General features: G+C 46.7%; 1 protein-coding gene across 3 annotated transcripts; it reads left to right on the top strand.

The window, feature by feature from the left end:
- The first annotated feature begins 1374 nt into the window (after positions 1–1374).
- Positions 1375–54434, top strand: atp1b3a (ATPase Na+/K+ transporting subunit beta 3a). 3 transcript variants are annotated; one of them, XM_038815621.1, is made up of 8 exons: positions 1375–1639; positions 14623–14751; positions 41536–41643; positions 41726–41919; positions 42002–42058; positions 43141–43222; positions 53130–53207; positions 53718–54434. In XM_038815621.1, the coding sequence occupies exons 1-7, from the start codon at positions 1528–1530 to the stop codon at positions 53168–53170; spliced, it is 723 nt and encodes a 240-aa protein (XP_038671549.1). In that variant the 5' UTR covers positions 1375–1527; the 3' UTR covers positions 53171–53207; positions 53718–54434. The 3 variants fall into 3 exon arrangements, with proteins under 3 accessions (XP_038671549.1, XP_038671547.1, XP_038671548.1); XM_038815620.1 differs by lacking the exon at positions 43141–43222 and adding an exon at positions 3983–4083 and having other exon boundaries at positions 1388–1639; XM_038815619.1 differs by lacking the exon at positions 43141–43222 and having other exon boundaries at positions 1377–1639.
- The last annotated feature ends 17655 nt before the right edge of the window (positions 54435–72089 follow it).

Below are 72089 nucleotides of genomic sequence, written 5' to 3' on the forward strand. Positions count from 1 at the left end.
ATAATGGACAATAAAGGATCTAGCACTGATGCCTGTGATACACCACTGGACACCGGCCTCTAGTCACACAATTAGCCTTCTACAGCCTGGGATCAACTCAGCCGAACCAGTGGATTTGTCCACTTTTAAACCCACTAAAACCTCCATTAACTCTTCACCCCCGATGTCAAACTGTTCAAGAACCTCACAGTCCCTCTCCTCTCTCCTCATCTTGTTTTGTAAAGCACTGAAATGTTATTCTCTGCTGTGGAGGAACTCTGTCAAAACACACTAAAGTGCTGAGGAGGCAATTCAATGTGCCCAAGGGATAAAGAGAACTAGCAGTCTATGGCTTGCTCTTTGCGCTGTGTGAAAACTAGGACACTCAGAAGGGTGGCATTCGCATCTAGCATGAATATGACAACACTTTTGGACCTTGCCCCGGCCACTTTATCACAATTAGACTCTGTGCCAAAGCTATTGACGTATGTTTGTTTGAAAAGAGGCTTTTCACAGTAACTTCACACTTGTGACAATAAAAGGTTGTTATTATTATGCTAGATTTATAACATCTCTTAACCAGGTGGCAGCTTATGGAGTGAACCCTTCACTGCGGGGTAATGGTTGTGTGTGTGTGTGGGGAGGGGGGGGGGTATTATATGCATGGTGACTCTGCTTGGGTGAGCCATCAAGACTCACTCCATCCAACATGGGCAGCATGGTAGCATAGTGGTTAGCACAAATGCTTCACAGCTCCAAGGTCCCAGGTTCGATTCCTGGCTTGGGTCACTGTATGTGCGGAGTCTGTACGTTTTCCCCGTGTGTGCGTGGGTTTCCTCCGTGTGCTCCGGTTTCCTCCCACAGTTGAAAGATGTGCAGGTTAGGTGGATTGGCCATGATAAATTGCCCGTGGTGTCCAAATTCCTCCTTAGAGTTGGGTGGGGTTACTGGGTTATGGGAATAGGGTAGAGGTGTGGGCTTGGGTAGGGTGCTCTTTCCAAGAGCCGGTGCAGACTCGATGGGCCGAATGGCCTCCTTCTGCACTGTAAATTCTAGGAAAAAACTGCATTTGGGTGCAGTTGTCGCTCTGCTTTGGCTGCAATGTGGTGCAGCGCGCGTGCCCGCTGTCAGCTCTTCCTGCCTTGCTCCAGGAGCTGACGGGCCTGTTCCTGCTGATGATCTCTCCACCCAGCCCCGCTGCTGTCTGCCTCCGCCGGGAAAGGGGGCAACAATGTATCCACCCCCACTGCAACACCCCCCGCAAAGTGACACATCAGAGACACCGCGCGCACCCCCCCCCCCCCCCCCAGCCTTGTGCCGCGCGCGGGAGGGAGCACGCGGCGGCCGCGCGCTGCCCGCTTTGCGCAAAGCGCATGCTCGTCCTGCCTTATACCCGCGGGGCAGCCGCTGCGGTTCTTCACTGCAGCAGCAGCGGCAGCGAGAGGAGGCAGAGCACCGGCAGCCCCAGCAACACCCTGACATCTCCCTCACCCTCCAAAAAAAACAAACAAACATTAAACCCCCCTCACCGGGTTTACTCTTCACACCATGGCTGATAAAGAGGACAAGAAGGACTTCGCGGAGGGAGCAGGAGGGTGGAAGAAGTTCATCTTCAACCCGGGCACCGGCCAGTTTATGGGCAGGACCGCCAGCAGCTGGGGTAAGGATCAGGGAGAGAGTGAGGGACGCAGAGAAACGCCGGCGCCCCTCTGGACAGACGGCAACAACAAAATATGTTATTTTCCCAGAACGAAAATCCTAATCCGATGCATTTTGATGTGTTGTAGATGCGGCAGTCACTGCTTTCATTTTTTGTGTGTGCTTTGCCAGGGGCGTGATATTTGTGGTTTGCGTTCAGCTGGCTGAGGTGGTGGATTTGTTAGCCCGCTGCTGATCCTTTAGCTTGTGGACGCTCAGACTGTCCACAGGGAATAGAGACAGAATTGGTTTGAGGGTCCCTCTCCCTCTATATCTCTATCTCCATCTGTATCCCTCTCTCTATCTCTCTCTCTATCTGTCTCTCTCCACCAACACCCCCCCCCCCCCCCCCCCCCCCCCCACTGAGAAGATGAGGCCGGGGTGAGGGAGGCATTTACATTAATTTAAGGGATGGTGTCAGCAACTGATTTGATTTTGGGGCGGACGGAGAGTTAAACGGGGTAAAACCTGCGCATTATGCAGCCGCCTGCCAGCCAGTCACGATGCTGAGGAAGGTGTTAACGTGAGCAAACTCCCTAATGTTTCATCTGACCGGCTTGGCTTCTCCTCTGCATTTCCACAGTCTTTCCTCATTTCTTTCTTCGTTCCAGCAAGATGTTCAATTAGACCTGGGCGAGGCGCTGACCTGACCCCCCCCCCCCCCCCCCCCCGCTGGAGGGGTTTGTGCTTTGATTTGTTGTGGGTTCATTGCTAGAGATGGCAGAGCTAGATGCAAAATAAATGTCAGCATTTTAAATGTTTGCCTGTGATTGGGAAACATCGTTTCGGAATTGAAATCTGATTTGACACTGGGATCAAAAGCAACATTTCCATATGCACCAAGATCTATTTATTAGTTAAAGGTTTCCGATTCGTTCTTATGTGTGCCTTTTGGAACCCTGGTGTTATCTTTTTCAAAGGGAGCTGTGACATTTCATCAGAGATTGTAGCAATCCAGCTCTCACAGAAAAGGAATCCCTATTGGTGACGAAACTGGAGAAAGGAAGCTGGCTAAAGATCCTCAGAGCAGCAGTGTTAAATGCATTTAATTCCAAGTTGTGCGATTCAATCGATTTCAACACAAAATTCCCCCTTTGTGTTGATTGAATTGCATAGTATAAATGATTTAATAATTTGAAAGGAATTTTGCACAAAATCAATAACACTCCCGCTGTAAATTTATAGGTTTTGCTTTCTGTATTTGTCCTGATGTTCCACCAATATTGATTTTTTTTTTTGCATGGTACTTTACAGAAACTGTCTCTCTGACCTTTTTAAAACTACAATTTTTATTGCATTATGCCCACAGTTTGGAAGGGGAGGAAACCCCTCTATGAGTACATTTTGTTAGGTGCAATGAATAATTGAAGGTTTCTATTTTGGGTTAAGCTGATATTGTGTTGAGTTGAGGACAATTCTCTCAACTCGCTTTTTAAGAGCTTATTGTGAAAGAAAAGAAAGGTGATCTTGCCCGTTTTCTTAAATGTGTTGTGTTGTATTAACAATTTTGCCTGAAGAGCACCTGCAAAGGAGGAGACCATTCAAAGTCATGAATCCAGATAGTCTTAAACTGTTTAACAATAAGTTTTTCTATTCGTGCATGGGGCGCCTCAGTAAATTTTTGTGTCCTTAATTTTTACCTGAACTGTGATGCAGGTGCAGTGAGACTATGCTTTATCAAGAACATCTGCTTATAACATTGACATTATTGTGATCGTCCTTTTGCCTGACTGCAGATTTGCCTTTTTTGACTGATTTCAGGCATGTATGTTCTGTTATTTCCCCACCTCACCCCAACTTTCTGCACTGTAAATTCTATGTAAAATCTATGTAAACCCCATAACAAATTAAGCGTTTTTGAAAAGTGAAAAGGGCAGGTTAGTGGGAAACGCAGTTTCTGAAATCAGCTGACCACTTGGACAACTCACAACAACTATATTGAGTGTTCTATCGGCTTATGCCATCACAAAAATGTTTGCATTGCTGTTTAAAGTGACCTATTCCTATACAAAATATTGTGCAGAAGAGCTCTGTGCTTGTCCTTCACATGTTCAACTCTTTAAAAAAAAAGTATTCTGGGGGGAGGGGGGACATCAACATCAATGCCACTCTTAAAATTTTGCAACATTTTAAAAAGGAGCTGTTCACCACATTCCCCAACACCCACAAACACACTTCTCACCTCCCCACAGTCTTATTTGTGAGCTCCGAATGTAGGCAGACTCTGATCTCGGTAGACAGTGGAAGTAGAAATAGCCAAGCACTGAATGAGACTGTGAATACTGAAACTCTTAATTTTAAATAGTATACTCCAAGCAGCACCTGGTATGAAGGAGAACTGAGGAACAGAAAGTGCGGGAGCTTTGTATATGGAGTTGAACTACACTCAGGTGAACCATACCTATGGTAAGGAATCTGCCCTCTCACTGGCTAATAAAAACAATACTGGGATGACATGAGGATAAATACTTGATCGTGATATTTTCCTTCTCATTTAATCTGTTCAGTAGGTGATACCCTTTGGAGATATTGACATTGGATAGTGAATAGCCATTACCAGTCATCACCAGTGGTTGCAATACACATTGGATACGAGTCTAAAGAGCTGGTTATTCTTTTGAGTCCTGTTGAATTGTATATGACACACAAGTTGTATAATCTAGTAAAATAAATTTTAAAACTCTATATTTTCAGGGCGTGGGCAGCACTGGCAAGACTAGTATATATTGTCCATGGCTAAGTGCTGTTGAAACAGTCGTGATGGAGCATCTTCTTGAACCACAACAACCCTGTGTGATGAAGATGCTCGAATAACTCTGTTCTTTCCATTAGTCAGAATCATAACCCTGATCAGTGACACCTTGATAAAAACTTTGTTTTAAACAATACCTTGGAAATACATTTCCAGGTTTATGCAAAATGGCCAAATGGATATAAATGAGGGAGGCTATTTGGCACATCTTGATTCTTTCATACAGAAAGGTGGTATAATTTCCTACCGTTCCATTGCAATACGGCTTCCAAATGTTTGTGATTCCAGAGGTTTTGCCTCCACTGTCCTAGGTAGGAGTCAATTCCATGTGTTAATCTTTGTGTGAAGAAAAACATCCTGATATCAGTCCTGAATCTGCTTTTTCATAGTTTAAACGTGTTCCCCCTTGTCCTACTCCCAGTTTGTTTTGAAATAGTGTTCCAGGTTTATCTTTGCTAAATGACTTGCTATCTTTGTAACTCTTATAAGGTCATCTCTTGGTTATCTTCTTTCAAGGCTGAAAGTTTCCTGAGTCTCTCTTTCTTCTGATCTCATTACTCTTTTTCTAGGATTGGTTGCTTAACTCTTCTTGCACAGTCTTAAATGTCTTCTTTGTATTTTCATGACCAGAACTGGACACAGTACGCAAGGATACCTATAAGGCAGCTTTAACTGATTTTATTGGGCTACTAATACTCATTTAAATTGTTCTTTCCCAGTTACAAATCTATAGTTAACATTCGGGATAGATTTATAATATATTGTAAGAGACTGAGCAGCTATCTTGATCAAGTGGCTTATCAAGTCATGAATAACTTTTTGAGATTGTTATATCTCTGTAATACATCATGAATTAACTGTTAACCAAGAGCTCTCTTGACCCATGTCTACTAAACTGCTGACCAATCAGCATCCCATTCTGGCCCTCATGGCAGCAGATATTGTAAACGGTTTCCTGTCATGTCCTCAAATCTGTCATTGTCACTACTCACCACCACCTCCCTTCCAACACTCACCTTTGATCCTTCTGTCCTTGCAAGGTACTGTTACATCTCCAATCTCCCTTTCTTCTTCGACATCCTTGAATATGTTGTTGCCTCCCAAATCGATGCCCATCTTTCCCACAACTCCAAGTTTGAACCTCTCCAATGAAACGATTGCCCCTGCCACAGCACTGAAAGTTACAAATATTACACTCTGTGAGTGTGACTATGATGCACCCCATCTTTCTTGACTTGTCTATTAGCCTTTGACGCAGTTGACCGTACCATTCTCCTCCACAGCTTCTGATCCATTGTACAATTGATTATGACTGCCGTGCCTGGTTCCACTGTTGCCTGTCCAATCACAGCAGGATAATTTCCTGCAGTGGCAAGGATAGATTGGGGAAGCTTACAAAAGGGGTTGACGGTGGATAGGCAATTGAAAGAATGTGTGCATGAACTACAACAATTATTAATTCCTGTCTAATGAGGAAAGGTCTCTCAACCATGTTTTGCAAAATAAATTGGGGATAATATTAAATCCAAAGAAGAGATATATAAAATTACCAGAAAAAGCAGCAGACCTGAGGATTGGGATCATTTTAGAATTCAGCAAAAGAGGGGGAAAGTAGAGTATAAGAGCACAATTACAGGGAACATAGAAACTAAACTTAAAAGCTTCCATAAATATGTGAATAGAAAAAGATAGTCAAGATAACTGTATGTCATTTACAGCCAGAAGTCATGGTAATTATAATGGGCATCAAAGATATGGCAGAAAAATTAAACACATACTTTGGTTCTGTCTTCACAAAAGAGGGAACAAATAACCTTCCAGAAATGTTAGGGAACCAAGGGTCTAGTGAGAATTGAATTGAAGGAAATCAGTATTAGTAAGAAAATGGTGCAGGGGAAATTAATGGGGTTAAAGGCTGACAAATTGGGCGGCACAGTGGTTAGCACTGCTGCCTACAGCCCTGAGGAACCGGGTTCGATCCTGGCCTCGGGTCACTGTCTGTATGGAGTTTGCACATTCTCCCCGTGTCTGCGTGAGATTCACCCTCACAACCCAAAGATATGCAGGTTATGTGGATTGGCCATGCTAAATTGCCCATTAGTTGGAAAAAAAATAATTGGGTACTCTAAATTTATTTTTTTTAAAGGCTGACAAATTACCAGGTCTGATAATCTACATCCCAGAGTATTAAAGGAAGTGACCCTGGAAATATCAGTTAGAACATAGAACAGTACAGCACAGAACAGGCCCTTCGGCCCTCAATATTGTGCCGAGCCATGATCACCCCACTCAAACCCACGTATCCACCCTATACCCGTAACCCAACAACCCCCCCCCCCCCCTTAACCTTACTTTTATTAGGACACTACGGGCAATTTAGCATGGCCAATCCACCTAACCCGCACATCTTTGGACTGTGGGAGGAAACCGGAGCACCCGGAGGAAACCCACGCACACAGGGGGAGGACGTGCAGACTCCACACAGACAGTGACCCAGCCGGGAATCGAACCTGGGACTCTGGAGCTGTGAAGTATTTATGCTAACCACCATGCTACCCTGCTGCCCCAGTTAGTGGTCATCTTCCAAAATTCTATAGACTCTGGAGCAGTTCCTACAGATTGGAGGGTGGAAAATGTAACCGCATTATTTAAAAAGGGAGGGAGACTGAAAAAGGAGAATTACAGAGCAGTTAGCCTGGCATCAGTAGTGGCGAAGATGCTTGAATATTATAAAAGACAGAATAGATAACAGAATATTTGGAAAGCATTAACGGGATTGGACAAAGCAAGCACGGGTTTATGAAAGGCAAATCATACTAGACAAATCTATTGGAGTTCTTTTGAGGATGTAATTAGTAGACCAGATAAGGGCGAACCTGTGGGAGAATCTACAGTTGTCTTAACTATCTTTTTCTATTCACATATTTATGGAAGCTTTTAAGTTTAGTTTCTATGTTCCCTGTAATTTTGCTCTCATACTCTACTTTCCCCCTCTTTTGCTGAATTCTAAATTGATCCTAATCCTCAGGCTTGCTTCTTTTTCTGGCAATTTTATATGTCTCTTCTTTGGATTTCATCAGTATTTGAACTTTCAGAAGACTTATGATAAGGTCCCTCATAAGAAGTTAGTGGGCAAAATAAACGCACATTGGATAGTGGGTAATGTATTGACATGGATCGAGAATTGATCTCAGACAGGAAAGTGAGAGTGGGAATAAATGGATACTTCTCCGAGTGGCAGGCAGTGACGAGTGGGGTATCACAGGGTTCAGTGCCTGGGCTCCAGCTGTTCCTAATATACATAAATGACTTTGATGCAAGTTTGCTGATGACACAAAACTGGGCAGAATTGTGAGTTGCGAGGAAGGTGAAAGGAGGCTCCAAGATAAATTAGACAAGTTGAATGAGTGGGCAAACACATGGCGGATGCAGTACAGCATAGCTAAATGTGAAGCTAACACTTGATGTGAGAAACAAAAAGAGTATTATTCAAATGGTGCAGAGGCAAGAGCAGCAAGAAATTAGGAAGGCAAATGGTATATTGGCCTTCATTGCAAGAGGATTTGACTACAGAAGTAGAGATGTCTTCTGTACTCAAAGCACATTGGATAGTGGGGCAGCACGGTAGCACAAGTGGATAGCACTGTGGCTTTACAGCGCCTGGGTCTCAGGTTAAATTCCCCAATGGGTCACTGTGCAGAGTCTGCACGTTCTCCCCGTGTCTGCGTGGGTTTCCTCCGGGTGCTCCGGTTTCCTCCCACAGGCCAAAGACATACAGGTTAGGTGGATTGGCCATGATAAATTTCCCTTAGTGACCAAAAAGGTTAGGAGTTATTGGGTTATGGGGATAGGGTGGAAGTGAGGACTTAAGGGGTCGGTGCAGACTCGATGGGCCGAATGGCCTCCTTCTGCACTGTTTGTTCTATGTTCTACTGCAGTTCTACAGGACCTTGGTGAGACTACATCTGGAGTATTGTGTGCATTTTTGGTCTTCCTATCTAAGAAAGGATATACTTGCCATAGAGGGAATGCAGCAGAGGTTCGCTAGGCTAATATCGGGGTTGGCACGACTGCCCAATAAGGGGAGATTGGTTCGACTGGGCCTGTATTCACTAGAGTCAGCAAGGATGAGAGGAGATCTGATAGAAAAGTATAACATTCTAACCGGGCTGGACAGACCAGATGCAGGGAGGATATTTTCCCTGGTTGGGGAATCTAGAACCAGGAGGCAAAATCTCCGGATACGGGATGGACCATATAGGACTGAAATGAAACAAAAATTCTTCTCCCAAATTGTAGTGAACTTGTGCAATTCTCTATCACAAAAAGATGTGGAGGCCAAGCCACTGTACTCAAGAATGAGATAGATTTTGTTTTAAAATTTAGTGGCATCAAAGAGTATGGAGGGAAAGTGGGAATATGGCATTCAGAATGAGAATCAGTCATGATCATATTCAATGGTGGAGAAGGCTCAAGGGGCTGATTGACCTACTCCTGTTTCTAGTTTCTATGTTTCTTCCTGCCACTACTGTTGTCTCTGGAGTTGTCCAGACTGCTATCCTTTGCCCCCTCCTATTTCATATTTGGCTCTTAGCAACATAATCAAGACACATACAGATTGCAAACACTTATATATGCTGGCATACGCCAGCTCTACCTACCTCTACCTCTCTCTGAAGTGCCTCTGCTTGTCCTAAATGAGCTGAAATTTCCTCCAAATATATATTGGCAAGACAGAAGCTGTTGTCTTTGGCCCCTTCCATAAACTTGATTCTCAAGCCACCAATTCCAAATCCCTCCCTAGCCCATGTCTCATGCTGAAGTAGACTTTGAACAGAGCGTTGTGCCCCATTTGAGCTTGAGCTGAGATTCTGCCTGTGCTGTTTGAACAACATTGGGCGGGATTTACCGACCACCCCGCCGGGTGGATTTCGGCTGGGGAGGTGACCCGCCAGCGGGATCTACCGGTCCCGCCGTTGTCAACAGGATTTCCCGTTGACCATGCAACTTGTAAGTACTGTAAAAATCATACATAATTTGTTTTTCTTCCATGGTATCCTAAGAAAACAAAGAAAATATATGTAAAATGACATTCACCCAAAGTGACTTAACAGCACAATAAAATTCTCTTTCATAGTTTTATCCCTGTGTCAGATCAACAAATCTAAATACTTAATTGTAATTTGCTTCCAATCAATCATTCATGGGCAAGTGCTGGAAGTGTTGATCAAATTGGATCCACTTAAAATTTTGCTAACAACTGAAAGATTATTTTGTGGGGTTGATGTCCAGATTGTATCTGTAACCTTTGTCACACTTTATATCAACTATTTCCATTATAAATTCCCAATACCGCATTTAGCATCGGAAACTGCCTATAGAAGCTGTAATTGCACACACTCAACAGCGATGGCACCATACTGCCATCACTAGCTCAGATGCTCAACTGCAGAGAAACTCCAACATTTCTCGACATTTTGGATTAGTGTATATTTTTCTATTTAATGATAATATGAAATTTAATTATTTAAAAATAAAGTCGAAATATAACTTTGAAATAAGGACTGAAGTGTGCATTGGTTCAATTATCCATATCCTGCGCAGTGGGTTAGCCCTGTTTCCTCACAGCGCTGAGGTCCCAGGTTCGACCCCAGCCGTGGTTCACTGTCCGTGTGGAGTTTGCACATCCTCCCTGTGTTTGTGTGGGTTTCGCCCCCACAACCCAAAGATGTGCAGGCTAGGTGGATTTGCAGCCCTTAATTGGAAAAAATGAATTGGGTACTCTAAATTTATTTTAAAATTATCCATATCCTCTAACTCTACCTGAAGGCTAGGCTTGGTCTCGCTGTATGTACTACCACAAGAAATTGACTGGTTAAATGTAAATATATTGTTATACAAAATTAACTGTTGCCAGTTAATTGAGTTTAATGTATAAACTAATTTGCAAAAAATTTTATAGAAATTTTCTAATGGAAAATAAATTCAATATCAATCAGAATTAAAGTACATGTCAGTATGAAATTAGTATATGTTATATTTAAACTTCTTGACCTTACATTTTAAGAGATGTTTAGAAAGGGAACTTTATTGTGTTGTTTCACTTACTTTGCGGTTCTTTATGGTTCATGTTCTCTTTCAATCCTGTGAGCACATTTTTGCTCTCTCCCAAGGATTATTTTCCTCCAAAGGTTCTGTGGGTCCTGCATTTGTGTTCATCAACTTAACTTTTGAGTCGAAAGTTGCAGCAAGCTCCTAAACATATACAACTGAATGAAGATCACTATTATGCTTCAATTTCTGCAGAAACAATATCTTAGCTTTCTTTGTAGCAATTCCCCATTTGTTTTACGTGTCCCAAATTGATAGCTTTCCGATGATGAAAATGCATCTTTGTACTTTCCTCGTAGTTAAATTACCTAATCCCCAGTTTGCCTCTCTTTGGATCTTTGCTGGACCCTCATCTTTTTTCTGTTTGGAGATTACAACTGGGCATAAACACCAATCTCAAATAAACAGGTGCTATATAAAGTTAATGTATTACATTTCCATGCTGTGTCCAAAAATGCTGAGTAACTATTGAATATCAGTTATCGTATACAGTGTTTTATGCTATAATGTGAGCAAAATTGCCCGTATAAACATCTATAGTTGTGATAAGAAATATAATTGTAATGGAGTTCTGAAGAGTGGATATTTCTATAGTGAGCATATAAAATGGTAACGCATTCAATGTTCATTGACCAAATCCATGAATTATTGCAGCACTGGTATGGATATAACAAGATCACCTTCTTTTCAGCTGCTAATTGTAATGCAACAATAATGACAATGCAAATTAATGGGAGGAAAGCAACGTTTGTCGCCTGGACGCCAGATTGCCGAGCTACAGTCGTTTCTTTATGCTCCCAGGGAAGAATATTTTTCTATGGATTTGATTAAGACTTCTGCATTTTGTTTTTCAGGCAAAAGGACTAATATCAGTTACACTATACAATATAAGTAAATCATAGATGATTGAGAGCTTAGCATCTGTCAATCTCTTGCTGTTCCTCCCACCAAGACAAAGTGGATGCAACTGTTGTGCGGTTAAACAGATTTGATAACTGATCTTAAACATTTTTAAAATCTGTACTCCTTTATTGAACAAGATCTTAAACAAAACTCTTTTATAAAATCACCAAATCAGGCTACCAACGTTCTGTAAATGGAAACACTAGAAAATCCCCCCAGTGAGACTCATTAATTGTCTAAAAGTAGTACCACTTTCTCTTGTTTACAAAGTAGCGTGTGCATTCTTTTAATACTGAAGTTCTGTAACCTTGTAATAATCTCTCAAAACAATTGATTGCACTCCTAATTCTAATTCATTAATCCCTTGTACATTCATCATGACTTGTATTTGGATCACGTTCCTCACATTTCCATCCTCCTTGTTTAGACAAATTAACCACAGTCATTGAAAGGGGCAGCACGGGAGCACAGTGGATAGCACTGTGGCTTCACAGCACCAGTGTCCCAGGTTCAATTCCCCGCTGGGTCACTGTCTGCGGAGTCTGTACGTTCTCCCCGTGCCTGCGTGGGTTTCTTCCGGGTGCTCCGGTTTCCTCCCACATCCAAAGACGTGCAGGTTAGGTGGATTGGCCATGATAAATTGCCCTTAGTGTCCAAAAGGTTAGAAGGGGTTATTGGGTTACAGGGATAGGGTGGAAGTGAGGACTTAAGTGGGTTGGTGCAGACTTGATGAGCCAAATGGCCTCCTTCTGCACTGTATGCTCAATGTTTCCCAGCCTGGCAGATTGTACAATATAGTAAAATATGCCCTCTTTTTTACAAGAAATCAATAACTTCCATAAATACTTTTTGAGGGAGGTGGGTGCTCGTGATTAGGACATGTGGCAGACATAGAAAGCCTAGTAGAGCAGGGACTTAATATGGCTGTGTATGAAGCACTATATTTTTGGGAGATAAAAGTGAGGAATGGGAGCAAACACTCAATGGATTCTGAAGAGTGTGAATAAGTAGAGTCACCGAAGGATTCAAATGGTTAGGCCTGAATTTTCACTCTGGAATCGGGAGGGTAGACAATTCCCAGTTCTACAAAGATGCCCCAGGAGAAATTACCCCAGAAGGTCAGATTTTCAGTTGAGGGGGAGGCGGTGAAAATGGGAGTCGCGGTGGGCTCCCCAGGTGAAAGCCGAGGCGGCTGGGTGTGGAGGCTGGCTGGGTGGAAGTCCTGCTTTGCTGCACAGGAAGGCATTGTGTGGAATTTTCTTTAAAATAAATAAAACATAAGCCAGCCTTTATCATTCCCATAACGCACGTTCACCACGCCGCACCTATGCCCCTCTCCCCACCCTTCCTGGCCGCTCATAATTCCCATATCAACCTATATCCCTCTATCCGCCCCTTGTGTCTCATCATATCCCATTTGCTCCTCTATCGAACCATCATAGTTCTTCAGAACCCTCAGCCAATCTATGCCCATCTACCCATCCCGATTGCCCATGAGCACCCCATACCAACTTTGTATTAACTCACGCCAACTTATGCTCCCTAGCCACCACCCATTGCCCGTACATCCTCTATGCCAATTCACCCAGCATCCACCAGATCAGACCTTGGGGCCCATGCTGCGATGAAATAAAATAAAGCGTCTATTGCAGACTTGATTTTTTTTTAAGCTCATTCATAAAAACTCATTCACTACATCTACATTCCATCAAATACATAATCCATTAAAAAAAAGAATGTTTCATTCAGCTTCTTAATCCCATTTCAGATCAAATATTGGAATTCATTTTCTCACTTCAAAGAGGCTAGAACCACTTGTAGCTGTAAATCAAAATGTAAAATGCAAGCATCCCACTGTGATAATGGAAGGTTGTAAAAATAGATGTAGCCTTATCATGTTCGACGAGCCCTCAGGCATTTTTCATTCGACAGAGTCAAATAGAAAGTAAATTTTTTAACACTCCACACAGTTTTTACAAAGATTTAAAATTGTTTTAAATACCTTGATAACTTGACAGTTCCTTTTGACACTTCTAACAATTGCGTTTGCCAGTTCCTTCTGACAGCTCCCTTTTACACACTTTTGTGTCCACTTTTGACAATCTGAAAGGATATCTTATTTCTTCCAAAGGGCACCTGACTTTGTCCAAGGTGTCCCAGGACCATATCCATAGGTGCAGGTAATCCAACCAACAACATTTTGTCAAAAGGAGCATAGTATTACATCTTTACACTTATTTGCCATCTTAGGGGACTTGGATTATTTATACTGAAGTAGAAGGTTTAAAATAAAATTATAGCCAGTTTTGATGGGATGAACGTGGATGGACTATCTCCTCTCAGAGTCAATGGAAAATTTAAAATTGTTACTGAGTGAATAAAAATGCAAGAAAAATCTAATTTTAGGCAGAGGGTCATTGGAGCTTAGAGTATTTTGCTGAGAGAGTAGCTGATGCAGAGAACGCTGCATCCTCAAAGGTAATATTGGAGAAATACTTGAAATAGTGGAGTTACAGGACTTTGGGAAGCAAGAAGGGTAGTGAAATTAGTTTTGGGGTTGATTAAAGAAGGCATCAGCACAGACACAATGGGTTTAATGGTCTTCTGTGCTATAAATGTCTTCGTTTCCTCGCTCCCTCCTTTTTCCTTCTCAGTTCTTTCTTCAAAATATAATACCCACTGCTGTAATTCTATAGTTTGTAGTTGTGGTTTTATGTGAAAAGATACACCAAATGTTGGTTGGTTCATTGGTAAGTTAGAAATAAAGGCCAGGATTTTCACCGGCAGGACTGAAAAATCCCAGCCAATGAGTAGTTTGTGCCCACTCATAAAAGCAAATTACTGGGGATGCTGGAATCTGAAACCAAAGAGAAAATGCTGGAAAATCACAGCAGGTCTGGCAGCATCTGTAGGGAGAGAAAGAGCTAACGTTTCGAGTCCAGATGACCCTTTGTCAGCTTTGACAAAGCGTCATCTGGACTCGAAACGTTAGCTTTTCTTTCTCCCGACAGATGCTGCCAGACCTGCTGAGATTGTCCAGCATTTTATCTTTGGTTTTGCCCACTCATGCACTCCTCCACGCAGGATATTATGTTGACGGCCAGCTTTAAAATGATACTGGAAGGAATGAAAGACACTTGGAAATACAAACTAACTTTTTCTTATTCCTTTCTGTACAGCTTTGATATTTCTGTTCTATCTGGTCTTTTATGGCTTCCTAGCTGGTCTGTTCAGCTTCACGATGTGGGTTATGCTTCAGATGCTGGATGATTATACACCCAAATATCGTGACAGAGTTTCCAGTCCAGGTAACTATTCTGTATTGGTAATGTTTTGAAAAATGTTTGTCAATAATGAAGGCCTGAACAATAAACATTCTTGTTTCAAAAAGCCGCAAGTGCATATTACAAAAGCTTTCTTCTTTTTAGTTAATTTTATGGAATGTGGGTGTCGCTGGTTAAACCAGCATTTATTGTTTATCCCTAGTTGCCTATCAGGAGGTGGTGCTGAGCTGTGTTCTTGAACCATTGCAACCCAAGGTTTTAGGTACACCCACAGTGCTGTTCTGGAGGGAATTTCAGGAGCTTGACCCAGTGACCGTGAAAAAACGGCGATATGTTTCCGAGTCAGGATGGTGTGTCATTTGGAGGGGAACCTCTAGGTGGTGGGGTTCCTAGGTATCTGCTGCTCTTGTGATGTGATTCTAAATGGTAGTGATCGTGGGCTTGGAAGGTACTGTCGGAGGAACCTTGGTGAGTTCATGCAGTGCATCTTGTAGATGGTGCACACAGCTGCCACTGTTCGCCAATGGTGGGGGGGATTCGAATGTTATAGAATCATAGAATCATAGAGGGGGAGCAATCAAGCGGATTGCCTTGTCCTGGATGGTTTCGAGCTTCTTGAGTGTTGTTGGACATGCACTCATCCAGGCAAGTGGAGGATATCCCATTACACTCCTGACTTGTGATTTGTAGGTGGTGGATTTGTTTGGGGAGGGTCAGGAAGTGAGATACTCGCCACAGGATTCTTATCCTTTGACCTGCTCTGGTAGCCTCAATATTTGTATGGCTAGTCCAGTTTAGTTACAAATCAATGGTCATCCTCCAGGATGTTGAGAGTGAGGAATTCAGTGATAGTGATGCTGTTGAATGTCATGGTGTGATGGTTAGATTCTGTCTTGTTGGAGATAGTCATTATCTGGCACTTGTGTGGCACAAATGTTACTTGCCACTTGTCAGCCAAAGCCTAGATATTGTCCACGTCTTGCTGCATTTGGACATGAACTACTTCAGTATCTGAGGAGTCATGAATGGTGCTGAGCATTTGCGCAGTCATCTGCAAACTTCCCCACTTCTGACCTTATGATGGAAGGAAAGCCATTGATGAAGATGATTGACCCTAGGACACTACCCTGAGGGAGCCCTGAAGTGATGCCCTACAGTTGAAATGATTGACCTCCAACCACCAAAAGCATCTTCTTTGCGCTAGGTAAGACTCCAACCCCTTCCATCACTGCTGATGAAAAATAAACTGATGGGCAGTAAGTAGCTGGGTTGGATGTGTCCTGTTTCTTGTGTACAGGACACACCTGGGAAATGTCCCAAATTGCCGGTAGATGCCAGTGTTGTATTGTACTAGAACAGCTTGGCTAGGGGCGAGGCAAGTTCTGGAGCACAAGTTTTCAGAACTATTGCAGGAATATTATCAGGACCCATAGCCTTTGCAGTATCCAGTGTCTTCAGCCATTTCTTGATATCAGGTGGAGTGAATTGAATTAGCTGAAGACTGACATCCTCCTCTGGGAGGAGGCTGGGATGGGTCATCCATTCGGCACTTTTGACTAAAGATTGTTGCGAATGCTTCAGTCATATCTTTTGAACTCTTCTGCAAGACTCCTCCATCATTGAGGATGGGGATATTTGTGGAGCCTCCTCCTCCAGGAAGTTGTTTATTTGTCAACCACCATTCACGTCTGGATGTGGCAGGACTGCAGAGCTTAAATCTGATCTGTTGGTTGTGGAATCACTCAGCTCTGTAGTCCTGTGCTGTAGCTTCACCAGGTTGACACCTCATATTTAGGTATGTCTGCTGTTGCCCCTGGCATGCCCTTCTGCACTCTTCATAGTGGGGTATATGCCTGGACCTGAAGTTACAGATTGTAGTTGAGTACAATTCTGTTGCTGCTGATGGCCGACAGCGCCTCATGGATGCCAAGTCTTGAGCTGCTGGATCTGTTTGAAATCTATTCCATTTAGCATGGTGGTAGTGCCGCACAACACAATGGGCGGTAGCCTCAGTGTGAAGATGGGACTTTGACTCCACATGGATTTTCCCCTGATAGTTTCCTCATTAACTGCTGCAGTCTCAGTCTAGCAGCTATGTCCTTTAGGAACCGGCCAGATCAGTCTGCGCACTTGCTGCCCTCAGTGCTTCTTCCAAGTGGTGTTCAACATGGAGTAATACTAGCACATCAGCTGAGATGGGAACGGTACGTAGCAATCAGCAGGAGGTTTCCTTGCCCATGTTTGACTGTTGCCATGAAACAAAGCAATAAGCTCCAGCTACTTTGTATTCCAAAATAAAATGTGATAAATCCTTGTGTGTGGCAATAAATGTGCCACAGCTAATAAGTTAGGGTCTTTCGCCATACTTTTTCAACGGTTTCATTTTGATTCACTATGAAAAGTGAAAAAATTTCATGTTAGTTAGATTTTGTCAAACCACTAGCTTTAAAAAATAATCAGTTTACAATTTAGTTTGTCACTGAGCATTCACTGAAAGTGTATGCTTTAACAAATTCATATTACTTCGAGTAATAAGAGCTCACAAAGTATTCATTGGCCCATTAACCTTCACATTTCCCAAGAGTGAAATACAGTAAGTAAATCAGTGACCATTCAGACTACCAGAATTGACTTCCCAGTTTGTGCTTATAAAGGTGCAATCTGTGTTTCAGATATTGGAGAAAAGATTCTGTGAAGGATTCTCTGATCCTGATGCTAAGTGTTGACGTTTTACGACGGCGTCAACAGACCCCCAGAGGCAGTGATTCTCAGCCCTACAGGAGGCCAGCACGGCACTGGAGTGACACACGCCGCTCCAGTTGCCGATACCGGGGTCGAATGCGCACTGTGCCCGGCGCGATTGCGCGCATGAGCGGTGGCTTCATTCTCCGCGCCGGCCCTGACGCAACATGGCGTAGGGCTACAGGGAACGGCACGGAGCAAAAGAGGCCCCCTGCCCGAGAGGCCGGCCAACCGATCGGTAGGCCCCGATCGCGGGCCCACAGTGGGAGGACCCCAAACCAGGCCGCCCCCAAAAGGATGCACGCCGAGGTCCCGCCGGGTAAGACCACACGTGGACGGTGCCGGCGGGACTTGGATTTTTATTGTGGCCACTTGGCCCATCCCGGGCGGAGAATTGCCAGGGGGGCACGTAGAGCCGCCCCCGACCGGCGGAGCGCCGACCGCGCCGCTCACCGGAGAATCGGCGGGGCGGCATCGCACAATTCACGCCCGGCCCGGCGACTCCCCCGACCCGGCGTGGGCTGAGAGAATCTCAGCCCTTGCTTTTAAACCTCTTCGTATCTCTTGTCACTCAACTCCATTTAAAGTTTTAGATTTTGTCTAAAATCTCTTCCACCCTAAGTATCACTGCATTTATTTGTGTTTCGTTTCAGCTGCCTAATCTGTAAACTGTTTTCCTCCTAACGTCCAATTTTTTGTCTTCAAATTCTAATATTAGAACATAGAACAGTACAGCACAGAACAGGCCCTTCAGCCCTCGATGTTGTGCCGAGCAATGATCACCCTACTCAAACCCACGTATCCACCCTATACCCATAACTCAACAACCCCCCCGCCCCTTAACCTTACTTTTAGGACACTACGGGCAATTTAGCATGGCCAATCCACCTAACCCGCACATCTTTGGACTGTGGGAGGAAACCGGAGCACCCGGAGGAAACCCACGCACACACGGGGAGGACGTGCAGACTCCGCACAGACAGTGACCCAGCCGGGAACTGAACCTGGGACCCTGGAGCTGTGAAGCATTTATGCTAACCACCATGCTACCGTGCTGCCCCTATTCTAGACCCAAAACATACAATTTTAAAAATATATATATTTTCATCATTGGCTCCTGGGGTACACCACTATTCACATTCCCAGGTCAGAGAAACAGCATTAACCGCAACTGCTTTCTGCCCTTGAACCTTATCTTCTTGAAGAACTCTTAAGATTGGTCATACCCAACTTCCTTACTACTGATGTTGAACCAATTGTTCTCTAGTTAACTGGTTTCACTCTTTTTCCATTTTTGAGCACACGATTACATAGGATATGCAAAACAGGTTGTAGGTCATTTGGCCCAAGTTTGGATGACTATCTTATATTGATATCTTCCAGTTATGCGCTACCCCCATAAGAGGAAACATTCTCTGTAACCACGCTGCCAAAACCTTTCATTATTTTAAAGACCCCTATTCGGTTTCTACTCGGCCTACTTCAAGTGAGGAGAGACACAACCTGCCACTCCTTTACTGATATGTACACCCAAGAATCTCTGCCTTAACGATTGTAAATATTCTCTGCACCCTCTCCAGTGCCTCTATAATCCTATTTTTTTTATATGTTAATTGCACAAAATACTTAAAAGTGTGCTGCAACAAAGGTTCGCCACAGGTTAAGGATAAGTTCCCTGCTTTTCATTTCTATCCTTCTAGAAAAAAAACTAGTGCATGGTTTGCTTTTTTGTGGCTTTGCTAACCTGTGGCAGAACTCTTAAACACAATTTCTAAATTTGCAGATGACAAAGTGGGAAGATAGACTGCAACAATTACAAGACAACATTTATAAACTTGCAGTATGGGAAAATAATTGGCAAATGCATGTTCTGCAAATTTAGAAATTGTGTTTTTGATTCCAAAGTCCAAGTCGTTAATGTAAACAACAGTGGTCCAACACTGATTCTAGTGCAAACTCTTCCCACTGGCACTCTGAAGAACCACCCGTTGCTCTCCACTTTCTGTTTCAGTCTTGTAACCATCTAGCAATCCCTTCTGGCACTTGTCCCCTGTCTTCACATTCTCTGACCTTATTTATTAGTCCATTATGAGGCACGTGATCAAAGGCCTTTTGAAAATCTAGACAAATTACCTACCATATCGTCTACCATATTACCATTGTATACTCTCTCTGTTACTGCCTCATAAATTTTAATAAGGTTAGTCAAGCAAGATTTATCCTTTGAAATCTATTAATTATTACATTTCTAGATATTGTCCTGTTTGCTTCTTTAGTAAGGATTCCATTGTTTTTGTCACTTCTGACATTAAGCTGACTGATGTATAATTCCCTGGACAACTTCTCTCTTCCTTCTTATGTACATGAATTACATCAGCTATCCATCAGGTCTCACTTTTTGTTTATTGACTATGAGTAGTAATGCCTCTGCTATCTCTTTCCTGGATTGTTTTAAAATATGTACATGGTCTTTATCCTCTTTGAGATTGTTTATTCAGGACATCCATTTGTTTTATTTTAAATGCATTTTCCTCATTAGCTTATCTCCTCATTCAGTGTCATGTCTACTTGTTTCATCTCCCTTATAAATGCCAAATCAAAATAATCATTTAATATTTCTGTCATCTCCCTCTTGCTACCTGTGGTATTATCATGAGTATTCCTTAATGACCTTTTCCCATCACCGCCTCCCTTTTTTATTGATGTGCCCTTAAAATATTTTACTAGTTTGTTTTATGTTCCAAGGATAATTTAGTTTCATAGTTCTTGTTGCCTTCCTAGCTGTTTTTTGACTTCTCTACTAATGTCTTAATATTTTCTCTTTTCCGACGCTCCTCCTGTCTATGTACTTCATTTCCTAACACTCAATTGTTTCTTTATGGCTTTATTCAACCATGGAGTCCCACGAGTGTATACTTTGCTCTTTGCTTTTCTTGGAATATATTTTCACTGCACTCTGATCACCTTTTTACAAATGTTTCCCCTTGTTGTTCCACATTGTTGTTTGTCAATAAAGTTATCCATTCTATTTGTTCAGCTCATTAACATTGCAGTCGCAAGGAGCACATTTGAATCTTGTGATGAGATAATAATGATAATAATCTTTATTGTCACAAGTCAGCTTACAATAGCACCGCTATGAAGTTACTGTGAAAAGCCCCTAGTCACCACACTCCTTCGCCTGTTCGGGTACACAGAGGGAGAATTCAGAATGCCCAAATTACCTAACAGCACGTTTTTCGGGACTTGTGGGAGGAAACTGGAACACCTGGAGGAAACCCACGCGGACACTGGGAGAACGTGGGAAGGGCAGAAAGTGACTCTCCTTGTTGTCACCTCGTAAGCACCAACGTTCGGGTGCCATATTTGAGCTGCACTTCGACAGCAATTCACTCTTCCTTTGACTGACCTCCCCCTCTCCCTCCCAGTTGTGGCTTTGTCTTACTCCTTCCCTTTGCTTAGCCTTGACGCAGTGTAACAGGCAACTGATATCTCCCAATCTCTCAGTGACAGTGTAATAGGAAGGCGAAAACAGAGTCCACTGACCTGAAAGTGCAGGAAGAAGTCTATCGCGCCAGGCGCAGGCCACCTATGTACAGCCGTGGAAACAGAATTATTTAAATTCCAACTGGCAGGGTGATAACTTTGGAGGTGGGTGGTGTGGGGGAAGATTTCAGTGTGTTGGGCTTTTAATAAGAATTCATAAGATGCAAATGAGGTTGCTTGCATTGACCAGTGGGACACTCGATCTGCCTTCAACTCACCATGAAAGTCAGGAGAACAAGACTCTAAACTGATTTCCCTCCGTCAGGAAACTGATTTTTATCCTCACACCAAATCTTGCTCCTCCGCCAGCCACGATGCCCACTGCTGGCAGAAGCAGAAAATCCTGTCTGTGTCTTTTCACTCTTTTCCCATATTGTCGACATATTTCTTCCTCCACCTCACTTCCACTGCAGAAAATAGATGGTCTGTATGCTACAGCTATTAATGCGATTGATCCTATATGACCATTTGTCTCTGTCCGTGGATATTGTCCTGCTGATAACTGCATCTCTTTTTTTCATTCTGCCACTGTCATTCCCAATGAGAACAGTTGCCCCACCTCCCCATTTTCCCTCTCTGGGTGCGATCGAACGGCCTTGCGTGCACAGCCCGGTGACGTGATGAGGCTGCGAGATTTGTGATGCTCGGAATGCCTCGTGAGATCTAACGAGATCTTGCGAGACGTCACGATCTGGATCTCGCCTTCGCTTGACAAGATCCAGATTTACATATTTAAAATGTGTCGGTGCCCAATGCTCCCAAGAATGAATGCTCGCGCCAGGGAGACCTCACCATGGCGTCATTTAGCACGGGTCCACACATCCGTGGACCAGGTGTAACTGCACCTGGGGGTTTTCCTGACCATCGGATGCCCCGGTTGTTCGGGCTGTGGGCAGGGTGGTACTGCCATTCAGGCACCAAGGCACAGCCACCCAGGCACCCTGGAAGTGCCCTACTGGCAGTGTCAAGGTGCTCAGGTGGTATTGCCAGGCTGACAGGGGTATTACCAGGATGCCAGGCTGGCAGTGTCAAGGTGCCCAGGTGGTATTGCCAGGCTGACAGGGGTATTACCAGGATGCCAGGCTGGCAGTGTCAAGGTGCCCAGGTGCCCCTGCCAGGGATTGGGTCCAGGGGTGCCCTGCCCTTATGAGGTGGAGTGAGGAGGGCGGGGGAGGCTCGAGGATCCACTAACAGGTAATCTGGGGGGACCCGGAGGCCGTGTTGGGAATGCTGTGGGGTTGAGAGATTAGGGTTGCATTTAAAAACTCCTCACCGAGGCCAAAAAAAAAGTCCCGTTTGATAGCAGGGTAGCTCCTGGCGCTCTAGGCCATTTTTGTTTTTCTTTTATACACTCTTGGGCTGTATTTTACGTGCCCACCCACCCGGAGCTTAACCCCACAATACGCGTTGGGGGAGGGGGGGGGGGAGCGGTGCTAGAATAAGCAACCATGGCCCCTTCCCCACCGGACCCCGGTATTATTTAACCCCTTATCCCTTTTGGGTGGCTTTCACTGAGATAGCCAAGTATTTCACTTCATGCTCTTTGATATAACAATCAAATGTTGTCTGGGTGCAAACATTTTGGTCATATTTGCCACTAACTGAGTGGTTGGGAGTTAGGAAGTAGGTACAGTCTCCAATTGGGTGACTGCAAAAGGCAGTTGAGACTTTATGACTGAAGAAAGACATTGCATGGGCTGGAGATCACTTTGCTGCCTGGCTAATTCTGAATGAGGAGACTTATTGGCCTAGTATTAATAGCAGGGAAACGGGTCGTTTGGCCCAACATGTCCATGTTCATTATGATCCACACAAACCTCTTAAGACCTTTGTTCAATCAACAAACATAAATGCACCATTCTAATCCTTTATCTCTCGTGTTTGTTTTGCTTCCCCTTAAATGCATCTATGTTCGTCTCTCGCTGTGGTAACAAATTCTACATTCTATCCATTCCCTAAGTAAAGAGGTTTCTGTTGAATTTCTTATTGGATTTATCAGTGACTTCATGAAGACCCCTGATATTTCTATCCTTCGCAAGTAAAAACATGTCCTCTAAAACTTCCATTTAACGATGATAAAGACTTGCTTTAAAAAGCAACACAATAAATTGGCATAGGGCTCAAACAGATCGGAGAATTTAATGAGTGCATGGCTTAAAAAGTTTTATAGAATCCCTACATTGCAAAAAGGGGCCATTCAGCCCATCAAGTCTGCACTGACCCCTGAAAGAGCACCTTACCGAGGCCGACTCTATCCCTGTAATCTCACCTAACCTGCGCACTAAGGGGCAATTTTTAGTGTGGCCAATCCACTTAACCTGCACATCTTTGGACTGTGGGAAGAAATGGGAGCACCCGGAGGAAACTCGCAGATGCAGAGAGAAAGTACAAACTCCACACAGTCAACCAAGACCAGAATTGAATCCAAGTCCCTGGTACTGTGAGGCAGCAGTGCTAACCACGGTGCTACCGGCATGCATACTGAAGAAAGAGGGAGCTATTCCTTTGGGACGTGCTCCGCTTAAGTCAAGCTAGTGCCCATGTCCAGGTGAATTGAATGTCTAGGGCTTTAAACTAAAAAGGATAGAGAAGGATGAATTGTGTACGGTTGGGGGGGGGGGGGGGGGGGGGGGGGGGGGAGGGAAGGAGGAGGAGGAGGAGGAATGGGTGTAGGGAAATTTAAAGAGAAAAGTTAAAGCTATAGAGCAGTCTAGCGATTTGAGTAACGATAAGCAGATTGTGACCTGAAGGGCCAGAGTTGGTTCATTATTGGTCAAATCGGGGGGGGGGGGGGGGGGGGGGGGGGGGGGGGAGGAGGAAGGAAGGGGGGGAGGAGGAATGGGTGTAGGGAAATTTAAAGAGAAAAGTTAAAGCTATAGAGCAGTCTAGCGATTTGAGTAACGATAAGCAGATTGTGACCTGAAGGGCCAGAGTTGGTTCATTATTGGTCAAATCGGGGGGGGGGGGAATAGAAAGTTTAATTGCACTTTATCTAAATGCTCAAAGCAACGACTGTAGGTAAATAAGTTAGATCTGATTGCCATTACAGAAACATGAACTGAAGTGAGTGTCAGGATTAATCCCAAAGTTACAATTCTACCTCTGTCTTTGCATTTACAGCAGGCATCACTTTAATCTCTTGGAGGGTAGGAGTCGGACCTGCCACCTGGGAGACAGAGGCAGACCAATGTTGAAGCAGCCAGGTTTAAAGGCCGACCTCTGTTCCCAGAAACATCAGCCAAATTCTTCAGATCAGAGTAAAGCCTCCCTCACCTACAACCCCCTATGTCCTTGACCTCTATCCACTGTATTAATGGAACTCACAAGCCCTATAATAACATCTGGAATTTATTGAAAAGCTCATAAATATGTCAAAATAAACAAATATCACTCGAAAACCATTATCTTCTTCAGAAGCTCATAGATCTATCAAAGCCATTAATTTCTACATCACAGAATCCATTGGTGCTTATGAAGGCAGCCAAAAATGCTTAAGTCTGTTAAAACTTTCAAACGGCTAAATGGATTGAGCTGATCGGCAAAGAATAACTGAAAACTCATACATATGTCAAAGCTTGCAAACTGCCAAACATTTGCTGAATGAAAGAAGTGAGGAAAGTTTAAACAATTAGCTCTGGATTTCGCACTGGGCTCGACCTTCAATATTGCACAATGCAGAATAACACTTTATCCAGTGGATAATATATTATAATGCATATGAAGACGTGTCCACTTTTAGAATGCTATTTCACTTGACAACTTGCCAGTTGTCAGAAATAAAATGTGGCATCCAAATTATTTAATGGTCACTTACATTTTCCAATCACAGCATTGTCATCAGTCACTTTGGTAAAGACAGATATAATTCAGCCTACAGAATTTCATGGTGAACTGTTACGATGCAACAAAATTTTCATTCACTGTTAATAGTCCTCCCACCTCCAATCATGGCTCATGCCTCCAGTTTGCAGGTGTGATTTAGAATGGTTTCCAAAACGCATCAGCCTTAATGAAAGTTTGAGGTTTTGAAATGCCAGCAACATGTGGGCTTCTCACCCTTTCCCCATTCCCACTGAACATGGCTGGAGGCGGAAACACGCAGAACTTCCACCTCCGCTCAGCAGCCATTTTCCCCTATGCCCGAGTTTGTGTGTTTGTGAAATGGGACCACAAATCTAACCCATGGTTACATGATGACCAAGGTTGGGAACAAAATATTCCAGGGTATATAATATATAATATTTCAAACAGACAGACAAAATAGGAAAAGAGGAGGACTAGCCCTCCTAGTAAAGGAGCACACAAACACAATAATGAGGGAAACCTTTGGCTAGAAAGATCAGTTAGTAGAATCCGTATTGGTAGAATTAAGAAATGATAATGGGCATAAAACGTGGGGAGTTTATAGGCCCACTATATGGGCATAAAAACGTGGGGAGTTTATAGGCCCACTATATGGGCATAAAAACGTGGGGAGTTTATAGGCCCACTATATGGGCATAAAAACGTGGGGAGTTTATAGGCCCACTATATGGGCATAAAAACGTGGGGAGTTTATAGGCACACTAATATTAGCTGTGCTGTTGTACAAAGTGTTAACCAAGAAATAGAAGAGCTTGTTAAAATGCAATCCAATAATCATAGAGAACTTTGATCTTTATACAGACTGGACACATCAAATGGTCAAAAATAGTTTGGAGGACAAGTTTATTTGAAATAGTTTCCTAGAACAATACACAGTAGAACCAAGCAGGGAATAAGCTGTATTAGACCTATCTTTTATAATGAGACAGACATAATTAGTAATCAAGGGAAGAGTGATATGTTATAATTTCCCATTGGGTTTAAGAATAACATACATAAATCTGAAACTATTAACTTAAATAAAGCCAGAAGAGCCTCTTCTGTTGTATGACTGTAACTCGAATTACATAAATATGAGTGTTGAATACACTATGGTAGATTGATAAAGTAGATATAAAATGGCAAATGTTAAAATAAATATTAATATATAAAAAGCTCCACAGGAAAAGAGATCCATTAAAGAAGTTAAGGATAGTGTTAGATTAGTGTTCGAGACTTAAAATATTGCCAAGGAAATTTGTACGCCCTGATGTTTGGGAAAGTTTTAGGAACCAGCAAAGGATAACAAAAAATAAGACTGATAAAAGAAGATGAAAATAGAATGACCGTAATGTAGCAAGCCATATAGGGCGCGATTCCCTGGAAAGATTTTGCAGTGTAGTAGCGGGCGGGAACTGCCGCAAGCTTCCCGGCTAGCGAGGCTGGGAACACTATTCAATGTTAATTGGCCCACTTAACGAGACTCACTGCAAATGAAGGCTTACCAGCTGATTTGCCGGGACCGTGCTCATCAGCCCCCTTGCTAACAAGGTCGAGCAGCACTTAAACAGCACTTGCTTAGCCAACCCCACTCAGCTCACAGCCATGGCGTCGTGAAGACTGGCCCCAAGATTTGGTGATGTAGACCTGGGGAGGCTCTGTGGTGAATGTACATCATGTAACTCACACTGTATAGTATTGCATTCACACTGTATAGCATTGTGTCCTTGTGGGATCTGTCTGTGAGCCGTTGGCTGCTCTGCCCACAGGGGGAGATGAGGAGCTTGTACAGGGCTCCACCCTCTGCTCTGCCCATGGCTCTGCCCATGGCCCCTCCAACTACCGGAAGTATAACATGCTGCAGCCTTGTGAGTCTGCCCTCAGTTCTTCTGGTCACAGGCCTGCTCAGTTGTAAGTCTATTAAAACCACAGTTTACTTCCTATCGTGTCTCGAGTAAATTGATGGTCACATCAGGCTCCTGGATCCGATGGAGGCCTGGAGCAATGTCCTGTTTCCCCAAGTGTCCCGGGGGCTGAGCCACAGGCCAGCCAGTGCCGCCTGGGATGAGGTGGCAGTGGTCGTCAGCTCGGGGAATGTGACCAGGAGGACTGGTCTCCAGTGCCGCAAGCAGGTCTACGACCTACACCAGGCAGCACGAGTGAGTTGATGCCCCTTTCTGCCCCCACACCAGCTCCCCCCCCCCACCCCCCAAGAACCCTTCCTTCACCACCCCCACCACCAATGTGAACCACGCATGTGGCTAACGATGCCTTCACTGTGTCTCTGCAGGAGAAGCTCTCCCAGAATCGCTGGGAGGGGGCCCAGACAGAGCGGTCACCAATGTGGAGGTTGGCGCATGCAGCAGATGCTGAGCCTATGGAATGTGCTATCCCTGAGCTGATGGATACATTAGGGAGTGGCCGGTTCATTCGGAGTGAGATGTCAGCGACATTCCAGCAGGTCCATAGCCGATTGGAGTAGTTCCACAGCTACGGGTGCAGGAGAGGGCAATGCGTGGAACCGAGGCCAACACTCCCGGCCTGCGACCGCAGTGGAGAGCCTGGTGCACGACGTTGGCAGCATGAGTGAAGGTGCCCAAGACGTCGCGCAGTCGGTGACTGCCATGGCTGAGGGCCTCGCAGAATGTTGGAACTCGGGACGTGACGCACTACCAGGCTGACCTTGATGAGGTTCTGCGGGACATGACCCGCTCTCAGATGGGAATGGCCGAGATGCTGCGGAGCTTGTCCCAATTGCAGATGGACATTGCTGAGGTGCTGCAGAGAATGGCCCAATCATTGAGAAGCATCGGGGAGCCGCCAGGGCTGGCAGAGCCAGATGATGCAGGGGCAGCTGAGGTTCGAACCAGCTGCCCCTCCATCCTGAGGTGAACTCCTGGACCCTATGGTTACCGAGTGGGAGGAGAGGGGCCTGAGTGCCAACAGACCCGGCCAATGGAGTAGAGATGGTAGCCACCAGCTGCCCAAGTTCCACCCCTCTGAGGCCGCGTCTCGCAGTCAACACATGGGACAGGGCGGCTCGGCTGTGCATATTCCGCCGACAAGTGAGCCAGGGCCCTCCTGCCCCAGCGCCCTCAGAGGATACCCACCAAGGGCATCGAAGGCAACGGGATGTGGTACGCAGCTGGCTGCCTCCACCTCCGATGTTTATCCTAGACGTAGCGGTGGAGCTAGGGATGCTAAGCACATTGAGGATCACAGGGAGAGAGTGGGGGGGAAGAGGTAAGTGGTAGTGGGGGGGAGTGGGGTGACGGCATCGGGAGAGGGGGGCATTGTTGGACACGTGAAACATTAAAAACCATTCACCACAACAAGTATGACGCCTCTGTCACTTCCGCAGAGAGGGCTGACCTCCGAACCCTTGGCCCATCTCTCTAGGCCCATTGCCCCCCACCCCCGACACTCAGCTCTCAGCAGGTTATCATTCAGACCCGCTGACGGTGCTGACACCCTCCCAGCTCCCTGGATTGATGTTACACATACCCTGGGAGGCTGGGAAATGGTGGAGGGGTGTGTGGAGAAGGTAGCAATGACAGACCAGGCCATGTTCTTAGTGAAGCGGGCAAGTATGAGGGCCTCCCTGTCCCTCCGGTCTTGCCGGAAACTTCGCCACTGCTGCCTGTCCTGCGTCCTCTGGTTCATCCCCGGGATCGTCCACCAGCCCCTTCTGGTCCGGCGCCTCCTCCTCGTCCTCCTCCTTGGAGGTGGCCGCATGTTCCTCATCCCCAATCTCTAGCCGTCGCGTTGCTGTGCCTGATTGTGGAGGACAGAGTAGACCACCATAAAGCGGGCGACCCTCCAGGCGGTGTACTGCAAGGCACCACCGGAGCGGTCAAGGCATCGGAACTGCATTTTGAGCAGTCTGGTGCACTGTTCAATAACAGCCTGGATGGCCATATGGGTGTCGTTGTATCGGGTCTCCCCTTTGGTCTCCAGCCTCCATACTGACATCATTAGCCAGATCCTCAGCACGAAACCCTTAACCCTTAAGAGCCAGCGCCCATCCTGGGATGGGCCTCAAAGAGGCCAGGGATGTCTGACTGCCCCAGGATGTAGTTATTGTGCACACTCCCCAGGAAGCATGCACACATGTGCATGATCTTCATGTTGTGGTCAAACGAGCTATATGTTCAGGGAGTAGAATCCATTACTGTTAATGTAGGGCACTCCCAGATAGCTCGGTGAGTGCAAGGCGACAGATGTGCAGTCTATTAGCCCCTGGACTTGGGGAATTCCGGTGATGGCAGACAATCACCCGGGCATCTCGTTGGGCTTGGTGAATGTCAGAATTTATATAGTTCTCCGCCCGGGCAAACAAGGCATCTGTGACCTGTCGGATGCCCCTGTGGCTGTGGCCTGTGGGATGCCAAACAAGTCCCTGTTCGAACCTTGGAATGATCCCGAGGAGTAAAGGTTCAGGGCTGCGGGGACCTTGAGGGCCACCGAGGTTGGGTATCCTCCTCCTCCACTTGGTGCCAGGTCCGTGAGAACATGGCACAGGTGTCTCACCGTCATCTTGTTGAGGCAGAACCTCCTGTGGTACGCACAGTCCATCATTTGTTCAAAGGACCAGCGGCACATGTTGTCGCGGGACTCCCCTCTGGGTCTCACCCTGGTCTGATGGGCGACCAGATCCTCAGGATGTGGGGCGGGTCCTAGCACATAACCTGCTGCTTCGATGCTCTCCAGACGCTGCTGCTGCCGCTGTCTCGAGCCCCTCCAGACGCTGATGCTGTCGCTGTCTCGGGCCTCTCCAGATGCTGATGCTGTCGCTGTCTCGGGCCTCTCCAGATGCTGCTGCCGCTGTCTCGGGCCTCTCCAGACGCAGCTGCCGCTGTCTCGGGCCTCTCCAGACGCAGCTGCCGCTGTCTCGGGCGTCTCCAGACGCTGCTGCCGCTGTCTCGGGCCTCTCCAGACGCTGCTGCCGCTGTCTCAAACCTCTCCAGACGCTGCTGCCGCTGTCTCAAACCTCTCCAGACGCTGCTGCTGCCGCTGTCTCGAGCCTCTCCAGATGCTGCTGCCGCTGTCTCGGGCCTCTCCAGACGCTGCTGCCGCTGTCTCAAACCTCTCCAGACACTGCTGCCGCTGTCTCGGGCGTCTCCAGATGCTGCTGCCGCTGTCTCGGGCTTCTCCAGACGCTGCTGCCGCTGTCTCAAACCTCTCCAGATGCTGCTGTCGCTGTCTCGGGTCTCTCCAGACGCTGCTGCTGCCGCTGTCTCGGGCCTCTCCAGACGCTGCTGCCGCTGTCTCGGGCCTCTCCAGACGCTGCTGCCGCTGTCTCAGGCCTCTCCAGACGCTGCTGCTGTCGCTGTCTCGGGCCTCTCCAGACGCTGCTGCCGCCGCTGTCTCAAACCTCTCCAGACGCAGCTGCCGCTGTCTCAAACCTCTCCAGACGCTGCCGATGTCTCGGGCCTCTCCAGACGCAGCTGCTGCCGCTGTCTCGGGCCTCTCCAGACGCTGCCGCCGCTGTCTCGGGCCTCTCCAGATGCTGCTGTCGCTGTCTCGGGTCTCTCCAGACGCTGCTGCTGCCGCTGTCTCGGGCCTCTCCAGACGCTGCTGCCGCTGTCTCGGGCCTCTCCAGACGCTGCTGCCGCTGTCTCGGGCCTCTCCAGACGCTGCTGCTGCCGCTGTCTCGGGCCTCTCCAGACGCTGCTGCCGCTGTCTCGGGCCTCTGCAGATGCTGCTGCCGCTGTCTCGAGCCTCTCCAGACGCTGCTGCTGCCGCTGTCTCAAACCTCTCCAGACGCTGCTGCCGCTGTCCCGAGCCTCTCCAGACACTGCTGCTGCCACTGTCTCAAACCTCTCCAGACGCTGCTGCCGCTGTCTCGGGCCTCTCCAGACGCTGCTGCCGCTGTCTCGGGCCTCTCCAGGTGCTGCTGCCGCTGTCTCGGGCCTCTGCAGATGCTGCTGCCGCTGTCTCAAACCTCTCCAGACGCTGCTGCCGCTGTCTCGGGCCTCTCCAGATGCTGCTGCCGCTGTCTCGGGCCTCTCCAGACGCTGCTGCCGCTGTCTCGGGCCTCTCCAGATGCTGCTGCCACTGTCTTGGGCCTCTCCAGACGCTGCTGCCGCTGTCTCGGGCCTCTCCAGACGCTGCTGTTGCTGTCTCGAGTCCAGATGCTGCTGCTGCCGCTATCTCGGGCCTCTCTGCTGCTGCTGTTGCTGTCTCGAGTCCAGATGCTGCTGCCGCTGTCTCGGGCCTCTCCAGACGCTGCTGCTGCCGCTGTCTCGGGCCCCTCCAGACGCTGCTACGGCCGCTGTCTCGGGCCTCTCCAGATGCTGCTGCCACTGTCTCGGGCCTCTCCAGACGCTGCTGCTGCCGCTGTCTCAAACCTCTCCAGATGCTGCTGCCGCTGTCTCGGGCATCTCCAGACGCTGCTGCCGCTGTCTCGGGCCTCTCCAGATGCTGCTGTCGCTGCCTCGGGCCTGTCCAGACGCTGCTGCTGCCGCTGTCTCCGCCCTCTCCAGACGCTGCTGCTGTCTCGGGCCAGTCCAGATGCTGCTGCCGCTGTCTCGGGCCAGTCCAGATGCTGCTGCCGCTGTCTCGGGCCTCTCCAGATGCTGCTGCCGCTGTCTCGGGCCTCTCCAGATGCTGCTGCCGCTGTCTCGGGCCTCTCCAGACGCTGCTGCCGCTGTCTTGAGCCTCTCCAGATGCTGCTGCCGCTGTCTCGGGCCTCTCCAGATGCTGCTGCCGCTGTCTTGAGCCTCTCCAGACGCTGCTGCCGCTGTCTTGAGCCTCTCCAGATGCTGCTGCCGCTGTTTCGGGCTTCTCCAGATGCTGCTGCTGCTGTCTTGAGCCTCTCCAGATGCTGCTGCCGCTGTCTCGGGCCTCTCCAGATGCTGCTGCCGCTGTCTTGAGCCTCTCCAGACGCTGCTGCCGCTGTCTTGAGCCTCTCCAGATGCTGCTGCCGCTGTTTCGGGCTTCTCCAGATGCTGCTGCTGCTGTCTCGAGCCTCTCCAGATGCTGCCGCCGCTGTCTCGGGCCTCTCTAGACGCTGCTGCTGTTGCTGTCTCGGGCCTCTCAAGAGGCTGCTGCTGCCGATGTCTCGGCCCTCTCCAGACGCTGCTGCCGCTGTCTCGGGCCTCTCCAGACGCTGCTGCAGCCGCTGTCTCGGGCCTCTCCAGACGCTGCTGCTGCCGCTGTCTCGGGCCTCTCCAGATGCTGCTGCCGCTGTCTCGAGCCTCTCCAGACGCTGCCGCTGTCTCGAGCCTCTCTAGACGCTGCTGCTGCCACCGTTTCCAGCGTCTGGCCACCCAGCCTACCAGCAGCACCACTAGGGCATGTTCTGTGGAGTCCAAAATACCATCCATAAGCGTTCAATATCTGTAAGGAATTGGGAGAGAGTGTCAGACTGACAAACAGCTGTGGCTCCCACCCTGGAACCCTCCATTACCCCACTCCCCACCTGGAATTCCCTGCCCAGACATTCCAGCCGCAGTGGATCCCAGACACCCGCACATAACGTCACCTGGACCGGGTGCTGGTCCCGCCCCATTGCACTCACCCACCCTCCGGCGATGGACATGTCCCTGGACCTGTGTCCAATCCCTGGGTTGTTCGGATGTGACTGCTGCATCCTGCAGTATTCAGGCACAGTGTCCAGATATCTTGGTCTACTGGGATGCTAGGCAATGACTCCCACATGCTCCATGGCCTACCCTCCCACCCACAGGAATCCACTTGGGTTGTGTGACATGCTGATTTAACTATGATTGCAAATTTCGTATTAGCAATAGCCTTCACCTACAGAGCCAGGTTATGGGTGGTCGGTAGGTCAGACAGGTAGGGGCTAGGGTTGCCCCCGGAGCGGATATACATGATCCAGGGATTGGTGGAGCCGCGTGTGGTTTCCCCCCATCACTGGGGTGGCAAACCCAGTGCCCTGGGCTCTTTGCCTGTGAGCAAAGATCATCTTGGCTCCCCGCAGAAGCCCTTCCGCCAGGTTCATGTTTTTAAAAAGGAGTACTAATAGGTGCCAGCCTGACCACTTGCTGGGGAGGCTGCTGAATTACAGGAGGCCATTGAATATGGGGAGGTTCCATAATTGTATGGGAATAGAGCTTCAGTGGTGATAATTGACCCCCTACGGCGAGGATCACCTATGGGAGCATGCCAGTGGCATCTCAAACTGTTTGTTGCCTGGAGTGGTTCACGCTTTCGGCCTCTCCCGCTATTCTCTGGTCTCGTTCCGCTCGAGCAAGAGCACAACGAGCCAGAGAATCATGCCCAGAAAGACAAATTGTGCGAGCTTCTGCATGTGTGTTTTGAACAAGAGGGAAAAGAGTAGCAAAAGTAAATGTCGGTCTCTCAGAGTCTGAGATAGGATAAATTATAACGGGAGTAAGGAAATGGAGAGGCAGTAAAACAAATATTTGATGTCTGTCTTCCAGCCAGAAGACAGACCATATCAATGAGAGTGGGCAATCAAGGGCTAATGAGAGTGCGAAACTTAAAATAACTAATTATTGGTAAAGAATAAGTAGTGGAGACTAAAAGCTGACAAACCTCTTGGGCGGGATTCTCTGTCCCGCCACCAGTTTTCTGGTGCAGCAGGCTCTTGCCGGCAGTGGGATTCTCCATCCCGCCAGCCGGCCAATGGGGCTTCCCATTTTGGGCAACCCCATGCCGTCGGGAAATCCCCGGGCGTGGATGCGCTGCCGGCGCATCAGAGAATCCCGCCAGCAGAGAATCCAGCCCCTTGTATCTGATCACCGGCATCCTCAGGGTTCTGAGTATTGCAGAGAGAGTGAATGCATTTTTTGTCTTTCAAAATTCCCTAGGTTCTAGAATGGCCCGAGTGGATTGGAAGTTGGCAACTGTAAAACCATTATTCAAGCAAGGAGCGAGAGAGGTTAAAGAAGAGAAAATAGAGTAAATTGTGAATAGTGGGGTTCTATACGGCTTAGTGCTCAGCTACTTACAAAAATGTATTTATGACTTAGATAGAAAGAACCAAATCTCATGTATCCAAGTTTGTTGATGATACAAAGTTAAGTGGAAAAGTAATGGGGAACAAAATGAGTCTGCGAATGGATGGAGACAAATTAGGTTAGTGGGAAATAAGGTGGCGATAAAAGTATAATGTGGGGAATTGAGGTTATTCACTTTGGTAGAAATAATTGAATATTATTTAAATGGTTAGATACTGTGGGGCTAAAACAGAAATTATCCAGTTTTTCAGATTGTGATTACATTAGAGGTGGGCAGCACTTGAGCTTGGTGGTTCCACTACATTACTCTAATCGTAGCTTTGGTCCATGTGTTTGCCCTCAACAGGGCGCCAATCAACAATGTGATAATAAGACATGGTGCAGCTAATCTGTTGCTCTTAAAAGCAGTCTGTCCCTCAATATCTAGTACCCAGGGAAGGATGAACAGGCTAGGTCTCTCTGCCCTTGTTTGGGGGGGGGGGGGGGGGGGGGGGAGGGAAAGAAGGCTGATGGATGACATAATATAAGTCTTTAAAATTCTGAACAGTTTAATAGAGTGGGTACAGCAAGAGAGTGTTTCCACCTGTGAGTTGGAAGCCATCAACATATGAAAGTCAAGGAATCTGACAGGAAATTCAGAAGAAACATTGTTACCCTAAGAATGGTGAGAATGTGGAACTCAGGGAGTGGTTGAAGTGAATAGTATAGAGGGGTTTGAGGGAAAACTAGTCAAACATATGACTAGTCAAACAAAACTAGTCAAACAAATTGCCCTCAGGGTCCAAATTGCCCTTGGGGTTACTGGGATATAGGGATAGGGTGGAGGTATGGGCTTGGGTAGGGTGCTCTTTCCAAGAGCCGGTGCAGACTCGATGGGCCGAATGGTCTCCTTCTGCACTGTAAATTCTATGAAAGAAGGGAATCAAGGGTTACAATGATAAGATTTTGTTTGAGGAAGGTTGTGAGGAGGCTTCTGTGGAGCATAAACACTGATATGGACTGATTGTGCCATAAATCCTGTGTAATCTAGAAAATCCATCTCTCCCTCACACACTTAGCAAACCTGAAAGCCTCACATTTACAATTTGCTGCCTCCAAATCCTGCCAGCACTGACAGACACATTATCCAAACACAGTGCTCGACAGTCATAAGAACTAAGAGCAGGAGTTCAGCCCACCGAACTTGCTCCACCATTCAATACGATGATGAGATGATATCATCTCGGCCTGATCTCCACCTTCCTGTCCACTCTAATAACTCTTCAACTAATCAAAAACTATCGAACTCCTCCTTGAATTTGTTGTTCCAGCGTCCACTGCACTCGAGGGTAGAGAATTCCACAGATTCACGACCCTTTGAGCAGAGTAATTCCTCCTCATTTCTGTTTTAAATCTGACACCCCTTAGCCTGAAACTATAGCCTGACATTGACATTCTGCACACTCTCCTGTGGGACAAAGTGGCACATGCTTCTTCTCCGTTCCCAACCCACCGTCTCCATTACTTTATCTCTATTACTGCCACAACAGCCCCCATATATGTTGCATCCTTAATGTGGACAGGTCACCAAAACCTGTGTCCTCCCTTTGAGCATGCAGCAATCGGGTGGCACGGTAGCACAGTGGTTAGCATTGTTGCTTCACAGCACCAGAGACCCAGGTTCGATTCCCGGCTTGGGTCACTGTCTGTGCGGAGTCTGCACATTCTCCCATGTCTGTGTGGGTTTCCTCTGGGTGCTCTGGTTTCGAGTCCCTAAAGACATGGATATTCTAAATTTGCCTCGGTGTACCTGAACAGGCGCAGGAGTGTGGCGACTAGAGGATTTTCATAGTAACTTCGTTGCGGTGTTAATGTAAGCCTACTGTGACACTAATAAAGATTATTATTAACAGTTCCAGGCACTTGCTGCCACCAGCTCAAATACTAACACTGCACATACCTTTGGAGATTGGTATAGATTTGGGAATCAGCATGTTATGAGCCACTGGGCATGAGTGTGCTGCAGCCAGGCTGGGTTGACGATGGTTTGGCCAGCTCTGCAGAGGATGAGGCCACAGATGAGTTCTCCTGAAGAGAGCTCTGATGTGGACCTCAGTGGGATGGCATATAGAGGGGCAGCACGGTAGCATTGTGGATAGCACAATTGCTTCACAGCTCCAGGGTCCCAGGTTCGATTTCAGCTTGGGTCACAGTCTGTGCGGAGTCTGCAGATCCTTCCTGTGTGTGCGTGGATTTCCTCTGGGTGCTCCGGTTTCCTCCTGCAGTCCAAAGATGTGCAGGTTAGGTGGATTGGCCATGATAAATTGCCCTTAGTGACAAAAATTGCCCTCAGTGTTGGGTGGGGTTACTGGGTTATGGGGATAGGGTGGTGTTGACCTTGGGTAGGGTGCTTTAGGTGCTCTTTCCAAGAGCCGGTGCAGACTCGATGGGCTGAATGGCCTCCTCTGCACTGTAAATTCTATGATGATGAATGCTGATGGGCTTGCTCACTGAGGTGCTAGGTACATTGATTAGGCTGCCAGTCATCCTCCAGCCACTATAAGGGGCATGGAGGATTCCAGCATCAATTAGGCAGCAGGCATTGTGCAAAAGCTGCACTTTCTACAGCTTCTGCTCCATCTCTCTGTTGTCTTGCAGACCCAGAACCTCTGCCACAACAGCCCCCATATATGTTGCATCCTTAATGTGGACAGATCACCAAAACTTGTGCCTTCCCTTTGAGGATGCAGTAATTGGGTGGTACGGTAGCATAGTGTTTAGCACTTTTGCTTCACAGCACCAGGGACCCAGGTTAGATTCCTGGCTTGGGTCACTGTCTGTGCGGAGTTTGCACATTCTCCCATGTCTGTGTGGGTTTCCTCCGGGTGCTCTGGTTTTGAGACCCGAAAGACGTGGATATTCTAAATTCCCCCTCAGTGTACCTGAACAGGCGCAAGAGTGTGGCAACTGGGGGATTTTCACAGTAACTTCATTGCAATGTTAATGTAAGCCTACTTGTAACTTACTAATAAAGATTATTATTAATAGTCCCAGCCAAATCCAAGTGATATACAAATTAGGCTTTCTGACATTGCATCAGTCAAGAGGGCTGTATGACATCGGGATACTGTTCCTTCTGAAGCTTCTGGCACATGCCAGGGATGTCTTGCCTGAACATCATGTGCCCAGCATGTGGGCAGCCATGGGAGCAGCTGGTGGCACAGTGCAAACTCCAGGAGCTTCCCTGGCACCACTTCCAGTATTCTTCGCACATATGTGAGTGTCCTGTGTTCATGAAAAACAGAATGTTAACATGTAGTTAGAGCAAGCAGTTCGGAAGGGCAAATGGTAGGTTGGTCTTTCTAGCAAGCGTGTTGGAGTAAGGAACTCTTGCTGTATTGCACAAGATTTTAGTGAGACCCCCACCTGAAGTACTATGTACAGTTCTGGTCTCTGTACCTCAGGAGTGATATATTTGCCTTGGATAGGGTGTAACAAATGCTCATTAGATTGATTCCTGGGGTGGTCCTCTGAGTAGAATGGGCCTGCATTCTCTGCAGGATGAGAGGTGGTGTTAAATAAAGTAATGAGAGGGGCGATGCTGAGCGGCAGTTTCTGCTGGCTGGGTGGTCTAGAATGAAGGGGCACTGTCTCAGGATAAGGGGGTGATCATTTTGGACTGAGGTGAGAATGTTCTTCACTCGGGGGTTGTGAATCTTTGGAATCATCACCCAGAGGGTTGTACATGCTCGGTTGTTGAGAACATTAAAGGCTGGGATGGATAGATTTTTTAAATATACGAAGGCTATGTGAATTGGGTGGAAAAGTGAAGTTGAGGTTGAAGATCGTCCATGGTCTTACCGGATGGCAAATGATGCTGAAGGGGCTGTTTTGACCTACGCCAGCTCTTATTTCTTAAGTGTTTATGTAATTTACTTCTGTTGTAATTGGACAATTGTTTCTTTAGAGGCAGAGATGATGGAGACTTAATTTTATTCATTAATTTGCTGCATTTGAGTAATGCTGAAAGGCCAGCATTTAATCCCATTCCTAACTGCCTTTGAGAAAGTGGAGGCAAGTTGCCTCCTTGAACCTCAATCAGGTGTAGATACAGTAAGAAGGCTTACAACACCAGGTTAAAGTCCAACAGGTTTGTTTTGAATCACTAGCTTTCGGAACACAGCTCCTTCCTCAGGTGAGCTCCTTCCTTCACCTGATGAAGGAGCTGCGCTCCGAAAGTTAGTGATTCGAAACAAACCTGTTGGACTTTAACCTGGTGTTGTAAGCCTTCTTAATGTGCTCACTCCAGTCCAACGCCGACATCTCCACATCAGAGGTAGATAACATCAGGTGTAGATACGTCCACGATGCTGTTAGGGAGGCAGCTCCAGGATTTTGATCCGTGATAGTGAGGGAACATTGATATAATTCCAAGTCAAGGTCCATAGACCATAGAATTTACAATGCAGAAGGAGGCCATTTGGCCAATCAAGTCTGTACCAGCCCTTACAAAGAGCACCCTACTCAAGCCCACGTATCGACCCTATCCCCATAACCCAGTATCCCCCACGTAACCTTTTTTGAACACCAAGGGCAATTTAGCATGGCCAATCCACCTAACCCGCACATCTTTGGACTGTGGGAGGAAACCGGAGCACCTGGAGGAAGCCCACGCAGACACGGGGAGAACGTACAGACTCCCCACAGACAGTGACCCAGCCGGGATCGAACCTAGGACCCTGGTGCTGTGAAGCAACTGTGCTGCCCTTATGTGTAACTTTGAGGAGAACCTCAGGGTGATGTTCCCACGTGTCTGCTGACATTGTTCTTTTATTTGGTAGGGTTCGCATGTTTGGAAGACTGAGAAAGTTCTTTACTTTCCGTTTTATGGACTATCTCCCACATTCTTGGCTTTTTCCATAGGTTTCTGAACACTTCTGTAAACAAGTTGTTAGTGACTGGAGCTATTAAAGGAATCACTCAAGAGCAAGAAACTGGAATTCTATTGCATTATTTTGTAGTCCTGAAAGTGTATGGTATTTTGTTTTAGAATCTGTAGAATCCCTACAGTGCGGAAGGATCTTGAATCTCTGCACTTAATGAGAGGTATTCCCAGCTCTCTTTCCGCTCCCCCCCCCCCCCCCCCCCCCCCCCCCCCACCACCATGGTGTTTTTCTCAGCGGCAGGAGGTGGCGGGATCTTCTGGTCCTGCTGCTGTCAATGGGATTTCCCATTGAATCCACCCCAATCCGCCAGGAAACCAGTGGCTGGGGATTCCCGTTGGCGAGACTGGAAGTTCCTGCTGCCGAGGATGGCCAGAAAATCCCCCTCCCCCCATGCCTTAATTCATAAGGAGAAGTTTAACATATTGTCCAGTTGACCTTCAAATTGTCTGGTCTTCTGATCTGATGTTGACATAGTCTCCTTGCCCACTGTTTCTTGATGGTCACAGTAGCAGCTTCTGTTCATGCAAGAAGAATTTGATGTGTACTTAGATTGGCTAGTCCTGAATATTGGGATCATGTGCCTAGCCCTTGGTAGAAGGTCAGATGTTTCGAGCATGAGTGATTTGACAGGATGACTCAGAGAAATGCAGTTAGAATACTATTCCAGGAGTCAGTGTGAGCTTGATTATCCTTCAGGGAGATGTTCAGATTAAAAGTGGAAAAAGCCATTGGAAGCACTTCATCCACTGATGACAGGAAAATGGCTTCAAGCTGTGTGAGAGTAAGGTGGCATAAATTTTCAGAGTCCATGGTCGCTGCCATTTCAACCAACCAACCTCTGACAAGTTAGATAAAGTCCTAGTGTTCTGCATGAGAATAGGTACAACCCTTTATAGCTCCAAGTAGTCCAGACTTGGGTTTAGTACTAAATAAACTGTCAAGCATTTAATACGATATGTTCTTCTAACTGGAGCTGTTTGCCATTAAAATTGCAGCTTTGACGTGTGTATTAAGCAAACAGAATCAACAAACCTACTTCATTGGACTGTTCTCAATCTGGACTGAGGATAGGACTTGCAGCAGCCTCTGCTCTCATTCATGTTCCAGATTAGTCTGGTTTTCACATGTCTGCAATTTTTTATGCTGAGGTTTTATCAATTCTTAAAGTTTCACAGTTGAGAGGAGATGCCATATGGTAGATTTACATAGGTATTTCCATCTAGACGGTACAGAATACCGTCACCAGTCCTCAGTTTGATTTTCATAATGCTTCCAATAAATTTTAATTCCTCGCCTACAGTATTTGTCCATCTGTGGTACGTCTCCTGATTCAACATTAAGTTGATGAAATGTTAATTGTATGCTGTTTGTAGCCTTTCTCATTTTTTAACGTAGACTCGTATAAAAAGCTCTGTTCTGGCATCTAGTGTATCCTCTTGTTTTGTGATCCATTGGTTCTTTTTGTGGCTACATGTGCACAGTAACTGGAAGGGGTTGACTAGTGTGTGTCTGTGCGGGAAATTTCAGGTTGCTATGCGACTGTATAGCTTAGTGGTGACATTGATTGCAGCACCTCTCTTTCTGACCCGGTAAGGCTAAGACCTTTGTTTCAGTGTATTTAATATGCAGCCACACATCTATATATAATTTCTAAAACACATTCAACTGTTTTAAATCTCATAATTCATATGAAGATTGTTAATCGTCACTTGTTGAGTGGCCGTGTGTGCTCAAAAAGTGCATTGGACTGTTTCAGAGCTTGTATTGTTATCCAATATTTTATTGAAGAAGAAAATAGCCAATGCCTGATCAGTTAGCAGGCTGTAGGGAAGGTAACCTGAATTGAAACTGTGAAATGATCATTTTCAACATATTAATCCACATATTTTGCAAAATATACACGTACCACTAGGATTACAAAGCAGGATTTTGTCCATTAATGTAGCAGACAATTATAGTATTTCACAGTGAGCGGCAAAGTGGCGGCACTCGCCACCGACCTCTATGAAAGCTGCTCACAAAGTTCTAATGATCTCTGTGGGGTGGATTTCCCCTTTCTCTATGTTGGTTTGAATCTGGCCTCAAGTCAATGGGAGGCAGACATCTGGCAACAGTGATGACATCATAAAGGGTAAACAGCCAATCACTTTGAATTATGCTTATAGAGAGCAAACCAGGAAGAAGAATGCATTGATTTTTAAAATTTCTAATCAAACATTTTACAGAGACTGACAGAAGTGAATGTGATACACAGATTAGATTAAGTTTGATGCTGAAATATTATAAACATTTTTTTTAAAATGTGAATTTTAAAAATCATGTTGAAATGGACATTTCACAACTATAGTTAGTCTATGAGGACCAGTGAAGGTGTTCAGCAGTAATTATGAACTTAGTATGTCATTAAAAACCCATTAAAGAGTTTGTACAATGAGACTTGTAGTGTAAAAGTGCAAGTTTTCATCGTTTCAATGAATTTTCAGAATTTTCAGAGGTGATGGTGGAAAAGTGTAGAATTGCTGTTAGCAACTTTAGCATCTTTTAACTGAGCATGTACGGACTACAGAAGATGCTATCAATTCCAAAGGTATAATGGTGGTATATGTTGGCAGTTTCACCGACGTTCTTCCGCAAAACCTGGGCCAGTGAATCTTTTTGCTAAACCATAAGCATTTTTGATACAATAGAGATCAAAAGTATGTCTAGAATGGAAGAAAGGAATGTACCTGGATATTTAAAACATTAACATGTTCTTTAATTGACAATTAAATATAATAATTGCAATTTGTTTCCTTTATTTGTAGGCCTTATGATTAGACCAAAAGTAGGTTCTTCCCTGGAAATTGTATTTAACAAATCTGATGCCAAGTCTTACGAAAAATACGTGACAGCTCTTGATGGTTTTCTAAAACGTAAGTATTGATCAATTTGAATATTTGTTAGAATTTCTTGTGCGCTTAATTCATTCTTGTTGAAATACTTTTTTTTAAATAGCTTATGATGACTTGATACAAGCACAAAAAAATATTCTTTGTCACCCTGGAGACTACCTCAGACAGCCTCCCAATATATTGATAAAAAAGGCATGTCAGTTTAATCGGACGATGCTTGGTGACTGTTCTGGAGCAAACAATAGCAGTTTCGGCTATAATGAGGGAAAGCCTTGTGTCCTTGTTAAAATGAATAGAGTAAGTATTCTTTAAGAAATATCTGCTTCAAACTATTCCTAATTGTTTGGCTTTGAAACTAAAACTTGCAATTATTTTCTAGATAATTGGATTAGAGGCAGGTGCGGGAAACAATCCTATCATAAACTGTACAACCAAGGTTAGTTATAAACTATATTCCCCTGTTGGGATTTTTTTACATTAAAAAACTCTTCAGCTGTCGATGATTCTTTTTAGGACTCCTTAATTGCAGTGATGAGCAATTAACTGATTGGAGAGGCATGAGATGGGTCGCTCTCCTTGCCACAACCCTGCCTTTACCTCAACCCCTCCTTGCCCCTCAAATTGAGACAAATGTGGGAAAGGCATTTCCAGATTTTAAACTTCAAAGTTTCAAACCCTAGTCCACCAAACTTAATCAAGCGACAATATACCACAGCTCAGATAAGGTAGCAGTGGGTTCAAGAGGAATTGTTATGCTCGTCACTGAGAATATACCATGCTTGTCCATCTCCTATTTTTTTTCCAGCATACTTTGCTCTATACCCATACTTCTCATTATATAGTTTTAAGCCCATTTCCTAATTTCTGGCTTGCATTTTATATAATCATCCATCTTTCCGATTTGCCTGACCCCCAAAGCTCCTTTCCCCTCCGAGCATGTGCACAAGCCAAAGACTGTTCAGTTTATGCATCGTCCAAGATCAGATGTGGCCTTTTCACTGCAGTCTTCCTCTCAGTACTGAAGTAGTCTGTGTTTGCAATATTCATTACTGGCTGTGTCTATATTGATTTCATTGGAATTCTAATTTATTGCTAATTTATGTATGATTTTAAAATTCTATTGATTGTTTTGTCAGACAATTTATTAAGAACTCTTTCATCCACCAGATATTTATAAACTGAAATCTTAGTTATTTATACAATTATAATTGGGCATTATAATTTCATATTTGAGTGTTTATATAATGGAAAATATATATTCAGAATTAATATGTAAAGATTTTTCTTTTCTATAGTCGTGCATTATATCCTGCAGATCTGCTTAATCCATCCTAACTATTTGACCATTAATGCAATGTTGCTTATGTGGTTATCAGTCCCTGTACTCCTGGTCAAACTATTGCTCTGTAGTTGAGTTCCAGCTTCCCAAATCCTCTGAGCCCAAGCTTGATTCCCAAGTACCAGCTCCCATCCTCCGCCCCTGACCTGCCTACTCATCACACGCATGATGTGCCTCAGGTTCCACTACCAAAGAGTCAAGATCCTTCATGTGGTTCCAAAGACTTGGAGCTCCGAGTCTGCCTCCAGATCTCCGTGACAGGTGAGAGTAAAATGAAAGTGGGAGAGGTGCAGAAGCAAAGAAAATATCAGAAGCCCGGGAAAGGTTAGTTAAGATCTAATGAAAGTGAGCATATGAGGGGCAAACCGAGTAAGAGACGTATAGGAAAGGAGAGCGAATAGAGGAATGGCTTGCATAAAGAGGGAGAAACACTCACTCCAGCTTATGCTGGAGATGACCAGTGTATGAGGCATTAGCAAATGACAGTGGAAAACCAATAAATGCAAAGAAATAACGTGGGAGACAAGGGAAGAGATAAACCATCCTCCCACCTCCACCAATAATGACTATCATGAGAGTTTAATTGTTTAGGGAAATTAATCAAATGTTTAGTTTTCCAAGTGCAGATGTTTTTTTATTCTTGCATAGGTTGACTATATCGTTTTGTTTCTTCTCCTACTTCATTCAGCTCCTACCCCAACACAAATACCTTGTTTATGTCACTCTTGGCCATTGACGTTGTGTGATTCAGCTGTTGTATTTGTGGGATGATGGGTAGAAGATGATATAGGAGGAAGTGTCGTTTCTACCTGTTTCCCTCCAGGTGGGGAAGTGCTCAGAACTTAGTTGTCATCTAATAACAAAAACAAAAAATGTTGGAAATACTCAGTGGGTCAGGCAACATTTGTGGAGAGAGAAACAGAGTGGGTGGAATCTTTCTCCATGTTTGGCCTGCCCACTGGTTGAAGAACTGTTGTAAAACCTGCGTCACCTCCGTGGGGGTGGCCTAACCAGTGCCTCTCGGGCACTTAACCGGCCAGCGTTGGGCCACCCAAGATATAGAAACCTGCTGGCAGAAATCCCACCTCCGACAACTGTCAGCCAGTCATAGGTTGGCAGCTCGCCAATGTCAGCAACACCAATGGGAGTGGTGGCTGCTGCTGTTAGTGCTCCAAGGACCTCACTAGGGACTGTCACTGGATCCCTGGACTTGGGTGAGTTAAGAGCAGGCTTGGGACTCACAGGAGGGAGGAGGTGGAAGGGTTGGAGGCAAGGGCAGGGAGTGGCTTTCAGCGCCACCTCTTTCCGTAGCTGGGTCCCTTGATTGAGCATGCTTGACAACATTGTAGGCTGCTGGATCATCTGAAAGGGGTTGCTGGGTGACGTTCTGGAGGTACAGGAAAGCCATGTGATTCCCATTCAATCCCTTAACCACCGCTAAATTCTCGTGGTCTTGCGGATAATTTGTGATAATTGGCTCATTGGTGATGTTTTCTCATTGTCGAGAGACGGACATCTCACCCTTGATTAAGTGACCTTGGTGGTGGGGAGTCGCCTTCTTGAACTGCCATGTAGGTACACTAACAGTGCTGTTAGGAAGGGAGTTACGTGTATTTGACCCAGTGACAATAAAAGAACAGCAGTATAGTTTCAAGTCATGATGGTGTAGGACTTGGGCAGGAATTTGCAGGTGGTGGTGTCTTATTCTGTCTTTTTGATGGCTTTGACTTTGAGGTCGCAGGTTTGGAAGCTGTTGTTGAAGGAGGCTTGTTGAGTTGCTGCAGTGCATCTTGTAGATGGCACACACTGCTCTCACTGAACTTAATTCTTTCACCGGATGTGGGTATCGTTAGCAAGATCAGCATTTGTTGGCCATTTCTAATTTCCCTTGAACTGAGTGTCATTTTACAGGACAGTTACAAGTCAACAGCATTATTCTGAGTCTGGAGTCAGCCAGACCAGGTAAGGGAGGTTTCCTTCTCTGAAGGACATTAGTGAACTAAATGGGTTTTTCCAACAATAGTTTCATGGTCACCATTACGGAGACAAGCTTTCAATTCCAGATTTTATTCATTGAATTTAGATTCTACCAGCTACTTTGGTGGGATTTCAACCCATGTCCCGAGAGATTTAGCCTGGTCATCAGCAGTATTAATCCAGCACTGGTTATTCCTAGGATGTTTATGATGAGGAATTCAGCAATGGTAATGTATTTGCATGTCAAGGCGAGATGGTTAGATTATGTCTTGTTGGAGATGGTAATTTACTGACACAAAATTTGCCACTTATCAGACCAATCCTGAATCATGTCCAGGTTTTGTTATATTTGACCGAGCACACTATCCTGAGGAACTCCTGCAGTGAAGTTCTGAGACTGAGATGATTGACCTCCAACAACGCACCCGTCTTCCTTTGTACTAGATATGACTCCAACCAGTGCAGAGTTTTCCCCAATACCCACTGACTCCAAATTTGATAGGGTTCCTTATTGCAACAGTCAAACAAATGCTGCCTTGATGTCACCTCACATGTGGAATTCAATGCTTTTGTCTTTTGTCCATGTTTGGACAAAACTGTAATGTGGTCTGCCTCCGATGGAACCCAGCCTGAGGGTCAGTGAACAGGTTATTGCTGAGTAAGTGGCATTTGTTAGCACGGTCGACAATCCCTTCCATAACCTTCCTCATGATTGGAAGCACACTGATCAGGTGATAGTTGGCGCTTTGGATTTGTTCTGCTTTTTAAGGATTGGACATACTTGGACGATTTTCCACATTTTATGGTCGATACCAGTGGTAGATCTGACCTGGAACCATTTGACTAAGAGCGTGGCTAGTTTTGGGGCACATCTGCTCAGTACAGTTGGGATATTGTCAGGGTTCAAAGCCTTTGCTGCATCCAATGCCTTCACCCATTTCTTGATACCACATAGAGTTTGAATTAGCTGAAAGTTAACAACTGTGGTGCTGGAGACATCAATAGAAGGCCAAGATTATGATTGTCCGCTCAGCACTTGCAAATGCTTCATCCTTGTCTTTTGCTCCGATGTGCTGGGCTCCCTCATCGTTGATGATTGGGACATTCGTGTAGCCTCTTCCTCCAACTAGTCATATAAATACCTCTCGCTGTCATGTGTCATATTTCCTGACTAAAAATGGAGGAGAGGTTTTAGGTTTGCCTCTCAGAAGTTAGTCCCATGACTTCCCTTATCAGGGGCCTGGATCTCATAGCAACTGAATGTTATGTAAGATGCAGTTTTGGACCTGTTACTGCAGTGTGAGCCGGCTCAACCATTCTCGGGACCTTGATACACTCTGCTCTTACTGCAATGAGGAGAGCTGCTTGGACAAAATCAGGAGCCACCAAATCTGCTGGACACTAGAAAATAACATTTATAGCAATGGCCACGGTAGTGTTATTTAAGGAGTACATCTGTTCCAGGTTACTCTGAATTTGTGGTCCCCATTTGGTGGAGCATTTCCATTATGCTCCCAATAATTGACATTACTGGAGTGGGTGAGGAGAAGGGGAAAGCATAAGTAGTATGTTTCTGGAAAGGAGCAGAGTTGATACTGTACAATTTTCTTGCTATCTTTATTTATGACCAAGCTGGGCAGTACTATGAAAGGAAAATGCCTTCCTTACACTTTGCTTCCTTTTAAGTTGAGGAATTAGTGTCTTGTAGAATGCTAATGCAAAACTGTGAAGAACAGTAATTAAATATACAGGCCTGAGGAAAGAGTTGGCCCAAGTAGACAGGGTACAGATATTGAGGGTAGCGCAGTTGAGGAACAATGGTGGATGTTCAGGGAGTTATTAAATGCCACTCAATTAAAGTACATTCCTGAGAAGAAGAGGAATTGTAAGAGGGAAAACAAATGTTCCATGGCTAAGTCAAGGAGGCCATAAAGGCAAAAACTGGGGCATACCACACTGCAAAAGCTACTGGTAAGCTTGAAGATTGGGAGAACTTTTAAGGTTCAGCAAAAGGCTACTAAAAATAAATCAAAAGAGCTAAGATGAACTACAAAAGGAAACTAGCAGAAACATATATAGTTAGGAGAAAGAAAATAGCTAAAGTAAATATCGACCTTTTATAGGACAATACTGTTGAGGTAATAATAAGAAACATGTGGGGGTGGGATAAGGGGATTAAAAATGGAGGAGGCATGATGGGAGGAAGGGAAGGGCAGGGGGGGGGTGGGTGCTGGTTATTTATTATGTTGTACAATTTTGCTTCTGCTCTTATTTGTTTTGTTTGTTGTTTATATAAATGCCTTAAGAAAATATTTTTAAAAAATAATAGGGAACACAGACAGTGGAGGCACTGAACCAATATTTTGCCTCTGTCTTTACAGTAGAAGATAATAAAAATTTTCTCAAAACTACAGTTAATGCAGAGGAACTTTTTTCAATAACCGTCAATAGCAAGACGGTATTGAATAAACTAATGGGATTAAAGGCAGATAAGTCTCCAGGACATGATGGCCTGCATTCTAGGATATTAAGGGAGGTGGCAGCAGAGATAGTGGATGCATTGGTTATGATATTTCAGAATTTCCTAGATTCTGAAAGGGTCCCGGTGGATTGGAAACACGCTAATGTGACGCCCCTATTCAAAAAGGCAAAAAGTAGGAAACTATAGACCGGTTAGCTTGAGCTCTGTGGTGGGGAAGTTGTTGGAATCAATCATTAAGAAGGAGATGGCTGAACATTTGGAAAGACAAAGCTCAATCCACCATTGTCAGCATGGTTTTATTAAGGGTAGGTCATGCTTGACAAACCTGCTTGAGTTCTTTGAGCACGTAACCAGCAAAGTGGATAAGGAGAAACCTGTTGATGTTGTATATCTAGACTTCCAGAAGGCGTTAGACAAGGTGCCGTATAAAAACCTGATCCAGAAGGTGAGATTGCAGAGGGTTGGGGGTAGAGTACTAGATTGGATTAAGAATTGGCTGGCTGACAGAAAGCAGTGAGTCGGGATAAATGGGTCCTTCTCTGGCTGGCGAACGGTAACCAGCGGGGTGTCGTAGGGTTCAGTCCTCAGACCTCAACTGTTCGCAATCTATATAAATGATCTGCAAGCAACATAGTAAATTTGCGGATGATACTAAAGTAGGTGGGAAAGGAAGCAGTGAAGAGTAGATAAAGATTTTACAGACTAATATAGATAGGCTAATTTCTTGATTTAATAAGGGGATCATGGGTTATGGGGAAAAGGCAGGAGAATAGGGTTGAGAAACATATCTACCATGATTGAATGGTGGAGCAGAGTCGATGGGCCGAATAGCTTAATTTTGCACCGATGTCTTACAGCCTGGAGATTGCCCCAAAATTTGGCATATGGAGTTTAATGTAGATAACTATAAGGTTATTCAACTTGGCCGAAAAAAATAGATTTAAATGGAAAGCAGATTCAAAATGCGTCTGGGCAGAGGGATCTGGGTGTCTTTGTTCAAGAATTTCAGAAAGTCGGTATGCAGGTACAGCAGGTAATAAAAAAGGCAAATGGAATGTTAGCGTTTATTGCAAAAGGATTGGAGTAGAAAAGTAGAAAAGTGTTGTTGCTGGTGAGACCACATCCGGAGTATTGTGTCCAATTTTGGTCTCCTTATTTGAGGAAGGATGTCGTAGTTCAGTTCAGAGGAGATTCACCAGACTGATTCAGGGGATGAAAGGGTTGACGTATGAGGGGAGGTTAAACCGTTTGGGCTTATACTCGTTGGAGTTTAGAAGGATGAGAGGGGATTTGATCGAGGTATATAAGACACTAAAATGGATTGATAACTTAAATGTGGACCACATGTTCCCCCTTGTAGGGAAATATAGAATGAGAGGTCACAGAATAGGTTGAGAAACAGTAGATTTAGAACTGAGATGAGGAGGAACTACTTCTCATAAAGGGTGGTGAATTTGTGGAACTTGCTGCCCCAGAGTGCAGTGGAATCGGAGTCATTAAATGGTTTCAAGAAGGAGACAGATATATTTCTGATTTTAAAAAAACGGTTATAGGGATATGAGGAACAGGTGGGGAGGTGGATTTGAGACTAGAAAGAGATCAGCAATGATCTGATTGAATGGCGGAGCAGACTCGATGGGCTGAATTGCCGACTTCAGCTCCTAATTCCTATTTTCCTATGATGGATTTGCCAAAATACGAGAATAGAAAAATAATTTAAAAGGTAATGGCGGAGTGAAGAAAGAAGGTAGGAAAACATCATTACATCGTCACTTTGTTATTTTGGTATCACATGTTAGTCCAACAGGCAAGTAACCATTTCTCTCCTGTGTGTAGACATATACAACAGTAATTTGATGCTGCTGCTAGGCACCAGGAAAGTCTCTTGTTTTAACTTCCATAATTAACTTGCACTTGGTAGTTTTTTTTGTCCTTTTCAAAATTTATTGTGGAGAATTGAATTTTCACCATGTGCACAATGATTGGCTAAGCTGAGTTTTTGGATTGTTTATTGTTTTGTTCCTCTAACTTAAAAACATTTTTTTTAAAAGAGTGCCCAAGTCTTTTTTTCCAAGTTAGAGGCAATTTAACGTGGCCAATTCACCTACCCTGCTCATCTTTGGGTTCTGGGGGTGAGACCCATGCAGACTGAGGGAGAATGCGCACACTCCACACGACAGTGACCCGGGGCTGGGATGGAACCCGGATCCTCGGTGCTGTGCAGCAGCAGTGCTAACCACTGTGTCACCGTGCCGCCCCAGATAGACTTCTTAACACCGATCAGTTTCACCACCTTTCCGTTCTATGTAGCATTCTCCAAATTTCAGCTGATGCTGTCTGAAAAAGTTGCCATTGCTTATGCACAAACAAGGCCTCAGAATTTACATCCTCTACTTTATTTTTATTTGTATAGTTGGTGTCAGCAAGTCTCTATTTATTGCCCATCCTTGGTCCATAGTCTTGAAGGTGATGGTGCTACTTGAAGTGCATATCCAAGTACTATTTAAATGTGATGAGATTTTCTGCCTCTATCATCCATTAAGGCAGTGAGTTCAAGACCCCCAACATTTTCTGGGTGAAAATCATCTTCTCATCTGCCCTCTAATGGCCTACTTACAGTCAACAGTAGTCAAATTGTATAAGTCTTGAGTCTTGGCAGTTGTAGGAGAGATCTTGGGCGTGATCTAACCAAATTGCAACAGAGTCCCATGTCAAGCTTGAGGCGCCGTGAAACACCACACGATCTAACGGGACTTTTGTTACAATCTGGGGCCTCAGTGGAGAACTTAGTCCCATTTCCTGCGCTCGCCGGAACTCCTCAATGCAGGTGATACTGCCCCTCAACGCACCTATAAGGGGGCTCTCGGGCGAAGGGTGGGACTCTTCCGTACCCCACCTCGTATGGTCAGGGCATCCCTGGGCCTGATCCTCAGCGCAGGAAAAATGACAGCCTGGCAGTGCCCCTGCTTGTGCCACCTGGCATTTGTGGGGACCAGTGGCACAGTGGTAGGGAACCGGGCTCAATTCTGGCCTTGGGTGACTGTCAGTGTGGGGTTTGCACTTTCTCCCTGTGTCTGCGTGGGTTTCCTCCGGGTGCTCGGGTTTCCTCCCACAGTCTAAAGATATACAGTTTAGGTTGATTAACCGTGCTAAATTATCCCTTAGTGTGCAAAGGTTAGGTGGAGTTATGGGATTGCATTAAAATCCCAATTACATCTCATTCAACAAAGTTTACTTTTTTTGGTGTTTTTTTACATTCACAACCTGTTAAAGTGCTTCCCTAAAGATTGCCATCTGCGGAGGCTTGTATAGTGCACCATGTGGAGGGAATCACTGACGGCAACACCTGGATTTCAACATTTAACTGAGCATTTATGGTAGCCAGAGGTTTCCTCACTTCCACAGTTGTATTGCCAGAGAATGCTGATCAATTTTGCCATTGTTACAACAGCACAGTTTGGGGCCAGTGTTACGGACAATGTATTGCAGTGGCAGCCCTCAATTTCAAAACGATGGTTTGCACCGTGGTTGTCAACTCTGTGTTACGCGTCACTTAGTGTGGCTCAGGAGCCCCGCACTGACATGGCTGTCTCTCCTGCGTTGGAAGACAGCAGGCTGAGAATGTGCACCATTCACTGGCTTCTCTTTTCTCTTCTCACCCTCGTCTGGACCAGCTGAGCTTTTTGTTTCTGCTCATCTCTTGCAAAGCCCTTTCAGTCAGATTCTGGAGGTTATGGCCCAGTTTGGGGTCTCCCAATTTAAGATGGATATGAGGAGAATTTCTTCCCCCAGCGAGAAGTGGAGGTAGGTCAGTCAATACATTCCAAAGTTCATTAGATTATTGATCGACAAGGGGGAAATCCAGGGTTATTATGGAGGAGAGGCAGGAAAGTGAAGATAAGGCTAAGGTCAGATCAAGCGCGATCTGATCCAACACGGATCAAGCTCGAGGGGCTGAATGGCCTACTCCTGCTAATTCTTAACTACTGTTTATGGAAAGGCATTTGAAATGGCTGGGTGTTGCAGCACTTTGGGGAGTAATGGTTGAAAGACTTCTAAAAGTGAATTTCCTCAGCCCTCCCATATGTAGTGTCTGATTTCCTAATATGTGCTGATGGTTAGTAAGGTGCATCTCCCCTCCTTTTATGATCCCCAGCGAATTTAGGCATTTAAAAAATCAGTTGGTTCCCATAATCTTGCGGATTCGTTGTTGCAAATACTGATGAGGTTCCTTCATCTTGTAACCTAGACTTCGCAGAATCTTTATGGTGCAGAAGGAGACTGTTTAGCCCATCAGATCTGCACTGACTCTCTCTGAAAGGGCACTCTGCTGAGTTCCACTTATCCTCGTAACCTTGTACATTCTTTTCAGAAAGCAATCAGATTCCCTTTTGAATCGAACCTACCTCCACCACCCTCTCAGAAAGTTAGTTCCAGAGTCCAACCGACCACCACTGGGTGAAAAACAGTTTCCCCACATCACATCTAGTCCTTTTACCCATTATTTTGAATCTGTGCCTCTAGTTCTTGATGTAAATCTTGAACAGTTTCTCACTATTTACCCTATGCAGACCCCTCAGGACCTTGAATACCTCTATCAGGCCTCCTCTCAGACTTCTTTTTCTCCAAGGAAAACAGACCCAACCTCTCCAACTAGCCTCAGAGCTAAATTTGTTTAATCGCTGTAATCACTTTTGTGAATCTCCTCTGTATTCTCTCCAATGCCTTCACGTTTTTCCTCCTGTACAGCACCCAGAACCAGACGCAGTACTCCAGATGTGGCCTAACCAGTGTCTTATCCAAGTTCAACTTCACCTCCTTACCCGTGTACTCAATGTTCCTAGTAATAAAAGCTAGAATACTAAGGGATTTAACCAAATGGGAACAAGTCCGATAGCAGCACTGAGAAACAAGCTATAAAATGGCACCCAGGTTATTACGGGGCCTCAGCGGGCAGCACATGGCCGAGGCCGCACACAGCCCCGTTTTGTGCACAGAGGAGCTCTGCTCGCCGTGTCCTCATTGTAGCGAGATCGGGAGAGGCCATTTTTTAATTGGCGTCCCGATCTATGGGGAGCCGGTGCTGCGCCGCACTCAGTTCCCCAGTGCCAGAATACATTCAAAGTGTAGCCACGATGGGGAGAACATCTCAGAGGCCCAAAAACAGCTACGTGCCGTTGCAAAGCAGTGCCAATCTCGGCACTGCAGTCATCGTGAAACACCCCACCAAACGAGCCCGACACTGGACTATGACATTTCTCTGGTGAAGCGCACCCATAACCTCGTAACGTGTAGTAATTTTAGTTTTAATTGTCAAAGCACAGCTCTTGCAGTCAGATAGAGGATTTTTGTTTTTTGACCTTTTATTTGCGAGTGGTCATGAAGGAATAATAGATATTACTTGATATTTACTGTTGATTTTCCTCCCAGCCTAACTGACCAGCTAAAACTGGTTAACTCACTGGGAATTCACTCAGCATTCTGATTCAGGGTGCAGCATGTTACACAAATTCACAAAGCCACCACAACGCCTCTGTCTTCAACTCACAATCTTAATGTATGCTCAAAATGATGGATGTGTTACTAAATCTAAGTTTGCTTTTTAAATTAACATGCACATCATATGTCTCCCAGAACCTCTGATCAGTGAAATAATAGTTTCCTAGTTGTTATATGAAGGATTGTAAACTTTTGCTTATCTTTGTACAGAAAGAACCACAAGTGGATGCAAAATACTTTGGATCATTTGATAAAATGTACTATCCATATTATGGCAAAAAAGCCCATGTAAGTTTGTTTTAATGTTAATGCTACATTTCTTTGTTCATGTGTTTTGACATTGCATTCATGTAGGTCAACATCATAAAAAAAACAATTATCTGATTGCTTGCCTCTCCCCAGAAAGGGTTTGCATGTTGGATCAATTGAAATTTCCACGGCCATTGATTGATTTTTGTTAACTAAGGGTTTCTAGCGATATGAACAAATGTGGTAAATGGAGCTGAGGGACAGACCAGCCAAGCTGTAAATGAATGGCCAATTCCTGTCACCATCTTCCTATATATGTGCAGTGCTGCCTTCACAATGTTGCTCTATCAGTTTACAAATCTGTCAAATTATAAAGTGAAATTTTATTTTATCATGTCAATCACTGCCTTTACTCACTGTCGCCAGGCTTCCTTTATGGAGTTGGGGAAATCCAACTCTTGATTTAGTGGTAAATGCTAAAACATTAGCTGGAAGAGGTGACATTAAAAGATATAAGTGCCTGATCTTCGTTTTTGTCCTTCCTTGTAGGTTAACTACTCGCAGCCGCTGGTTGCTGTGAAACTAATGTTGGGTACCAATGATACCAACAAGGATTTAATGATTGAGTGCAAAATAACTGGTACCAATCTGAAGAATGATGATGATCGCGACCGATTCTTGGGTCGAGTAGCTTTCAGAGTTCACGTAACAGAATAGCATGAATGGGAGAGCTTGCACGATGACTACTTTGTTGTCTTGTTTTGTTATAATGCGCTGGACCTGCCATTGTAGATGTGTGACCACTTTGAAGGGGGTATGAGCTAGATGGCATTTTATGGTAGCATCATGTTGTGCTTCCAGATATCAAGTGTTAAAAACAAATCCTAAATACATAGCTGCCTGCCTTGCCCCAGCCCAACCCCCTGTTGGATCAGTTTACGCACATATTAAGACATCATGCCATAATAAGGGACCTGTAAATAGCTCTACTTATAAATTTGAATAATGGCGGTCTTTGTCCTTGTGCTGTGATTTTTGCCCCAAGTGAATGTCTAAAGCTTGATGTGCTGTTGCTGTGTACATATTTAATGAACTTAACACAGGTTAACTTTCACATAGAAGAATGGAAAGTTTAGGAAGCAAGATCAAACAATACCCCAGGCTGACCGTAAATGATTTTATAACCTTTGCAGAATTATGTCTTTCGTGCAGATGCCTTAAAACCTGTATGAAGAAAAGAGAAAATAAAACTGGATTTTAAACTTTTTTTTGAGATTGGGTTGGTGCTTTCAAACTTTGCGTAATCTCTTAAAAGAAACCTTTAAAGCAATGGGTAATGTCACGAACCACAGGTGTAGCCACAGTAACACCATTTTAGCGACATACACTAAATGCCGCACTCACGTATTCATGTAAGAGCACTTCATGTGTATTCACCACTCACTAAAAAGCGAAGCATTCGCACCATTCAAAACAATCGCACATTGCCTGCAGTTTTGCGCCCACGTTCGCCACATGTGCAAACGGCGACGCGGGCACAAAATATCACGAGAGTTGGAAAATGGGAATTTTGCTGCTCTGATAAAACAGGAACCAGGTGGAGGGAACCTGCTGGGATGCACGGGCAAGTATAGACCCCCTGGGGGCGGGCGTAAGAGGGGGGGGGGGGGGAATTGCCTGGGAGTACCCTGGCTCTGCCCCCTAACTCTATCACCACCCGCTGTCAGTGGGCACAGTCAAGTGTATGCTCCATTGGGGAGAGGTTCCCCTCATCGGTAGGGGGGTTCCTGTTTTTTACTTATCGGACACCATGGTGCCCTTTAAAAGAAAACAACTGATCCCAGGATTCCCGGCTTTGCTGCCTTTTCCCAGCCCCGCCAGGGTGATGGCGTGGGCCACACCTGCAGATTTTTTTCTGAGATTTGGAATATCTGGTAAGAAATCCCGACTTTGTGTTTGTGGTAAAATGAAAAAGAAGCAAATGTCAAAAGTGCACGTGTACAATGAGCAATGTGAATATTGAGAACACATGCACACCAATAATAAATACAGTTAGCCACATCTGAATTCCTAATAAGCCATTATCTTGTATATCGGATAACCCATATCTTTTAAATCTTGAAATATATATTTTCTTTAAAGCCCCAGGTGCTACTGAGAACGGTTTACAGTTTTACAATTTAAACTTTAAATGCAAGCCACCAGGTTAGAACTTGTCAGTTTAAGGCATGGTATGATTCAAGTTACTGCACCTAAGGTTTCAAAAACATCGTATAGAAACTTGCTCTTTACCAGAATTACAGGCATATATATATGCAGACATTTTCAGTGCAATTAGTCCTGGAGTTTAAGAGTTTTGTCAGTTAAGGGAGTTCGGTGATACTCCTTTGCTTCTTTTCTAACTTTTTTGCCCTGTAGGAATTGGTTCTTGCTCGACTGTAGGGGAAGGAGCGAACTGTTCGGTGAGTATCTGGTGAGTAATCCGCTGAATGGTCAAGGTCTAGTCTATTCCTAAGGTTTAAAATAATACAATAATTTTTACCGGGATTAATAAATATATAAAAGAAAATAAATAATTGAACAAAATCACAGGGGATGTGTCACGCCTTCAGTAATAGGGAGCTCATGGATATTGGTGTTACCCAGAGCAAGCATGTCTGCAGTAAGTGTCTGTTGCGTGAGGAGTTATTGAGTTGGAGGCCGAGCTGCAGACAATGCGACCCATCAGAGAAGGCAAGGGTTACCTGGAAGCTGTGTATCAAGAGGTGGCCACACCCCTTAGAATCGGGTCAGGGTCAAGAGGGTGTGACTGCAGCTGAGGCAGGTAAGGGGTCCCAGAGGGACAGGATGTCAGCTTCTGCAATTGTCTAACAGGTTTGAGGTTCTTTCAGCTAGTTTGGATGAGAGTGGGGGCTGCAGGGTTGATGAAATTACTATTGGGGAGGCAATGGTTTGGTGGTATTGTCACTGGACTAGTAATCCAGAAACCCAGGGTTATGCTCGGGGTTTGATCCCACCATGCTAGATGGTGGAATTTTAATTCAATAAAAATCTGGAACTAAAAGTCGAATGATGACCATGAAACCATTGTCGAAAAAAAACATCTGTTTCACCAATATCCTTTCGGGAAGGAAATCTGTTGCCCTTATCTAGTCTGGCCTACATGGGACTCCAGACCCACAGGGCAGCACGGTAGCATTGTGGATAGCACAATTGCTTCACTAATGTGGCAGGGGGATGGGAACCGATGCAGGAAGTTGGAAGGTAGGAAAAGAGGGACAGAAGCAAAAGGAAGTAAGGGGGAAAGTGCAAGACAGAGAAGACATAGTCAAAAATCAAAAAGGGCGACAGTGCAAGGTACAGTGACTGAGGGGAGCTCAGTGACTAGGCCCAGTAATACTAAAAGGAGTAAAACTGGAGATGTTAAGATTCAAAACAGAGGTAAAAAAAACAACATAAGTGTACTTTACCTGAATATTGTAAGTGCAGTTGCACTACCTGACCACCAGGGGAGTAGCTCTGGGAGTACTCGAGAGTTTGTACTGGGCTCCTCCCTTGGCTCCGCCCAGGACTCCTCCCCCTGGAGCTGCTGTATAAAGATCCGTGCCACAGGGTCACCGAAAGTTCAACGGCTAACAGGCTGGCTCTGTTGTAAGTATATTAAAACCGCTATTCTAATCCTACAAGCACGTGTCCGTAGAAGTGTTGGTTCCAACAGGTCCCTTTCCCCTTTGCCTGGCCCTCGGAAAGCCCAGAAATCCCCTTTCAGCACACACACCCCGCATATCCACCTACACCCCAAAGAGCCCTCACTTCGAGTGAAAGTCACATCACTTCCCTTGTCCAAATGTATACAACATTGGCTCCTTTAGCCCATACACCCGCACGCAGTGAAACAAAAAAGAAGAAAATACAGTCCTGAGGTTACATCGGCACATGGCCATTTCTCAATTTCTCAGTTCTGCCACAGTCCTTCTGCCTTCGCAAACTCCTCCGCTGCTTCCGCCGTTCCAAAATAAAAGTCCTTGAGCTTGTAGCCACCCTCAGCTTCACTGGATATACAATGCCGCACTGCACCTTGTTAATGTACAGCGCCTTCTTCACCCGGTTGAAAGCAGCTCGCCTCCTCGCCAGCTCCACCGTAAAGTCCTGGTATACACGTATACCAGGTCCAGCCCACTGCACCACGCGCTTCTGCTTGGCCCAGCACAGGACCTTCTCCTTCACACTGTACCTACGGAAGCACAGTCACTATCCTTGGTGACTCACTTGCCTTTGGTACAGGCCTCTACAAACGATGAGCCCGATTCAGTTCATATCGGGAGGGATCCTCCCCCTCCCCCAATAGTTTCGCCAGCATAGCGGCAAAACACTCAGTCGGCCTCGGCCCTTCAACTCCTTCAGGCAGCCCCACAATCCTCAAATACTGTCGCCTGGATCTGTTTTCCAGGTCTTCCATTTTTCCTCGCAGATTCTTGTTAATCTCCATCACCTCCCGCATCTCCTTCCCCATCGAGGTAAGTTGATCACTGTGCTGCAATAATGTTCAGCGCCTCCCCTTGCGCCCACACCTCCGCCACTGCGCTCGTCACCACCGTCATCACCGGGGAAATCGCCTCCTCCACCAGCACACTCAAAACCTCCCTCATCTCCTTCCTCATTGTCTCCATGTATTTTGTAAACTGCCTTTCGAATTCCGCAGCCATTACCTTAGTTATTTCTTCAGCCGTAAGCAATGCGGCCTCCCCTGGTGCTCCAGCCTCCTTTTTCCTTGGTGACCCCGCGGTGACCTTTCCACTCCCCGCCAGACCTTCAGCTGTTTTTTTTACGGCCATTTGTTTCGCTGATCTTCGACATTTTCTTTTACTGTGCCTTCACTGTGCCTCCTCTGTGCCTTCTCCCTGCCTTTGACGCCTCCCTAGACCCATGGACCGGGCTTAAAGCCCCGAAAATGCCGTCCCCGAACGGAAGCCCTCCATTGCGCGGCTGCCTTCCGCCCACTGTCACCAGAAGTCCCTCCCAAAAAAATTCTACGTTCATTTGTGCCGGCCTCTGCCGGTGAGTTCCTCACAGCTATTTAGTGACGTTTTTGACCATGGGGGAGTTTCTCACTGATTCCCAAAAGCGAACATAGTCCCCGAGCGAGTGCGTCTGGCTGCGTGTTTCCCAGCACTTGCAATATCGAGAAACACGTGGCTATTTAACGCGATTCGTGTTGAATAAGGGGCCTAAACGAGGAACACGCGGCCAAGGCCACACAGCCCCGTTTTTTACAACATAGAGTTCGGCTCGCCAGAACTCCCCATTATAGCAAGGCCCACAAATAAAGCCCTGACCTCCACCCAGCACAAAGGTAACTTGGGAGGGTCCCCTGCCCCCCCTGCCAGGTTGGCACCCAGATGGCGCTGCCAGGGCACCAGGCTGGCACTGTGTTCCCAGGTGGTACCAGCAGTGCCAAGGCATGACCCTGCTCAAAGAACATGCAACCGGGGGGCCTCAGATCCCCTTGGAGACCTCCATTACCTTCAGGGGCTGTTAAGCACAGGGCTAAATCGCTGGCTTTGAAACCAGACCAAGGCAGGCTAGCAGCATGGTTCAATTCCCGTAACAGCCTCCCCGAACAGGCGCCATAATGTGGTGACTAGGGGCTTTTCACAGTAACTTCATTTGAAGCCTACCGTGGTTGTATGATTAGCATAGCTGCCTGCCATTGGTGCAGTACACCGGCTTACCATTGGCCCTGGTCGGTCATGTGCCTCTCGACCGGTTGGTTGAAACCAGTCATGTGGCGGCTCCCCGATTGGTCGAGAGGCTGAGTTAACCCCACCTCCAGGGCGGGGTATAAATACCCAGTACGCCAACAGTCGTCCTTCTACTGTAATCGACCGCAGGGCTAACATCTAGTAGATTAAAGCCATACTTTTGTCCAGCAACTCGTCTCGCGTTCAATTGATGGTACATCAATTTAATCTACTAGAAATTTGAAGATGGAGCTCCGGATCAAGCCCGAATGCCTCCGCATCAGCCCGCAAACTCCGAACACATCGGAAATCTTCAAGCATTGGCTGGCGTGTTTCGATAGCTACCTGGCGACCGCAAGCAGCCCCCCCACCATGGCACAGAAGCTTCATATTCTCCATTCCAGCGTGGGCATGGCGGCCTACGCGATGATAGGGGAAGAAAAGGAATATGATGTGGCCATGGATACGCGAAAAGGACAATTTCTTAAGCCGGTAAACCAAGTGTTCGCCCGACATATGCTGGCTACCAGACAACAGTTCCCCGGTGTGTCCTTAGACGATTTTTACCGGGCCCTCGCTGTCCTGGGGAGGAATTGACCTTGGGTAGGGTGCTCTTTCCAAGAGCCGGTGCAGACTCGATGGGCCGAATGGCCTCCTTCTGCACTGTAAAATCTGTGAAAAAAAAATCTGTGAATTGCGCCTGCCTCGAAGTTTCAGCCATTGAGCACATGGAACTTTTGATCAGAGATGCTTACATGGCTGGGATGCAGTCCGCCGCTATCTGCCAGCGGATGCTGGAAAAAGACGACCTCAGACTAACTGAGGCACGGACTCTCTCCACCTCCCTGGAGGTCGCCGACTTAAACGCCCGCGCCTATGCCCCAGCCGCACTGCAGCTCCCTGGGCCTCCTGGCACGCTTCCCCACCGCCATCCGCCGCTCCCGACAACCCTCAGGCCTGCGCCGCGGGACGCCCTGACAAGTCCGTGGGGCCCCGCTGCTATTTCTGTGGGCTTGCCAAACACCTCCGCCAGCGCTGCCCGGCCCGTTCCACCCTTTGTAAGAGGTGCTCCGAACGGCCCGCCAGCACCGCTAACCCCGCCTTTCCAGTGCACCGCACCAATCCCCCCCCCGCCCCGGGCGCCTCTCTGCCCCCGCTCTCAGCCGCTCCGATCGGCCCTCCAGCACCGCTAACCCCGCCCCCAGCAACCACAGGGGTCCTGCGGGAGCCGCCATCTTGGGCCCCGGACGCCACGTGTGGGTCCTGGGCGCGACCATCTTGGGGCCCCGACTCCACGTGCGGATCCTGGGCGCCGCCATCTTGGTGCCCCGACTCCACGTGCGGGTCCTGGGTGCCGCCATCCTGGACTGGCACACAAGGTCCTGCCAGCACCCACTCGGCCGACGATGGATCTTCTCCACGGCTCGCGGCCATTCAGCTCGACCAGTCACATCCACGCACGCTCGCCAAGACGACGACGCAAATCCACCTCAACGGGCACGAGACGGGCTGCCTGCTGGACTCCGGGAGCACGGAAAGCTTCATACACCCTGACACGGTAAGACGCTGCGCGCTCCCTGTCCACCCTGTAAAACACAAAATCGGGTTAGCCTCAGGTTGGCACTCCGTCCGCATCACCAGGTGCTGCATCGCGGATCTCACTGTCCAGGGGAAGGTTTTTAAAAGTTATAAACTCCTTATCCTCCCCGACCTTTGCGCACCGGCACTCCTAGGACTGGACTTCCAGTGCAATCTGCAGAGCTTGACCTTCCAATTCGGCGGCCCTATACACCCCCTCACTGTCTGCAGCCTCGCGTCCCTCAAAGTGGACCCCCCCTCCTTGTTTGCTAATCTCACCCCCGATTGCAAACCCGTAGCGACCCGGAGCAGACGGTACAGCGCCCAGGACCGGACCTTCATCAGGTCCGAGGTCCAGAGGTTGCTGACGGAAGGGGTCATCGAGGCCAGCAACAGTCCCTGGCGAGCCCAAGTGCTGGTGGTCCGGACTGGGGAGAAAAACCGGATGATCATCGACTACAGCCAGACCATCAACCGGTTTACGCAACTGGACACGTATCCTCTCCCCCGTATTTCCGCAATGGTAAACGAGATTGCGAAATACAAAGTCTTCTCCACGGTGGACCTCAAGTCCGCTTATCACCAGTTCCCCATCCGCGCGAGTGACCGCAATACACCGCGTTCGAGGCAGATGGGCGCATCTACCACTTCCTCAGGGTTCCATTCGGTGTCACAAATGGGGTCTCGGCCTTCCAACGGGAGATGGACCGAATGGTCGACAAGTACGGATTACAGGCTACCTTCCCGTATCTCGATAATGTCACCATCTGCGGCCACGACCAGCAGGACCATGACACCAACCTCCGAAAATTCCTCCAAACCACAAAACTCCTTAACCTAACTTACAATAAGGATACGTGCATGTTTAGCACCGACCGTCTAGCCATCCTCGGCTACGTAGTGCGTAACGGAGTGATAGGCCCCGACCCCGAACGTATGCACCCCCTGATGGAACTCCCGCTCCCCAATACCCCCAAATCCCTCAAACGCTGCCTGGGGTTCTTCGCTTACTACACCTAATGGGTTCCCAATTACGCGGACAAGGCCCGTCCCCTCATTCAGTCCACGTCCTTCCCGCCGTCGTCAGAGGCCTGCCAGGCCTTTAGCCGCATCAAAGCGGACATCGCAAAGGCCACGATGCGCGCCATCGATGAGTCTCTCCCCTTCCAGGTCAAGAGCGACGCATCAGAAGTAGCTCTGGCGGCCATCCTGAACCAAGCGGGCAGACCCGTGGCCTTCTTCTCCAGAACCCTCCAGGCTTCCGAACTCCGCCACGCCTCAGTGGAAAAGGAAGCCCAGGCCATAGTCGAAGCTGTGCGACATTGGAGGCACTATTTGGGCGGCAGGAAGTTTACCCTCCTCACAGACCAACGGTCAGTAGCCTTCATGTTCGATAATGCACAGAGGGGCAAGATTAAGAACGACAAGATCTTGCGGTGGCGGATCGAGTTGTCCACGTACAATTACGATATCTTGTATCGTCCTGGGAAGCTCAATGAGCCTCCTGATGCCCTGTCCCGCGGTACCTGCGCCAGCGTGCAGATAGATACAGCACGGTAGCATGGTGGTTAGCATAAATGCTTCACAGGTATAGGGTGGATACGTGGGTTTGAGTAGGGTGATCATGGCTCGGCACAACATCGAGGGCCGAAGGGCCTGTTCTGTGCTGTACTGTTTTATGATCTATGTTCTATAGACCGCCTCCGCTCCCTCCACGCGGACTTCTGCCATCCAGGGGTGACCCGCTTCTATCATTTCATAAAGACCCGCAACCTGCCCTATTCCATCGAGGAAGTCAGGACAGTAACCCGTGACTGCCAAATCTGCGCAGAGTGCAAACCGCACTTCTACCGCCCCGAGCGCGCGCATCTGATCAAAGCATCCCGCCCCTTCGAACATCTCAGCATCGACTTCAAGGGGCCCCTTCCCTCTAGCAACCGCAACATTTACTTCCTGACGGTGATCGATGAATACTCCCGCTTCCCCTTTGCCATTCCCTGCCCCGACATGACCACATCGACCGTCATTAAGGCCCTCCTCTCCATTTTCTCCCTGTTCGGCTACCCCGCGTACATACATAGCGATCGGGGGTCCTCATTTATGAGCAATGAGCTGCGTCAATTCCTGCTCAGCAGGGGCATTGTCTCTAGCAGGACGATCAGCTATAACCCCCAGGGTAACGGACAGGTCGAGCGGGAGAATGGTACCATCTGGAAGACCATACTACTGGCCCTCCGGTCCAGAGATCTCCCTATTTCCCGATGGCAAGAGGTTATCCCCGATGCCCTACATTCTATCTGCTCCCTCCTCTGTACCACAACTAACCAAACACCTCATGAACGTCTTCTGGTTTTCCCCAGGAAGTCGTCCTCCGGATCCCCTTTCTAGACATGGCTGGCCGTCCCCGGACCCATCTTGCTCCGGAAGCATGTGCGGGTGCACAAGTCCTACCCATTGGTGGAACAAGTCCAGTTACTCTACGCTAACCCGCAGTATGCGTATGTGGAGTACCCCGACGGTCGGCAGGAAATGGTCTCCCTCCGGGACCTGGCACCCGCCGGCGTGCGGCTTCCCCCCCTTCACCACAGACCCTGCCCCTGCCCCTTTTCCTCCAGCGCCCCACCCTGGCCACCCCTTCCTCATCCATGGCATCTCCACCACCAGCCCGGGGTACGGAGACAGTTCAAGGACCATCGCTCCCAGAGTCGAGGACATCAGCTGAACCACCACCATCGGCTGAACCAACGTCACCAACTCCCCTGCGGCGGTCTGCCAGGACGTCACAGGCAACGAAAAGGCTGATCGAGTCCATTTAACTTCAACACCACCATGGACCTTGTATGGACACTATGTACTGTTGCGAAATGTCTGGGCCAGTGGGAAGCCAAGGATACATTTTTTTTGTTCTCTCCTTACTACTCATACCACTCACTACCCCACACCCCCGAGTGAGGACAATATGGGGTCCCTGGTGTCCACACACTTCAGGTCCCTCCCACCCCTCCAAGCCCCCTTACAGCAGCCCCTCCCTCTAGGACCCCCACTCATCACCACCCAACATCGCAGAGGCCTCTACTTACCTGCCCCGCACTGCCCACCCTTCAAACCCCCCTTACACCCTTGTTTCATGGGTATGGCCTCCCTCGGCCAATGATGCTTGGCAGTGCCACCTTGGCACCCTGACACTGGCAGTGCACCTGCTGGCTTGGCAGTGTCAGCCAGGCACCCTGGCAGTGCCAGGGTGGCAGTGCCAAGATGCCAGGGTTCCAGGGGGAGGGCCAGAGAGCCACATGGGACCAGGGTGTCCAGGCATAGGCCGCCATTGTCACAGCCTGCAAGGCAGCCATCTTGCTGCACACCCCACTGACCACCCACCTTGGCCGTGGTTCTGCAGAGTAACACCGGCACTATGGGTGCCCTCACACCCCACCCCCTGTCATACCACACCCTCCAAACGGCCACCCCCGCCCATGAATACTCACTGCACCGGAGCGGTGAGCTGAACTGTGGTCCCTGGGCCAAGCCCACCCAGAATGTCCATCCATCCCACATCCCCTTGCGCCTCCTCTGCAGGCAGACCAGCCCAGCCATGACATCCACCTGACAAAGCACCGATGCAGGCTGTAACATTGTGAACATACACTAGCCCCTAATGCTGAACTGTGCCCTGCACCTGTGCCAACTTAACTGGTCGACATTTCTGCCCTTACGGGCCCTAACGCTATGCCTAGGTGAATTCCCAGACAGTACATCAGGAGTAGAGGTGGCTTGCTGCGATTCCTGCTCTGTGACTTGGGTCCCCATTGGCGGCCGTCTTCTGGGGCGACCGGGCCGAGATGGGCAAGCGTGCTGCTCGGGTATCCCAGGTGGCATGGTGCCGCTCTGTTCTGCCCATGCGATGTACCAGGGAAATTAAAGTGTGGTATCATCCCTGCAGGAGTCGCTGGCACGGGCCCCATCACCTCCTCCTCCCTCACGGTGCCCGAAGGTGCCCGGTTGACTCCATGGGACAGGGGTGTGAATGGAGCGCACCCCTGAGGTTCCCCTGTACCTGGCACTTCCAGTTCTGGAGGCCTGCTCAGGTCTCAACCAGGGTCTGCATGTTCGCGGCCATGGAGCACAGGGAGTGGACCATCTCTGTCTGGGGCGGCGCCACATCACCCAGTTACTGTGTCACCACATCTGGGTCTGTGCCACATCAGCCAGTGACTGCGTTATCTCCCTCTGGGACTGTGCCACCTCCCTCTGTCTGTGCCATGTTGGCCAGCGCCTGGACAATGCCCCGACGCTCTCAGCCTCTGCGACTGGGCCACGCTCTGGAGTGCCGCTGCAATGTTCAGGTGGCTCAGGTACATGGCTGCTTTTGATATGGGTGTCTTTGTTTGGGTGGAGGAAGGGGAGCCTTCTTCATAGAACAGAGAGGTGAGGGTTGGGGAGGGGTCGGTAGGAGGAGCCTTTGGGCAGGAGTAGCCATGCTAACAGGTAACGCTGGTGAATGGAAGTTAGGTGGGGGGAGAAGGCCAAGAGAGGTGTCCATATGTGGTGGGGGGAAGGGAGGGAGATGCGATGCAGTAAAGTTGGAGAAGAAGCACAGTCAGGGGCGGAGAAAGGGGCCATCTTGGATGGCCAGGTACAGGGTGAAATTAATGGGGGTAGAACCGAAAGGGGAGGTTGGCGGATGGTAGAGGGGAATGGAGGAGTAAGCCCCCGATAAGGTTGATAACATGGATTGTCCAAAGGCTCAATGGACTGGTGAAAAGATCTCAGGCCTCGTGCACATCAGTAGTTTAAAGGCAGAGGTGGTCTTTCTGCAGGAGATACACCTCAGCATGAAGGATCAGGTTAGGCTGAGAAAGGGATGGATGGGTCAGGTTTTCCACTCGGGGTTTGATTTAAAGTCATGGTGGGAGGTTGGCCTTTTTGATGAGTTAGAAAACAGGGTTTGTGAGTGCGAAGGAAGTGAGGGACCTGGGTGGGAGATATGTGATGGTGAGTGAGGTATTGGCGGGAGCGCCGGTGGTGTTGGTGATGTATATGCACCGTATTGGGATGATGTAGGTTTTATGAATGGGTTGCTGGCAGCGATCCTGGACTTGGCCACGTACCAGTTGTTTATGAGAGAAGATTTTAATTGTGCCTTCGAGCCGAGGGTAGATAGATCAAGCCTCAGGTCAATGGGTAGGATATGAATGGCAAAGGAGCTGGACAGATTTATGAAAAAGATGGGCATGGTGGACCCATGGCACGTCAAGAACCCGGGGCAAGGGCATATTCCATGTTTATAGGGTGTATTCAAGATTCAACTTTTTTGTGGTGAGCTGGGAGGTTTCGGGGTGGAGGGGGCAGAGTACACGGGGATAGTAATCTCGGGCCGTTGGCTGGAGATTCATCTCAGATCGGGATGGGAACAGAGGCTGGGGTGGAGACTCGATTTTGAGTTGTTGGCAGATAGAGGGTTTTATGACAAAGTGCGGGTTGTGATTAACGATTATGTAGAATTGAACCAAAATGGGGAGGTGTCGACGGCCACAGTTTGTGAAGCAATAAACGCGGTGGTCCGAGAGAAGATTATCTTAATCAAGGCACATGTGGATAGGAAAAGAAGGGAGGAATATGAACAGTTAATGAATATGATAGTTGAGGGAGATAGGGAGTCCTCTGGTACGCCCACCACAGAGGGATTGGCAAGGAGGAAATGTTTGCAGGGGCAATTCGGTAGGTTGATGACGGAGAGGGCAGTAGGACAGCTGTGTAGGGCAAGGGGGGTGCAGTATGAATACAGGGAGAAGGCAAGTCAAATGTTAACACATCAACTATGGAGGTAAGCCACATCCAGGGAAATACTGAAGATATGGACTAGGCCAGGGGATGTGGTGTTGGGAGCCAGGGAAGATAAATAAGGTGTTTAGGGATTATTATAAGGAGCTGTACAGAACGGACCCGAGCTATGAAGTCAGGGAAGGCCCTGGGGCCTGATGGTTACTCGGCAGAATTTTATAAGGAGTTTGCGACGGACCTGGCGCCACATCTCTTGGGGGCGTTTAGTGAGGCGCTGGAGAAGGGGGAGCTGCCGGAGACGATGATGCAGGTAACAATCACATTGATACTAAAGAAGGGGAAAGCTCCTGTTGGAACATGGGTCGTATAGGCCCATATCACAGTTAAATAAGGATGTGAAAGTTCTGACTAAGTTGGTGGCAGGAAGGATGGAGGGTTGAGTCTCAAGGGTGGTTGCGGGAGGACCAAACCAGTTCCATAAAGGGCAGGCGGCTTTCTAGTAATATAAGAAGGCTGTTAAACGTGATTATGACCCTGTCGGGAGCTCAGGTACCAGAAGTAGTGGTGTCCATGGAGAAAGCATTTGACCAGGTGGAGTGGCAGTACTTGTTTGAGGTCCTGGGAAGATTTGGGCTGAAGTTTGTGGCATGGGTGCACCTGTTATATGTGACACTGGTGGCGAGTATATGGACCAACGATATGGGCTCACGAAACTTTGAACTGGATAGGGAACAAGGCAGGGGTGCCTGCTTTCGCCGCTGTTGTTTACGCTTGCGATAGAGCCTTTGGCAATGGCTCTTAGGGGGTCGCCAGAGTAGCAAGTAATTACGAGGGGATGAAGGGAGCATCGGGTGCCGCTATACGTGGATGACCTACTATTAAATATCTCGGACCCGCTGGAGAGGATCATGGGAGAGACGGTATGTATAGGAAGTGGAGAGAAGTGGGGCTGGTTAAGGTGAGGATCTGTACCTGGAAGAAGGGTTTGCCAGTATAGAGGAACTGAAGGAGAAGGTCGAGCTCCTGAAAGGAAGTGAGTTTAGGTACCTGCAGGTAAGGGACTTTGTGCGGAAGGTTTGGAAAGAGTTACCCAGGTTACCGAGGTATACCGTGTTGGAGCGACTGCTGCTTCCGGATGTGGAAGGGCAGGGTGGGATCGGGGACAAATGGGTGGCTGGGAGAGCAAGGAGGTGAGCACGTGGTAAAGATTAAGGAGAAGTGGGAGGGGAAGATAAATTGGGGAATATGGAGTGAGGTGCTACGAAGTGTAAATGTGACCTCCTTGTGCGCAAGGATGAGTCTGATACAGTTCAAGGTCATACACAGGGTATATATGGCTCAGGCAAGAATGAGTGGGTTCTTCCAGGGAGTGGCAGACGAGTGTGAGAAGTGTGGGCGAGGACCAGCGAATCACACACATATGTTCTGGGGCTGCGAAAATCAAGATTCTGGGCAGGAATGTTTGTAGCGCTAACAAGGATAGTGGGGGAGGAGGTTGAGCGATATTTGGGATATCGGTGAAGCTGGAGCTGATGGAGGGGAGGAAGGCCGATATTGTGGCCTTTGCCTCTCTGATTGCCCGATGACTAATTTTATTGGAGTGGCGGCCAGCAACTCCACCGGGGGTAGCAGCCTGGCTGGGGGACTTATATGACTTTCTTCGGCTGGAAAAGATCAAATACGAATTAAGGGGTTCAGCGGAGGGCTTCGAGGCGAGGTGGGGGATGTTCGTGGCCATGTTTGAGGAGCTGATCGGCGCGGGGGTAGGTGAGAAAGGAGAAACATTTGTAAAAACTGCATAGTGTGTTGGGAAGTTTGCTTCCCGAATTGTTTATGTTTTGTAACCTTTAAATAAGTTTGGAATAAAATAAATTTAAAAAAAGAATGGCGCAGCAGGTCCGAGGGGCTCCTAATGTGTATGTACATATAATGTAAATTGTATTTCATTACCTTTTTCCTCTTGAGTAACTCTATGTTAACCATGGTAAGAAGGGATAAAATATCTTCCTTTGACATAGATCTTGGAAACTATCCATGTAACTCTAACTGTCCTTGTTAAGACTGCGGAGTTTACATTTGTTATTTGTCTGAATTAAGATGATCTTATGCATCTTCTTTGGTTCTCAAGATCTCACTGTGCGGCTTTTATGTGACCAATGAACCTAAGGGAATTATCCCTCAATTTTTCCTTTCCCTCTCCCAAAAGTTAATTATAATCTCCCTTTGAGCAGTTTTCAAGGTCTCACAGATGGTGACCTCAAAATTGTCATGACTGAAACCCAGAAACCCGTCAACATTTTCTTTCACTGCCAGTCAACAATATCTTTGCCGTTAACAGATTATTTTTGAACCATTGCCACAACGTTTGTACGTCCAATTATAAAATCGTTGTACTGAAATAAAACCGTTACAGACCTTGTCAGAGGCAGCATAACTTATGTCATGAGGTCATTTTTCCATGTATTTTTCCATGTCATAATTAAAACTACACAAAGGCTTGTTTAAAGCATAACCCTGTTACTGTATTGAAAATTCCAGCATTCGAAGAGCACAGCAAGTTTAACCAGGTAATAGTTGAGTTATACAGAGTTGAGTTATTCCCATACCAGCCTCCCCGAACAGGCGCCGGAATGTGGCGACTAGGGGCTTTTCACAGTAACTTCATTTGAAGCCTACTTGTGACAATAAGCGATTTTCATTTCATTCAGAGCAGGAATCCATCAATCCAGTCCTGTGCTCAAACGGCAGATAACATACAGAACAGCAGAAGTGCCTCGAGTGGCTCGGAGTAAAGGAATGAACAATCAGCCAGTGTTCCAACAGCCAATTACTACTTGAGGAGGCAAACATCATATTTTCTTTAGCTTTCATTCGGAAGTGACCATCTGCTGTTTATTATGCGTTTACGGCAATAAACCTATAAACGTGGCTATCAGAGTAAAACATCCCAGGGAGCTTCACAGGTTTGCTATTGAACATGTTTTGACACCAAGCCAAAGGAAGAAAGAGGCTATTAGAGGGAATTTCAGAGGTTAGCTTAACTCTGTTCACAGACCTTCATTAAAAATACAGTTTTGAGGATGAACAAAAGAAATATTTTCCAGGACTGCACTTGGACATTTCTTTTCAGAATCGTTTAGTGCAGTGACTGGTGGGCGGACCATCTGTCATACAAGCATTATGGTATCCACTAAGCGTTAGCTACAACCTGAGACAACCCGTGAATTGACATTTCTGCAGTTAGCATACAGGGGTAACGTACAATAGGGTGGGTCACCACTCAAACGTAATCTTATCCTGTACCTGCTGGGCTACCTCCATCCAACAGACCTATGTTGTAAAATTGCACGGCATTCTGTTCCATATCCCTCAAACATGGTGAAATGCCTCTATGTAGATTTGAGATTTGTGGGATAATGTATTTCTGTTATCATTACTGCACAGTATATGTTAAATTACATTTTATTCTACTTTAAATCTGCAAACATGAACAAGTGAACAAACATATCACTTTTTCGATATGTTTTATATTGACATCTTAGTAAACCTCTACTGATATCTGTAACGATGCATGTTCACAGCCCTGGAGCAGCCCACCCAGTTGCCCCAGTGCCTACATATCTTCTAGTTGTCTTCTGCCCGAGGAAGGACTCCACCCCCTGGGGTGATGACCCACTCTCGGCCCCAACTGGCTCTCAAGACAGGTGACCCCCCCCCTCTGCTGTGTTGCCGTTAAAGGGACGATCACCACAATATCTTAAGCAGTGGAAGAATTTGTTTAGAGAGAGTGGCACACAGAGTTGGAAATTGAGTTCTGCCACATTTGCTATTTTTTAAAAATCCTAAATAAAAGCTAGGTATAACAACAGGCTACACTATCTTGTAACCCAACTTTTAAAACTGTACCACGGTGATATTATTTTGCTGATATTTTTAGCCAGCATTTAGCAGACAAGGGACACAAACCTACACTTTCAAAAACATTTGAAAGATTTTCATGTGTGGTTATTGAAGGAGGTCAGGGCTCTTGTAATTAATGGGTAATTAGCTAACAGGATAGGTCGATGGTTTGGCAACAGAAGCCAGACCAATGGGGAAAAACGTTGATTGTAGGAACAGTATCCTGATGCAGGTAATGATCTATTTTAGAACCATTGTGGGTTACCTTCTTCATAGATTATACGGTTCCTATAACATTTCCCGATAATGCGATCAGAAGAATAGAACTTATTTTTTAGAAAATATTTTTCACTAAAAGGTACAAGTAAACTAAAGATTAGTGGGATTCCGGACTGGATGAACAAAGACCTAAGATAACGTCGAGGGTTAGGAAAGAGGCTTATGTAGGCAACAGAAGAGTTCAGGATTAGAAAACATATGAAAAAATAAAGTAAGTAGTCAAAAATCAATTAAGAAGGCAATCAAGTTCAATTAACGAGAACCATAAGGCACATCAATAAAAAAAGGAAGGTTATAAAGGGAATAGGACCATTGAGGGATAGACAGCATGATAGCCCAGGAAACGGGGGATATGGCAGAAATTCAAAATAATTATTTTGTTTCACTATTAAGCAGGGAAATAGAACAGTTGGATTTGACATTGAATGATGAGATGAATAATGAGCACAGTAAGAAGTCTTACAACACCAGGTTAAAGTCCAACATGTTTGTTTCAAACACTAGCTTTCGGAGCACTGCTCCTTCCTCAGGTGAATGAAGAGGTATGTGCCTCAGGAAGGAGCAGTGCTCCGAAAGCTAGTGTTTGAAACAAACATGTTGGACTTTAACCTGGTGTTGTAAGACTTCTTACTGTGCTCACCTCAGTCCAACGCCGGCATCTCCACATCATGAATAATGAGGTAAATGCATTTAATTTTAAAAAAGGGGGGGATGTATTGAATAAACTAAGCAAACTCAAAAGAGGATAAAACCCCTGGTCTGGATGATCGCATCCACAAAATTTAAAAGAATCTAGGGAAGAGATGATGGGCAGAATGGTCTGTGCTGGAGTCTGAGTTTAGTGGCAGGTGTGGAAGTGATTACTGCAGTGCGGTGGGATGGCCGACCACGTGCTTATTACATGTGAATCCACGGGAACCTTGCTGAATCTCGTGGCAGGCGACAGGGAGCCGTCCCTGCCATTACTGCATGGGGCTGAAGGACATGGCGCCATATTTAAAAGGTACCCAGACGGCCTGCATGACCACTTCCAGCTGTGCCCAGCCTCTGTTTCACCCTTCCCAGCTAGCCTTCCTTAGTCATCCTCCATGCAACCTGCATGCCACCATCCGAGTTCAAACATCAACGGGCATTTACAGATACTCCCCAAAGAGGAAAATGAAGGGGCGACGCACCATTAATCATGGAAGAAGTCAAAGCTGCTGGGTGCACGTCCCATGAATGTGAACGTTCTAATTTCTCACAGGTGGGGAGTTTAATTTGGAGGGGGAACTTAATTCCAGCGAGGTGTCTTTTAATGAGCGTGCATGGCTTGCTAACACATGCAAAATGGCTTCCTGACATTGTGCGTCAAGAAGCTCGAACCACTGTTAAAACCGCAGAAAGGCAATTGCTAGTTTGTCCCACCATCAGGAATCGGTAGTTTGGACTCTCGACAAATTAGGATCCACCCCCCCCACCCCCCCACCCCTCCTGCCTGCCTGCCAAGCTTCCTGCTGCTGGTTTGAACTGGAAGATTCCGCCCAACACGTTTAACAATTCATGAGAAGAAGGTGTAGTCCCAGGGGACTGTTGGATAACAAAGGAAGACAGAATATGTCCAGGAAATCACAAGCTCATCAGTTTAACATCAGAGGTAGGAAAA

The sequence above is a fragment of the Scyliorhinus canicula genome, chromosome 13 (genome assembly GCF_902713615.1).
Source record: "Scyliorhinus canicula chromosome 13, sScyCan1.1, whole genome shotgun sequence".
Classification (NCBI taxonomy): domain Eukaryota; kingdom Metazoa; phylum Chordata; class Chondrichthyes; order Carcharhiniformes; family Scyliorhinidae; genus Scyliorhinus; species Scyliorhinus canicula.

Bases quoted from the DNA above. Each gene is read 5' to 3' on its own strand.
- atp1b3a (XM_038815619.1), top strand. From the start codon at position 1,528: ATGGCTGATAAAGAGGACAAGAAGGACTTCGCGGAGGGAGCAGGAGGG. The intron at 1,640-14,622 runs GTAAGGATCAGG...CTTTCTGTACAG, and splicing joins CAGGACCGCCAGCAGCTGGG to CTTTGATATTTCTGTTCTAT. The intron at 14,752-41,535 runs GTAACTATTCTG...CTTTATTTGTAG, and splicing joins TGACAGAGTTTCCAGTCCAG to GCCTTATGATTAGACCAAAA.